The sequence below is a fragment of the Vidua chalybeata genome, chromosome 2 (assembly GCF_026979565.1).
Source record: "Vidua chalybeata isolate OUT-0048 chromosome 2, bVidCha1 merged haplotype, whole genome shotgun sequence".
NCBI classification, from domain to species: domain Eukaryota; kingdom Metazoa; phylum Chordata; class Aves; order Passeriformes; family Viduidae; genus Vidua; species Vidua chalybeata.
Window position 1 is genome coordinate 34,923,018 of NC_071531.1, and position 72,089 is coordinate 34,995,106.

General features: G+C 38.2%; 2 protein-coding genes across 17 annotated transcripts; one reads left to right on the forward strand and one right to left on the reverse strand.

Moving 5' to 3' along the window:
• Positions 1–706: 706 nt before the first annotated feature.
• On the reverse strand, positions 707–35,213 carry ABHD13 (abhydrolase domain containing 13). 10 transcript variants are annotated; one of them, XM_053934099.1, is made up of 8 exons: positions 32,173–32,504; positions 30,486–30,521; positions 12,342–12,520; positions 12,153–12,258; positions 4,437–4,493; positions 3,976–4,088; positions 3,729–3,879; positions 707–2,050 (listed from the first exon to the last, which is right to left on the reverse strand). In XM_053934099.1, the coding sequence occupies exons 1-8, from the start codon at positions 32,498–32,500 to the stop codon at positions 1,938–1,940; spliced, it is 1,083 nt and encodes a 360-aa protein (XP_053790074.1). In that variant the 5' UTR covers positions 32,501–32,504; the 3' UTR covers positions 707–1,937. The 10 variants fall into 10 exon arrangements, with proteins under 10 accessions (XP_053790074.1, XP_053790080.1, XP_053790075.1 ...); XM_053934105.1 differs by lacking the exon at positions 30,486–30,521 and having other exon boundaries at positions 12,342–12,754; positions 32,173–32,229; XM_053934100.1 differs by lacking the exons at positions 707–2,050; positions 3,729–3,879; positions 3,976–4,088; ... (2 more) ...; positions 12,342–12,520; positions 32,173–32,504 and adding exons at positions 25,154–26,497; positions 29,456–29,530; positions 35,149–35,213.
• On the forward strand, positions 32,377–40,082 carry LIG4 (DNA ligase 4). Of its 7 annotated transcripts, none has more exons than XM_053934096.1 (3): positions 32,611–32,906; positions 33,026–35,473; positions 40,005–40,082. In XM_053934096.1, the coding sequence occupies exons 2-3, from the start codon at positions 33,040–33,042 to the stop codon at positions 40,010–40,012; spliced, it is 2,442 nt and encodes an 813-aa protein (XP_053790071.1). In that variant the 5' UTR covers positions 32,611–32,906; positions 33,026–33,039; the 3' UTR covers positions 40,013–40,082. The 7 variants fall into 7 exon arrangements, with proteins under 7 accessions (XP_053790068.1, XP_053790069.1, XP_053790071.1 ...); XM_053934095.1 differs by lacking the exon at positions 40,005–40,082 and adding an exon at positions 35,639–36,655; XM_053934093.1 differs by lacking the exons at positions 32,611–32,906; positions 40,005–40,082 and adding an exon at positions 32,377–32,453 and having other exon boundaries at positions 33,026–36,655.
• The last annotated feature ends 32,007 nt before the right edge of the window (positions 40,083–72,089 follow it).

The window sequence follows — 72,089 nt, forward strand, 5'->3', positions numbered from 1 at the left end:
GGCATCATTAATGTACTTCAGTAATAACAGACAACTCGCTGTATGCTAGCAGTTGTTTTACCTATATGCAGCATTACACAACCTTGGTTAAATGGAGGGCTCCTGTATAGGATTTAAAATGCTTTTTTGGCAAATTCAGCACATAAAATATTAAAGATCAAAAAAACAAAAGAAAAAATAAGCAGCTGCAGCTTCAGCTCCACAACACATAAATAAAGACATTTTAAAAAAGGACTTGCAGATATTTTGAAACTGTCATTAAGCCTCATAAAAATCCCAGTGTAAAAATCCAATACACATATGCTTATTGCTGAAATGTCTTCCCAATGCCCAGAGAAGATGAAATAATTATTTTATTAATTTACCATAATTCTGAGCTCCAAATCTCTTTTATTTATTATCTATCACCATGAGAAATCAATCAAATCACAATTCATAAAAACAGACAAGGAAACTGCAATATGCAGAGCACCTTTTCTTTACTAAGTAAGCTTATATAACACAATTCTCAGGTCCTAAAAACTATTTTTCAAATAAAGTACAATTCATTACTTAGGCTTTTACTTTTTATCTATTCCAATAGCTCTTCAATACTTCTTTAAGAGCAGGGAAAAAAATAGAATAGCTCCTTGGATCATACAATATTTAGAATTAATAAAAGGCATAAATATTATCTACTGAACAAAGCAGCCGGACAAAAGAAAAGGAAAAAGGACATCTGTTTATTCTTTCTACAGATCTGGATATTTTTTGTAAAACAGAGTTAAACATTATATTCAAAACTGTAGAAAAAGCCTCTGAGCTACAAGTGTATTTTTTAATTGCATGGCTGATCCCAGATCTATTGGATTTTTGTTTTTACTATATTGCATAGAATGGATCATAGCAAGAAGCAAGGGAAATATAAAAAAATATATATGAAGTAGTATATCCATTGGATAAAATGCTCAAAAGAAGATAAAATTCTATTCCCAAATGCCCAAGACCAATGTGTGTATACATATTCTCAAATATATACAGATATGTCTACATACTGTGTGTATATATATATATGTATACATACACACACACATCTATATATGACTGCAGAAATTATGGAGCCAGAAATCCAATTCCAACCATGGTATTGTGTCTAATTTCATTGTCCTTCTTCCTGTGCCAGCCTTGTTTACACAGAAGTGTACACGTATACCTTGATGAGAAGCAATGTTTTGAAGATTGAGCTGTTGAAGTGTTTTACGTGTCCTTTTCCCAGCAAAATTAATTCTAATTAGTAAATGCTAATAGATTGTAGTAATTTATTGACTTTTTGTTCACAGGGAAGAAGCAAGACAGTGGCTACAATTCTGTATATTTGTTTTCATTATCCCAGACATTTAGAATTTTTCCTGCCCCAGTATCTTTGGGGAAAGGAAAAAAACTCCAAAACTTAGAACCCACCTAACAATTTCATTTTGTGTTGAGGAATCTACTGTTCAATGTTCTCTCCCCACACTTTATATATTAAATACTTTGTTGATGAAATAATGCAAATCTAAGATGCACTTTTATTTTAGATTTCCTTTTCAATTGATAACAATTTGATAGTCTGTGGTCCTGGTCATGCTGCTATTTTTGGTGAACTCCTCCTTTGGTTTACCATATAGATAACAAATTGTTTCAAAGCCAAAACCTCATTGCTTTATAGTTGTTATCTAGAGTCTCCCATTGTCTAAAATAAATTGGCTTTCTGGTAATCACATGGTGGTTATATCACAAGTATGTCTGGTATGTTTCCTGTTTTGGGTTTGCATATTAAAGTGAAGAAAATTCTTAGAAGCCTGTGGTGAATTGGGAGAGGCTGAATTAGCAGCTTTATTACAATTCAGTATTTTTTCTGACAAAGGCATAGGTAGAGAAGAAAATGGCATTAAGCAAAAAAACAGAAATGAAGGGCTTCAGAGGAGTCGTACTGCACCAAAAAAAGTACCGTCTCCATCCAAGGATATTTTAGCCCTTCTTCGTGGTATTGTAAGCTGAAGTTCATCCCCTTCTTCTAATTTTGCAATGCCTGGTAAAAAATTAGGAATATTTTTAAGTTAATATCTCAAATACACTACTTTATAAATGGTTCTCAAAAGTCATAATGTGTCATCCTCCAAATGTAAGCATGGCTTGCTACTTGCGATGAGTGTTTTTATCTTTAGGTACAATCTTAGGTTTGCAGCCTATCCAAAGCTGACACTTAACATCCTCTGTGAAGATGGACTTAATTTCCACACTGCACTCAGCATAGCACAGTTCACTTCAGCAAACACAGCAAAAATTTCTAACAGTGGTGTACCCAGGTTCCTCATGTTACGGTGATGAGACAGTCAAAATCAGCATTAAGTATTACGGGCCCCAGACCACTCTGTTCCCACACTTCTGGAGGAGGTCTTATGAGCTTTACCAACCTAATGAAGTTACCAGACATCAGCTGATCCACTGCAACTGCAGAGCACAAAAGTTTGCTTCCTACCAGCCACACATCAGCTGATATGATAACCAAGAGCATGTCCCCTTTGAGCTGCAGCCACTGAACTGAGAACACATCTAATATCTGCTGTGACACATGCTCAACAGCATGAGAGAGCAGTCAGAACTTTTTTTCCAAGTGAAAACAGAACAGTGTGAATTTGGGAAGCAGGAATCGTGAAGTGGCAAGATAGAGATCCTAGTTAGGAAAGGGAAGCAGTAATACAAGGATAAAATCAGAATATAGATGAAATTGAAGGTGGTTATGTTTCCAGAATGTGTGACTGAAGGGGCAAAAAATCAAATGAAATGTTTGGACGGTCTCAATTGCTGGGAAAAAGTATCTAGTTCATTAGTTGGTTAGTTTGAATTTATTTTTATTTGGAAAAAAATCAGCTTCCTTCCACATCCCATTTGTTTAATGTCATTACTTGCTGACAGTCAACTCCATCCCTCAGTGTCACCCACTTTTTCATAAGGTATTGAAAAAAATATTGCTGGAAAATGACCAAAGAGAAAACCTTCAAATCCACCATTAAGGTGGAAAGGCAGACAGTTAAGAGATAATATATGGGGCTTTATAGGCCTTGACACTAATTCCTTAAATGGTACTGCAGGAATATACACATATATTGAGCATTGAGCCTGCTGGACTTGCATTAAATATTTTAATTGGTCTTTCTTGTGGTGTTTCTAATTTGTGCAGTCATAAAGACCACCTTATAGGAATTAACTGTGTGTCATCAAACCAAAGACTAAAAGTCCAGTAGCCTTTATAAGGAGTAGAAATATCACAGTAAGGTATGCAAATATTAGATGGCTAAAATCCATACATGACATTTCAAAGGAGAATATAGCACTTTAATATTTCTTGGGATGCTAAATGTGGAATTCACCTCCTAAGTTAAACTGAGTTCTTCAGTGAGGACAGTAGGTATTCCTCTTGCCTGCTTCAGGCATCTAACTGAAAGCACCAAAATGTCTAACCACATTACAGAGTCAGTGGAGAGAGCAAAATTGTTCAGATCACCAAGCTAGATGCATAATCTCCAATTGCTGATACTTTATATAAAACTGCATTTTCTGAAAGTATTCTGTAATTTTTCAGTTAGCTAGATCTATGAATGCAGACCCTGTTCTTTATTACTGCTACAATACAAATGCCCAGCACTACAGATTCTATTTGATACAGCTTATTTGCAAACAAAGAAAAGGAAAATGTAGACATTTACCAGCAGTATAGCAAGAATTATTTGGATAAGACTGTGGCATATTTTGGATGCAGCGAAACAATGTCACCAAGCTGAGATCATCACCAAACACATGAGCCTTCTTCCTCTGTATTAAGTGTCCCATAGCAAATGTTGTATCTGTATATAAAACCTACAGAAAGAAGAGGTGAAAACTTTAAACTTATTGTATGGAAGCATTAAAAATCCTTACAAAAGTCAGGTGCTGCAGTGAATTGAACTTTCTCACCTGGCCATATATGAAAAAATAACCTGTTTCTTTGATCACTATTTTGTTTCCTTGTTCTTCCAGAGCTGTTCCACGTTTAAAGCTCAGGAGCCAAGGGACAATGCTTGAATCATCTAAAAGACAAAATAATTTTGGGTGATTGGAAAGGTTATTTTCCTCTTTTTCACCTGCTGACAATTAACAAAGATGAATTCTAGATAGAACTTCCAGTTTCACTAGGTGGATTTCCCCACTGAAAACATGATATTTGCAAGAGACCTCCAGATGCAGGGACTTCCTTGTTGTTTTTTTGATTTTTTTTTTTTTTTATTTTTTTTTTTTGGTTGGGGTTTTTAAAAAATTATTTATTTTATTTTTAAATTTGCTGTTAAAGCTCAGTTACTGCATTGAAGTTAGGTAACATTTGTTAAAAATGTTATCCCATGGAATAGTTAACTATAAATCATGGCACGTATTCTTACCTTTCTGTTGGATATCACTTTTGCTGTCAGCAATCAGTTGCAAGCAGGCCTGCAGCACTGCAAAGTGAAAGCATTTTGAAATCAAAGAAACATAAATCAGTAATAGAATAAACTTAAGAAACTACTTTAAGAAAAAAAAACAGGACATGGAAGAAATCTCTCAGTCTCACCACTTATTTTCAAACAGAACCTATTAGTTTTAACACAGACTTTACTCAAATGTACAAAATGAAAATTCCTGTTACAACACATACTAGATGACTTTCAGAGATCATGGAGCTAAGTGGGAGGCCTCAGGTAGCAGCACAAGTAACGTTTGTTTTAATATCTGGTCCTAATATAATTGTGTAGCAGTAAGTCAAATAAGCTAGAAATCATTAGGTCAATTAGCCTTGTTAATTTTCTAAGCAAAAGCTTGAAAAAAGCACCAAACCTGTCAACTATGATAGGTGGCAGATTTTATAACTATGTTTGCCATATTATTTAGAAAAATTACTTTCTGTTTATAGTTGCTGTAAAATATTAATCATATATACTTTCATAATAAATTCTTGAAGTCCATATATATGTACTTTCAATGTGTTTTCAGATACCTACACTTGATCAACCTATACTAAGAGGCAAAATAGAGAGATGACCCTTAGAAAATTAATGCACACATAACACATAGTATCTGTCAAAATGTGTTGCTCAAAACTGTAGAGATTGGTGACACTGAGAAAATAGGTATTTCTCATTAGCAAAAAATACTGCAGAATGTTAAAATATAGATTTGCAAATGAAACAAAGATCTTGTAAAAAAAACTTGCTAAGCAAAGCGTCAGGCAACTGGATAAAAGGAAAAAAGAATAGCTGCATTTGCTTGGAGCAGATTTTAATTGCAACATCTGGTTCTCATGCTACTTTGAAGGATGGAAAACAGAGTAGTAATACTTACTGCACATGACAGAGACCAAATGAATTTATAAAGGGTCAAGAGAAGAAAATTCTGCCATGGATTGCTCCATTTTGTTTACCACTTTTCAGACAAGAAGGCTATGGATCAGATTTGGCCACACAGATTTGGCTGTAACAGGGAATGCCATGGATATGTGGGATTCTGTTTCTGCTTCTGTCAGTGGTACCCACATGAGCAACCAAGTGTCCAGTAGCACAAACCTCTTTCTGCACAGCAGGTAGCAAGAGGATTTGGGCAGAAAGCAGTCTCTTTATGTTTCTAAGTCTCCTTTTTAAGGGGTCCCTTTTGAAAACAGCACAAGAGGGCTGGATGCTCACCAGCACTCAGCAGTGCCAACTGGCAGCACACAAGGATTCAATTCCAGAATGATCACACATCCTGCAAGCTCTATTCACGGTAATAGGAATGTTGTCATCCAAACTCCTGTGTCCTACACTGAAATGTGTCCTTGAGTCCTATCAATACACATCAACAATGTGCTACAATTTATAGATTTTTCAAACCAAGAATTTAAAGGCATCTGAATTATCTACCTCCTGGTAAGAAATCAAAAAACTCAAGCCAACACAAAATTGAAAAGTTATTATACTTCATACATTTTTCTATCACACTTGTGAGCAAAAGAGTTTTCTGGAAAATAAACTTCTAAATAAAATTAAAATGTGATTTTATGGACACACAAAGCACATCAGACAATTAATTTCAACAGTCATTAATTCTTCTTTGGAACAAAATGCCTTCCTAGTGAATGGAATTTGCTGATCACCTAGTATTTCAGTAACCTAAAACAAAATTTCAATGCCTGCTTTTAAAAGAACTCACTAATGTGGGCACCAGATTTTTCACTAACCAAACGAGAGGATTTGTGATGCTTCCTACTTCAGCTGCATACCAGTGAGCAGTGTCTACAGCAGTGAAAGCTATGGCTCTTTAACTCTTGTTAAACTCACTCTGCAAACTTGGTGGGCCACTCAGTTTGCAAGTGTGGATTTCTGCCCTGAAATTCTAGTCAGCATTGCTGAGAACTGCTCACAGTAATTAAAATTTGCAAGATCAGTGCAGTTTGAAATCATTTCCATCTTTAAAAAAAACCACACCAACTCTACTTCATTCTACAGACATCAGATCTGCACTTAATCTCTAAAAAAAAACCTCTTTTCTTTTTATATATGCAGACAGGAACAAGCCCCACAGAATGTAGTACACTTGCTTTTGGAGAAGATGCATGCAATAGTGTCCTTCATGACAATAAGAACGAGCACAGTGGCCATTTTGCCTAAAACTACAAAAAACAATACCTAAAAATGTGCTTGAAGGATTGAACAACAACGTGCTTCAAAAATATGTTCAGAAGTCAAAGCTGACACATAACTATTTCCAGTATATACAAGTACTTTGACTTCAGTGGAAATACTTACATGCCTAAAATTAAGTAATCCATTGAAAAAAAAAATCCAAGTAAACACTACTACTAAGAAGAAGAAGATATGGATATACAAATTACATTTTCTGGGTAAATTAACAGGAATTTTCAGTAAAAAGTAAATGTTGTTAAAAAACACCAGCAATTCTATTCCAAGAAGTACCCTAATCTTAAGTACAATGTGGAGAATGCATCTATTACAAAATACACATTGAATGGTTGCTATTTAATCTCTTTTAGCTCAGTGTAAGTGAAATCTGAGCAACATCTTTGTAGTCTAAAGGATTTTTGATTAATAATGAAAGCAAAATACAGGATTAATACAACACATCTTGAAAATGTGTAAAAATATCTAGACTGAGTGTTACCATGAGATCTATCTGTAAAAAAGTGTATCTAGAATGACAAAGTATGCCCCATCCTCTTGTGACTTTATATAATAGCTTTGCTTTGATGAACATTCTTTTTCCCAGCTTATTTTAATTGCTCTGCTGGCTGTTGGTTGGCAGAAGTTCATTTCAGAGTCTGTCTTATTCCATGAACAGAAGACCCAATTCTGAAGATGTTAGTCAGTACAGATGCCTTTATAAACCACAGCCAGCTTATGAAATGATGTATTCTCTACTGGTTGAGAATGTAGTCACAATTAAAAAAAAACCCTGCTTCTTTTGCTGAAGGACAGCAATCCAGATTTCTGCCTATCTCCATGATTTAAGAATTTATATTGGTAAAATAAAATTTTCCCTCACATGCAAACTTTGTTATTTTTAAAATTGCATAATAATTTTAGCATTTTGCAATCTCACTTAATGATCCATCCAAACAAAATCACAAAATTTCAAGTTTAATATTTGTGAGCTCATTTATAAAATTTAAAGTTTTGATATCTGACATCTGAGACATCTGTGCCCATTTTTGCTGAAATAAAACAGAGGAAAAACCCTAACGTTGAAAAAAAAAACCAAACCAAACCCAGACCTCCTTATATAGGTTCCTTTTTTTGTCTAGATCTGTTCTCTGTAGGCTTCCCAAAGCACATTTAAGCACTAGACAATTTAATTTATAAATAACAAGCATTTTCTTGAAGCATTTGCAGTTTTTCTTCCCTTAACTTCTTGGTTTCTCATCACAGGAGATCTTCTAGTTTTTGTTTTGCATTTTTATAAACTGATTTTCATGAACTCTATCACAGCAGAAACCAGGACAACTAGTTAATCTAGTGCTTTTTAATAGAGATGTCTTTATATGGCATTAATTATGGATTCAATCAGTCCCTGCATTAAAATGCCTTGATCATAGTTGCATGTATGACTAAGATCTAACAAACATCTTCAAAGAATTAGCAGCATTATTTCAACCTTCACATAGTTGCCAATAACATGTTATATTTAGAAAAACAAGGGAATTTTTTATTAGGAATTAAGACTTTTGTTACACAGTATAAAACAGAATGTTTAGAGCCTATTTGGTGTATTTTTGACTGTACAGTGTTCTGCATAATACACAGTACTGATTTATTCATTCATTCATACAGTGAAAGTCTTCATGTAAAACTGCAGGAATTGCATCAAGTAATTTTCTATCCTTTTTGTATAGAAGGGTCTATTTCCTTTTGAGTTAGACTGTTGTCAGCAGAAACAAATAAGGATAACATATTTTCAAGAAGTAGGCCTTTCTTTTTCCTTTTTAATTTGATTCTAATTTTCATTTCATATTTGACCTCTTCAAACAATAAAATATGAAGTATTGTGACTATTTGGCAAGGAAATTTTATATGTGGCATTTGTTTAAGCTAGTAAACAAAGTTTACATCTCAATTCAAAGATCACTAAAGTCAAGTACCACTTGTAAAACCTCTTGCTATCCCTCTGTCACAGATATCTAAAGTAACAATATACACAATCAAAACACTTCCAACCAACGAATGTACCAATTTTCTAGTACAGCAATTTTATCAAGAGCGATGGCAAAATTCTAATACCATGCTTGGAAGGTAAGAGTTACTTCCCATGGACACAACTGCTATTGGAGTAGAACCTCACAATTGTTAGTAAAAAAAAGCAATTGCCAAGTCACATGCCAGCTTACCCTGCCTCACTGATTTGTGGAATTACATAGAATAGCTCCTCAGCTCCTTCACACATGCAAGGAGTTGGACAACCTCAATACACCAAAGGAAATGTAGCCCATGGGGGCTCCAGTCTGATTTCAGCAGGTCACCTGCATTTGCATTTACAGAAGACCTGATTCTCACCACCCTCGGTCATGGAAATCAGAAACTCACAATAATGATCAGAATGAGACACTGAGAGAGTGTGAAAATGAAACCTGACATTCATACTTTGGCTTAGGCAATGGAACCTAAATCTTGTTCCTAGGCTCAAGTGTACATGCAGCTTAGGAAGAAACACACGATCAATAACTGTGAATAGAATATAGAATTCAGAAGAGGCCTTCTGTTGTGCACCAATTTTCCTCAATAGATTAAATTTGTAAAGAGAAACACAAAAAGTACATTTGTTGTAAGGTGTCCTGAGATGACATTTGCCAGAAGCGTACATTTCAAAATCACCCATTGCATCAAGAACTCTGGTTCTGACTGCTGACTGTGCAGCTTTATTTGGAATTGATGCTTGAACCACTTTTCTTCAACCTACCCAAGCTGGAAATTTTTGCAAGACACAAAATGTGCAGCTACTGATGACTAATAATTTTATGCATTAGCATAGACAAATGTAAACCCCATAAAAAAAGAAACAACATTGTGTTAAATTCACTTTCGTTCAATTGTTCTTTTAATTAAAATGCTTATTTGTGGCCACTTGTATGCATTAAAATGGAAATTCAGTATGTTTAAGAAAGGCTGTGCTGGGTGTAAAAAAAGAATGATGGGGCATCCATTCCTGGAATTTGATGATTAAAGTCTAAAAATCCCAGAACTGAACAATAACTTTATTTATAAACAAAATATTAGTTCTATATTTTACTTCTGCTCTCTGTTGAAACACAGGAGAAGCAGTTAGATACCAGTGATGTTTCCAAATATTAACTTTCTAAGGAATTGATCGATATAAAAGTAAAACGATGGCTCAGCAATTAACTATGAAATCAGACTCTACTTTGAGACCTTGCTGAAGCAAACAAAAGTAGGACAAGAACAGGCACCTCACTCAATACCCTGATTTCTTTTTTATTATAATAGAATAAGTGCCACACATCTGCAGGACAGTTTGGAGACTGATGGGATTCTGGTACCCAGATATGAATGTCAAACGATCAAAATGCAGGGCCTGTAATTCTATGTACATGACCAAATAGTAGACTGGATTCAGCACCATGAACAACACCATGTTCTTCTATTTAACTCACTCTGCTAAAACAAAATTTAACATTGACTAGTAGGTTCATGGCCATCAGTGAAATATGATCTGAGAAAATATAATATGTTACTAAACTCTGAAAAGCTAAATTTTTTGTAATTAGAGCAGGCAGAAAGCTAATTCTAACAGACAAACTTTGATAAAAATGCAATTTACTTTTTTTTATCTTTTTTATATACAAAAATATGAGGTTCATGTTACAAAACATTTTTGTAATAGGTCAACTTATGTAGCTTTTCCCTTTAAAATAAATGTTCATATTCTGTGTTTTCTTTCATCCATCCAAAACAACTTTAAAGCCAGCTGTACCTTAAAAAAAAGTTTACAGAAATAAGTAGCTTAATTGAAATTTTATGTGTTACAGGTAAACAGGTATAATTAGAGGTGGCTACATGATGAGAAGAACCAAAAGTCTACTCAGAAGCACAGCTGAGGAGCCCCAAACCCTGCTTGCTTCAAATAGCAATAAGACAAAAGATGAAAGCTATTGTGAAGGAAACTGGATCACTTGCCGAGTATTGGATCTCTAACATTCATTTAAAAAAAGACATTTCCTTATTTTTTATGATACTTGCACTTCAGATCACTTGTTTTTATTTGGGAGTTCCTAGGGTGGGGAGGGCAGGGGAGCTCTGTGGTTCCTGTGGAAGGAAACAGGCCACAAGAGATACAATTTAAGCAATCGTGATCTCAGTCCTGTTTGCGAAATCTTTCTTAGCCAAGATCTTGAATCAAAGACTACTAACGAAATAGAAAAAATCTCCTATAAACCTGTGGATTTTAAGAGATGTCCTGAATGAATGTTTGTTTTTTTTTTTTTTTTTAATATTAGAATTAAATGGAGTGATTGTACTCTAGAACTTTAATTTCATTTAGTTTACTGAAGCTCAAGTGAAATATATTGCATGTTAGTTGCTCACTGACAAGCGTATTTTTATTCAAAGCTTCATTTAGTCTTTACCTATAATTTACTCCATTTCAACTTCTCTAAATAGTTTAAGATATCAGTTAAAATAATATAAAAATATACAAAAGAAGAGTGAACTGATTTAGCAACCCAGGAATATTTTAGTTACTCAGTGCAATTAGAGTATGTGTGAAAACTAGTATAATAAAATTCTGCATTTCATCTTATAAGGCTGCATTGTGTTTGGAATAAGAAAGAAATGTAGGCATTTTATCCCCAAAGGAAAAAAATATATCCCATTAATTTGTCAACTCTGTAATACACATTGGAGGTCGTTTATGGAGCACAGTTTTCAGTGCTCTTTGCAGAACCTTTTAAAAAGGAGAACTATGACAAAAAAGAATCTTACTGGATTGGCACTCTTTTATTAATTTTACTATTTATTGATAGATTGTTTTAATGTAGAAATTATGCTAAACTTCTGAATTCCTTGTAGTCTGCCTCTTTTGTCAGGTACACGCCAGCCTTTCTTCTTGAAAGCTCCTATTTCCCTAAAGTTCTCATTACTTCTCTCTTTTAGTGTGAGCATGTTTCCCAGAAAAGTGAATTGGCATTTTTATTAATAGATTTGCCTCCCTACTTTGATCAGAGAGAATTGAACAGTTAAAAATCTGAATGATTTGAAGTTGCCTTTCTCAACTCTAACACATCATGCAGATTTGGTATCTAGCATTCAAAGTTTAACCTGCAGATAGCATAAATATCTGGTACCTTAAACAGTTAGTCCCTACCCATGGCAGGGTGGTTGGACTACATGGCCTTTAAAGATCCCTTCAAAACCAAAACATTCTGTGATTTAATATTCTGTCTTTTAAGAGAATATGCCTATGGTTAACACTATTCATCCACCAATAAATTTGAAAACCAGAATGGGCTCTGGGAGCATGGATCAATGGATAGGAGAAAGAAAACACAAACATTACTCCTGCTTTTCTCTAGACAGTATCCAACAGCAGCATCCCAACCCACTTCATCAGCTGGTATTTACCTTTTTCTTCTGTGTTGACAACAGACCGCCTGCCCCTGTTTCTACTCCCGTTCCAGATTTCCTTTTGGAAGCTCTCGGCTGTGCCAGTACCAGCAAGCCTGCTCTCCTAACAAGGAGAAGCAACAGTCAGTGAGAGCAGCCCCACATTTGTCCATGCCCTGCAAGTCAAAACCAACTCCTTCAGCTTACCTGCCTGGAGCCAGCTGCAGACACTTGCAGGAAGGAAGAAACAGGGGTACCTGCTTTATTTTCAGCAGGGGACACGAGTGGTTGGTCTAGTGGAGACCTTGCCTGGATGCTGTAGATGAGCTCGCTGCGCAGAGCTTCTAGTTCTGTTTTCAGGATGATAACATGGTAAAGAGACACTGCTGCAAGACAAGAGGACAGGAGTATTGCAAGCCACAGGAATGTGACAGGAAAAAGTCCCGTGGTGCCTGAAATAGCACCGGGGGGGGCAGAGGGAGAGGAGGCGGTATCCTTCTGTTGGATGACGTGCACACAGTCCACGGATTTCATCGCTGCTCTTTCCTTACTAAAGGCAGAGGGAGAGTTCAGCTGTCCCCTTCCGAGGTGCAATCCATGTTACCAGTTGCTCTCTGAAACTAAGGGCATCCAGAATAAGTGAACAAAACGCCCAGATCATTTCCTGTCATATGAAGCTGTTGATAGCACCATTAGACTTAATGTACAGAATGAACATCTAAGATTCTGTCTTCCCTTTGTTTCCACCTCTCTGTGCTGCATTTTGGAAACGAATACTTTCTCACATGCTACCTTCCTCCTTTCACTTTCCACTAGTAATTCATGTGGCAGCTTGCTATAGCTGTTTCCCATAATCTTTAAATTTAGGCACAGCCAGTACCACTGGTGATTTGGAGCCTTATCTAGAAGTGCAGAAACCATGTAAAATTTCCTGGCAGCAACCATGTAAAGTTTCCTGGCAGCATTTCATCCAGTGGTACTTAAAGGACATACACGTATGACAGGCATGTGCCTCTGTGTGTGTGAAGGCATATAGATGTACTCTATATATACATGATATCATTTATATTCAGGTGTTTATATTCATATCTAAAGTGCCAATATGTCTACAGAGGAGACAAATTATTCAAAATAATTTTTTTGTCCTTTTCTAAAAACAATAGTGAAAAACATTCCCAGGTATGAGTCACAAATTACAGGTTTCTCAGTTGTATGAAGATGCAAATTCTGCAGTTCAGTTCATTAAACTAACTTGAAAAGGGATGACATTTTATTAAACTTTTCTAATAAATACAGTCTCTCTAAAGAATTCAAGAACCTGCATTAATGCAAAAGGGAACACGAAGAAGCACAAAGAGGAAATTCAGTGGGGTAGAACTAGAAGAGGTGAAAACTAGGGGATGGAAAAGAATGAGAGAGGGGGAAATATGAACAGGATGAAAGGGCAAATATTAATTCAGAGAATTTAAAATTAAAGACAACCCAAAACTTTAAACATGCATGCTGACAATACTCAGGTGAATCCTGAGTGTTTGGTTTAAGTTAAAATTTTAAGATTTTATAAGTCTTTTCATCTTAAAACTCTGTATTAGGAATTTCTTTCTTCTCTGGAACAACAGGGCTACCTAGACATCCCACATATGTTCATGAGATTTTTTTACTATCTTCTTACAAAAAATTCAACTTTTACTCCTATGTTAAAAGTTCCAGTGGTTTGGAACAGAAGAAAAAAGATAAAAAGTATCACAATTATGGCTAAAATCAACAGGTCAACCCCTCTTTACCATGCAAGTAAACTTTATCTTTGCAAAGAGAAAACTTTTACAGGTCAGTTCAAACAGGATTTTTTGTAAAAAGTCCTGATGACAGCACCTACCAGAATAGCTCAGATCAAGTTAATTCTGTTGGGAAGGAGAAGGAAGAAGGAGCAACAATAGAGTAACAACTTCCGTAGCCTCTCCCTCTTCTGTTTCTTAAGGCTACAAGAAATTTAGTGTGATTATAAGCTTCATCTTCCGTTGTGATGCAAGGCACTCTTTTCTTTATTTTGCCACTTCTAGCAACCACACACATCCTACACAGATAAGTAAATCTGTTCCTAAATGCAAAGGGAAAAAATATATCCTGTATCTTGCACCTAGAAGTCACATATATACTGTGATAAATTATATAGAAATCAGTGTGGGGTGGAAAAAATAGAATACTATATCATTTCTGTTTCTATTTTAAAGGCTAAGTTAAACTGTAAATGGGGCTACATTTTGAAGTAAATGTAATATGAACTAATATAATGGGTTTTTTTTAACAGAATAAGCAATTATTGGTACTAAGCAGACATGCCTTCAAGTATCCCTAGACATCAGAACATTACCAGCCTAGTACTGACAGTTCCAAAAATAAAAAATAATGTGGAAAAGTTGGAAAAGAAGTGCTATTTTAGAAAATGAAACCGAGTGAGAACAAGAAAGTTATAACTAGCTATCCAGGAATACCAAGAAACTATTGGACAGTGAGGTCTCTGCAGTCATTAATGTATCAGAAAATAACAGACTGGTATATAAATAGCAGTGCTCTAGCCACTTCTAGAGAAAATAGGCTGTTCCCAGCCTCCACACCCTCTTTAAATAGGGTCATTATTTGGGCTGACAAAGTAATTGTAATGACATAGAGGACTTCCGTAAGATACCTGGCTCCATCTTGCTTATAATTCTGATCAATGACAATTTCAAAGGGGAGATGAGGAAAATCTCATCTCCCACACATGAGAAATTGTTAAATTCAACAGGCATTTGTAGCTAAGCATCAAAGGGATTCCTTTGTTGGCAAGCTTGTGTTGTTCTGTAGATTTATAAGCAGTTATGTGGATTGAAAGAAAATGTAAGTTCAGACAACTTCTGTGATGACAAAAATGATGGAACAATAACTAATGACAATAAGAGGTCAATCATGAAAATCAGTATGAATTACCTAGAAATAAGCTTAGCTGAACAACTTCCACTATAATCAGATGGCGCTTTAGTTAATTGCAGATTGCTAATTGCATCAAAGCAAATCACAAAAATTATGTCAAAAAGCCCCCCCAAAATCACCAAACCCAAAAAAGCTCCCAAACCAAACAACAACTCCATGATAGTTGCAGAGCCTAGAACTTAGAGTCAGTGTCTCAATGCTTGCCACTGTCTTGTCATAACATACTCTCCTTATGATTCCTCTCGTTGGCAGAGCTGCAAAGCGGTCCTTAGCCAGCTTAAAGCAAAATCAGTATGATTAGCACATGCTGCTTCTGCTGTGTTTTAAACTAAGGTGCAACTAAAGAGCACTAAGGAGTACTCAGATCAGCCTCCCATAAGCAGATATGGGAAGGTGATGGCTTCAGCTGATCACAAGCTCTCAGTGGAATATTCTTGTTGAAATAGAGGTATACTATTTGGATATATATGCTGCGGGGAAATAGCAACATGCTTTTATATTGACAAAACCTATTTGCTTGTAGCTAAGACTGGCAAAACTGAACTGTGAAAAAGGTCAAAAATCCAGAATGAATATAATACACCTGAGGAACTAATCTCAGAAATGGTGTTCAGGTTTTGGGTAGCAGCCTGCTTCTACTGGACAGCTTTCCTGAAAATACTTTTGCAAACTTTTGTACCACATCAACAATTTTGGTCTCAAGAAACACATGCAGTCAGCAAACCTTAGGGGCTGCCTCAAGACCAGTTCAAAGCAGCATTTTCCAAACTATTGCTACGAAAGAAAATGTCATTGCATTAAACTGCAGAAACCTAGTCCTGGCCATTTAACTCTGCAAACAAACAAGATAAAAAACTTATAATAAAGGCATTCTGAAAACATGGTCATAATTTGCATGCACCATACGTGATCTGTGCATATATACCATAGTGTCTCCTTAACCCAAAGTATGAGCTGTGCTGAACACTCAGATTAACTGACTAAAAAACCTCTTTAATTTAGCCAAGGAAAACTATTAAGAAATGCCTTGGCTAGTCTAAGAATTCTAGTTAACCAAGTCCTTTACTTCCAGGAAAAAGAGAAAAAATTTAGGTAAAATTCAAAATAATAAATAAATGAAAACCAAATCCCAACATTATCACTGAAGATGCTTAAAGGTGAGAATGTTTCACTACAAGACAGGAAAATGGGTTCCTGAACCCATTATTAAGGGTTCCTGAGCCCAAAATTAAGGCTGTTTAGAACTTCCAAGATGTTACAGCAGAAACAAGCCCTGTAATTTTATGCAGGTAATTAACTTTTTTTTTTTTAATTTCCATTATGCAGAGGTTCAGATTAAATGATAAAGATGGATCCTACTAATCTGAAAACTTATAAAAGATCAACATTACTTCTGGTGGGGAACCAAGGCAGAGATAGCAACCAATCATACAGGAAATTTGTGGTTTAACCAGAAACTGAATTCTTGATTTCCTGAAATCCATTTATGTACTTTAACCACAAAAGCATCTTCTTTGTGGGAGAGGAAAAACCCATAACGAAGTTCAATATACAAAAGAGAAGCAGTTGATATGACTGTGAAGGCTTAGCGTAAAAACCCAATTTACTGAAGAAACATGAAAGTTTACTTAAAAACAAATGTTCTGTTTTTCAAAAGGAGGTTGTACAGATGCTACAACCCAGAGATCCAGGCAAATGTGTCAAAGGCCACACTAAAAGTATGCCTCCAGTGGCAAGGGTCCAGCTTCACATACTTCTGAAGCAGCCGCAAAATGGTCCCTGTGGTTATTACAAGAAAGAGACCACGATATCTCGCCTTACCACACAAGACAGTGCAGAACACAGAAAAGGCCAAGGTTCCATTCTGAAATTTTCCATTTAATTTCAAGTCCTTTCTGAAGATGGACAAAACTGAAGATGGACTATTTTGGGGGAGATCAGAATAAATCCTGTATTATAGTTTTCTGCTAATGAAGAGATCTGCATTAAGAGTATTCACAGATACCCCTCTGAAACAGTATACATTCCCTGCAAGAATGCTTAATTAGTTCTTTCAGCCATTAACTACAACTTACACAGTAGCAAATCCAGGCAAGGTCTGACTCACAAATGCATCCCAAAAGTACTCTATTTCTGGATATCCCACTCCTATGGTTGTATATCTTATTAACTTCTAGGAAGTGTTGAATACCTTGAAAGCAAAGGATGTATTATACAAACAGTTTAAGCCTTTTTTTGATAAATTATCTTGTTAAAAGGAAAACAAAAAATTCTATGAGATTTTTCTGAGATGAAAAGGGTAATATTTTCTCTTTTCCTCAACATTTCAAAATTGCCGAGGATAACACAAATGTCTCTGCACATTTTAGGTATGCCATCCTTGTTTCATTCCTTGCAATATATTACTTCTCTAGATATCTAGACAATTTGGGTCCAAATGAGTATTACACAAAGTAAACCTACATCTGACTTGCAGCCACTGTCATTTTTTACGTGGTTATTACAGTGCTTTCAAAGAGAAGAGGAACTGACACAGAAAGGAAAAACAATTATTATAGGTGTCTTTCAAAATATGCAGCAGAACCACCTAGAAAATAATTTTCAAAACATGTAAAATATAAAAAGACAACCCAGGATTTATATACTACAGCAACTTAATGCCAGCCTCCTCCCCTTCCCCTTCCCCCCCCTCCAACCCCCCCCCCCCCCCCCATGATGTTACAGCAATTGCTTCTTACTGCCCAGGGAAAAAGGAGCTCTGTCATATAGCTGAAGCCCACTCCTCTTACAGTCTCACTGGCTTTGCTATCCAGCAACATGGAGAACTGCATTTCTCCACCTCTTTGACACTATGCAATAGTTTTTGCACAGATGGGCTAAAAATGCTTTTGTATGATAACAAGATAAACACGGAGCTGTGGCTCTTCATGTGGGAGTGGCTGCTCTGCTGCTGCTACAGTCTGAAGACCTTCAGTAGAGGGCACAGGACAAGGATTCAAGTATTTCAAAATTTCCTTGTAGCTGTATTTGCTACACTGTCCTTGAGTCCTAGAGGACAGACAGGAAAGGGTTCTCTGCCTGACCTTTCCCTTTGAATTTCTGTAAATAGTTAGCCCACACTAGACGTTAAGTGGAATTCAAACCAGCTGTAGAACTTCCTTTCTTTCTGTCCTCAAGCAGCACAATCCGTTCCTTAGTTACTCGTCAAACTAGCAGCAACACCTCTCTGAACTTGGTATGTGAACATACATTTCAGTCAGCCACCTTGCAGATTTGCATTATTCAGCTCATTGCTTCACAGTATTAAATATGTATCTCCAGCTGGGAGTGAAACCATGTTCTTTAATACAGTAAAACCAAGTCTGCTCCTAAGCTGCATTGCCTTTCAGAGAAAGAAAAACTGCTGTTTTTCCCAGACATACAAGAGTTATTCTGCCCTCATCCAAGCTGAAGCATAACAAATTAATCACACTGATGTTTTCAAAACAAATCCAGAAAATAATCAGTGTATCTTCCTATCTACTTACAGAGACAGAAGTCAGTACAAAATCTAAAATGAAGACCCTGAATAGGGTCCAACAAGAGATTTAAAGCTCAGGCATGTTCAATATCTTTGGAGAAAATAATTTTTGCTAAGCCAATGGTTCAGCATTTTCTCAAAACCTTACTTGTCTGTACTTGATCTTTTGAACAGACAGAAAGCCCTTGGTCTAGGTTTCATTGCAGAGTCATAGAATGACCAGGATTGGAAGGGACTTTAAAGATTGTCTTGTTCCAACAACTCTCTTGTGGCCAGGGACATCCTCCACTAGATCAAGTTGCTGAGACCTTCATCCAGCCTGGCCTGGAACACTTCAAGGGAGTGTTCCACAACTTCTTGGTTACAGTGTACCTGTTACAGTGCCTCACCACCTTCACAGCAAAGAACTCCCTCCAAATATCTAATCTATACCTACTCTCTCAAGTTTAAGCCTTTCCCTCTTGTTCTGTCACTACATGACCTTGTAAAAAGCCTCTCCGTCTATCTTGTAGCCTCCCTAAGGTACTGTAAAACTGCAATTAGGTCACCCCAAAACCTTTTCTTTTCCAGGCTGGACAAGCCCTATTCTCATAGCTTTTTCTCATCACCGAGGTGCTCCATCCCTCTAATCAGATTGGTGGCCCTCCTCTAGACTCCCTCCAACAGCTCAGTGTCCTTCCTGTGCTGAAGAATCAAGACCTGGATGCAGCACTGCAGTGAGGTCTCACCAGAGCAGAGCAGAGGGACAGAATCCTTTCCTTTGCCCTGCTGCCCACGCTGCTTTTGGATGCAGCCCAGGGCACGTTTGGCTTTCTAGACTGTGAGTGCTCATTGCTGGGTCATGTCCAGCCTCTCATCCACCAGCAGCCCCAAGTCCTCAGCAGGGCTGCTCCAATTTTAGTTTCAATGTTCATATGCCCTCATGAATGTTTACTATGATTTAGCTGGTACTCGCAAATTCAGAGAAAAATTCAGGTGTTTTGCCTGATATGTAGGCCTACACTCACCTACTAAGCAAATGAATATAACATCATGAGACATTCCAAGACACAGTTTGTATTGCACTTGGTAGCCCAGGTGCTTATCAATTTTCAAGTAAGAAAAAGCAAATGCAAGACTTGTGTTGTCCAGAACACTACTGTGGAAGCAAGTTTTAGTGACATAGTTCATAAGACAGCAACTCTCATTCAGGGTACTATTCACATGAAGTACCCAAATCTGGAGTTGTTCCTGTACTGTCATTTCTTCCTTTACAAAAATTAGAATTTTTTTTTCATTCCAAATCAATAGGTGTCTTGAACGGAGTGTCCAAATGTACCACACCTACACCCCCCACCCACAGCCCCGTTTCCTAGGTACCGGGTTAAAAATGAACTATAAGCCTTGCAGTAATTCAGGAGAGGACATAAATTTTGCAGCTTCAGAACAGACATCAGTAAGCCCTTATTTTCTGGGTATTTCATATTAACCATGCTGAATGGGAGCAGAGGTGATATAAGCTTAGTAATGCACTGTAAACTCTGTAAGAAAGCAGAAATTACTTCAGACCGAGTATCCCACTCCAACTGTATGAATTAACTATAATTCTGAGTGGCATTATAGGATTTAAAATTGACATTTAAAATATTGCCAGCATAGGTGGTAAAACTAGTCAGAAACATTTCAAAATACTTCCTAATGGACATAATAGTTAGACCATCTCTCAGACCCCCAGACAACAGAGGAATTTTGAAATGCAAAATGTGTTAGAAAGTGATGCCACCACATATCAGTTTTACTTACTAACACTTCCTGAAAGTGAGGGTACATGACAAAGCTTAGAAATATATTTGTAATATGCTTTTCCCCCTGATGTAATAGCTTTCCACAGAGGCCACATCTAACAATGTCTATCCATGTGCTCTGGCTTTAGTCAGTCACTGAAAACGATACCTTGGGGTTGATCTGTTACTATGCAAACACACTGAAGACAAGCCACAAACTAGAATAAGACATTAATAGCACTTTCAATGTATCAATTTATTGCATATGTCAGTACATAAAAATAGAAAAGTGTTTTTTGTAAAATTAACTTTATTGTAAAAACCAACTAGAATGATAATGTAAAACTTTGCCACAATTAGCACATATACAATAACATTTATGCTTTGTCTACAAAACTTAAGAATGCTCATAAGACAGTTTTGGTTTAACTATGTATTAAAGAAAAATCAAATAAAAAGCTTGCATCTCATAATCAGTGACTGTTTCTGAATTCAAAACATAAGTGTTATTTAGAACTTCAATATGCTATCTCTATTTACACTTCTGTGGGGTTCTACTCTTAATTATACAAGCAGGATGGCATTGCAAATTATACCTAATGGGATACATCAGGCTGATCCCACTACATGCATGAGGCACTGATTTTATATTTGGCAGAAGTGCCCCTAGCAAAATTGCCTGTCATTAACAAAAATAAAAATGTATTTTTCAAGAATTGATGAAATACAATTGGAGGTACGTCTGCATCTTTTTGCTAACAGAAAAGACCATACCTTGGACTCTCAATTCTGCCTTGCATTCCTCACTGTGAATACCCAACATGAACCCAATTATTAGCTTAGAGATGCTGATATGCATATTTTGTATAAATAGTTAATCCTTCTGCCCTTCAGCTGACAGATTGTCCGTAGCCTACCAAATGCATTTGTGCTCTATTTCTAATTTTACCTGAGAAATGGACATGAGGGCAGCTAAACCAGTTAGTGCTTCTCCAGAAGAAAGCACAGCTTATCTCTCTGCATTTCACATTTCAGAAACAAATTCTGGGAATGTAAACTTGGGTTAGTAGGAAGCCTCAAGTATTTCCACTAATTAAAACCACAATGTGTGCACACACAAGGTTTTATGCTTTCTTACAAGGAACTCTACTGCTGTTCAACTCCTGACCCCTCCCCAGGAACTTTGTTTTTACCTTTTTTTTTTTTTTTTAATTTAAATTTCTTCTAAGAAAATTCCTTTAATGAACATATTTAAACTAAGGCTTTCTTACAAACCTGTGAAAAGAGCTCGACTTCTTCTCAGACTAGAAATTTATATCTACAGGACAAATATTTGGGAAACACCTATAGACAAATGGATAACTTTTATGGGAAAACATACAATGGTATTTAATAAAATAAATGCACCAGTATCATAACACATAATTTGGCAATTTAAACTTATTACTACTATGTTGCTTGTAGTTCAGTTTTTAGCAGCAGATAACTGTGGTTTCCATCACACAGTCCATGAAATAAAAACAAGTCTTCACTTGTCAGAACAAGTTTCCTCCCCCTTCTTCCTCCCTCCCTCCCTCAAAGAATTGTATGCAGAGCAGTGAATACTTGCATAAAAATAACACTTCCCTCCTATTTTCCTTCAGTGGACTTCATAACCAATGCAATAAAAAACAGCATAAAACATTCATTCACAAGTGTATGTGGCCAACCCATTAAGTGAGAAACAAAACTGTGCATATGTGGAAGGTGGAAGAAACCACACAAGGGTAAAGGATGCATATATGACTATCGTGTCAACTCACACCCAATACCTGCAAAATTAAAGTTTCATATTTATGTCCTTCAGACAATATAGTGAAAACATATATGGTTTGATAATAAAAAGTAATGTTTAGATACAGCCCACATTGGGGAGTTTCAGATTGCCATAATCTAACACTACACATTTGATTTTGTCTTAGCAACTGTGTGCTCAAATAGGAATACTTAATTTGCATACAAGTACCACATAATACTAGAGGTATTCTGGGCTTGAGAGTTTTGTTTTGATTGGTAGGAAGTGGGGTTAAATGCTATGTTACTTTAGAAATTGATGCTTTGTGAACACCCTCCCTCAACCCCACAATGGTATTTAATGTCAAGATATCACAACTTCTGAAACAACTACTTTCTCTTCATTCTGTCTCCAACAATTAATCTACTCTTTTGGCTTCATCAACTGAATTTTAGAAAAGTAGTATTTGACTGCTAATTTTCCTTCTCTCCCTCCACCTCTATTCTAAAGCAATGTGAAACAGATGAAACAATGTATGCAAGGAACTTACATCTCACTGTAGAATACATCAGGGAAAGGCAATGCTATGTCTATCAACTCTTTTCTGCTACACAAACACAGCCTCATCTCCCAGCCCCCAGTCAAACTTCTCCAATATACCTTGCCCAAGTACCCCTTTCCCCAAAATAAAAATTAAAAAAAAAAAAAAAAAAAAAAAAAAAAATAATATATCACCACTGTAAGGCTGAAAAGACAGTTTTGGTTTCACTCAGATTGAAAAGTATGCTCTATGTTTTTACATCTATAGACCCACAAAGATGTATATTTTTTTTCAATCAACTCTACAAAAACCTTAATAATAGTATCACAAGATACTATTATTACACAAGATAATAATAATAATATTATTATCACAAGATACTATGCTCACCAGAGAAAGCAGCAACTTCTGGTATGTAGATGTTTATTAAAAAAAAAAAACAAAACATGTTTATGAAAAGATGTATCATCCTATCTACAAACTGCTGACAACTATTACCCACATGTACGTAAGAACTATAATTCCATTAGGAGGCATAACCATTAAGGCACCAGTTCAGGAAAGCAGTTTTATTCAACCAGAGAATTTAAGCACAAGCTTAAAATATGACTGTCCCTCAGGAAACAGATTTTAAGTGTGTGCTGAGATGCTTTTCTGAATCAGAACAACATGGCAGAAAAGTTTACTTAAAAATTTGAATCCAAAGGGCAACTTTAAAGATTGTGTGGAAGATTTTCCAATTTGTTCTTTCCATTAAAAAAGAATATTTTGAAGTGGCAAGCTCAGCTGCAGCAGATGATAATTAAACCTGCAGAAGAGATCTAAACAGCTCCTACACTCCATTAGAGACTAAGCTAACAGCATGTCTTTGATCACAGAATCATCAAGGTTGGAAGAGGCCTTCAAGGTCATCTAGTACAATTATCAACCTAACACAACCATAATGACCCCTAAACCATATCCCCAAGTGCCACATCCAGATGACTCGACTGATTCCAGAGCTGGTGATTCCACTACCTCTCTGAGCAACTTAGTCCAATGGCTAACCACTCTTTCAGTGAAATTGGTTTTATAATACCTAATTTGAACCTTCTTTGATGCAAGGCCATTTCCTCTCATCCTTGCACTTGTAACATGGCAGAAGAGGCTCACCCTCACTTTGCTACAGCCTCCTTCCAAGTGGTTGTAGAGCAATGAGATCTCCCATGAGCCACCTTTTCTTTCAACTACACACCACTATATCACTCAGCTGTGCCTCACAGGACTTGTGCCCCAGACCCTTCCCTGCTCTTTTATACATCTCTGGACTTGCTCCAGCCCCTCAAAGTCTTTCTTGTAGTGAAGGGCCCAGAACTCAACACAGGACTTGAGGTTTGGCCCCACCAGTGCCAAGTACAGGGGGATGATCACTGCAGTGGTCCTGGCCACACTGTTTTTGATACAGGTCAAGATGCCATTGGCCTTCTTAACCACTTGGACACACTGTGGGCTTACATCCAGGCAGCTGTTGACTAGCATCTCCAAGTCTCTTTTCTGCTGAGCAGCTCTCAAGCCACTCTTTCCCCAGTCTGTAGTGCTGCATGGGGTTGTGACTCAAGCACAGGATCTAGCCTTTCATCTTGCTGAATCTCGTGCAGTTGGCCTTGGCTTGCTGCTCCAGTCAATCAGTAACTGCAGAGCCTTCCTACCCTCAATGACAGGACCATCTAGGACTATCTGCTCATTTTCATTATCCTTACTGTAGCAACTGCATTTATATCTAATCATGTGATCACTGATAATTATTTGAATTTGTTTCTTTAGGAGGTATAAATAAAGGACACAAACATTTAACTACACCAGTGTAAAAGTCTGAACAGAAAAACCTATTTTTACCTTGTATGACCACCCATTTTGCCTTAATAATCACCTCAAATGCACAAGCAGACTAATACTAACAAATAGTTTGCCTGTGTATTAGTGAGGAGAGCTTGAGGCAGAAAGGAGCTTAGATTGCACTGATCTCTTTTAGAAAAAGTTACTTCTGTTTTCTATACAGAAATTGCCTGGGTAAAATCCTGAAGTCACAATGTTAGGCACATACAACCTTCTGTGCACTATTATAATACAAACAGCAAAAGAAAATAAGGAAAGTATCTTTTCATCTTCAGCTGCAGTTTGACATATGTAAGTTTGCAAAACCATAGAAACCAGTAATCACCCAGGACAGTATACCTGCAAGTATACTCTACCATTTCTGTTATTTCATACTATTTAGCCTGTTAAAGTCTTCCCACTTTGCATAATATAAAATTTCAAGAAATAAAACACTAATCTCATGCATGGCACACTTTAAATAAACTCTAAGAGAAGCAACTAATCATTGTGCTAACCATGGCTGTCCAAAAAGCTCACACATACAGCAGTGAATACCAAAGAGCCTCCCGTTGTTCTAAATACATTCTGTACTACTTTTGTAGCAAGTTTCTTTAATAGCATCTGTTGTACATATCAAACAAGTGGAATATATGGACAGAGATACCAAAAAAGTATGAGAAAGACATAAAATGGTTCATTTACAATGCTGCAAATGTAAAAGTTATCTGGAACACCTTAATAAAATATCAGACCTTTCCAAGTTTAATTTCACTCTTTAGGCAAGTACAGACATGACATACATTTAAAAACAGACATTCTTTTACCACTTATCACAAATCAAAGTACAGTGCAGGTACTTGCCCCACTCCACCCCAAAGGAGAATATCACTTATATTATTGTTACGTTAGATGATGTTTTCGCCATTTCTTCAGGGGAGTGACTCTTTATTACTTCTTTGATGAACTGTTCTAGTGCAGTAAAATAACCCTGGCACTGCCAAGTGTCATTGTGAGTTCCATCAGGAAATATTGCCAATCTCTTAGTCCGAGCTGGGGATAATTCGTAAAGTTGCTTCATCATAACTGGTGGAATTAACTGGTCAGACAACCCAGAGATGAAGAGAGAAGGCATTCTGCACTGAGAGATTTTTCTGTAGGATAGGAATTTATTTTTGTAGCACCACAGCGGAAGATACCTCATTGGAAAGAAAGAGAACAAAGTGCTGGCCATGTATGGGATGCTAAGAAAGGTGTTCTCCACCACGATGGCAGAAATCCTATGGGAATTTTCAGAAGCTAAGTGAATAGCTACTGCTCCCCCCAAGGAACGGCCAAAAAGAAAAATTTTTGTTTTATCAAGATCAGACCGAGTCATCACATAGTCTAAGACAGCCTCAGAATCTAAGTACAAGCCTTCTTCACTTGCTTCTCCTTCGCTTTTGCCATACCCTCTATAATCGACCAGAATTAAGTTTACTTTCAGGTTTACCAGCATTAACAAAGCATTTGGCAACCTGTGGCCAATGTTGCCTGCGTTCCCGTGAAAGTAAATGATGGTTGGAGAATACGCTGCATTGTCCCCTGTGTATCTCAGCAGAATAAGATTGAGAAGAACTCCATCTTTGGTTTTGATGAAGATGTTTTCATGTGGTATACCAGTGGGCATAGGAACATAAAGGCGTGATGAAGAGGGCTGTTCAGGAAAGTAAAGCAGAACATCCTGGAATTTATATAATATACCTGCTATTGATACAAATATTAATATAAGGAGTATAATGCCTCCGTACAAATGAAAAGTCACTATCAAGGGCAAAAGACAAATACGGCAGAGACTCCAAGACCAGGAAGCCAAAGTTAGTAGCCATCTTTTAGCAAAGGTCCAAAGCATCCATGATTTTTCCATTGTGGAAGTCAGTGATCTTTTACTCCAAGTAAATCCTGCAAAAAAACCCAAATGTATACATATAAATATAGGAAAAGGAAAAAGGTAGCAATTTAAGCATTTGTACTTGCGGACGATTAATAGCAAGTCAATGTATTGGAGCATTAACATAAAATTTGGTGGCAAACCCCTTTGAAGTTTTAGAAACCTTTTGATTCTGTAAAACAAGCAGAAATGCAATCATAAGGAAAGGCTTTAGAACTCTACAAAATCCCATTTACAGTATTTCTGCAGGCAGTCCATTAACAGCACTGGAAGACTGGTTGACTGAGACCACAGTAACCTCTGCTTTCCCTCAGACTTTCCTACTAAGCAAAAGAACAACCACACAGACTGTATCACTAGTTTGTCAAGGCTGCTCAGCTGCTCATATACGTAACTCTAGAATTCAGAGAACACAAATGAAAATTGCCTTTATTTCTAAGTTGCTAAGTAGCATGCAGTAAGCCTGTTCACGTCACTCTGCAGCCAGTGAAGGCTCACCATAGATCCCAGCACTGCTATAGATTAGTGGCTGTCTTTCAGCATTTCAATCAACTGTGGTTACAGAGCAACACCTGAACTGCTCAGAAGAGAGAGACTCCTCTATATTAAGACATCACATTGTATGTGGTAATGTACCATTTATGACAGCTTTTTTGGCTATATTTTGATTGCTTCTGATTTATAACAATAATTTTCCACTATCAGATCAGTAATCCTCATGAAGTCTTTAGCTGTATGGAGGATTTTATCATCATGCAAGACCACTGAAAACAGTCCATTAACTACATTATTCTCTGATCAATGAAATGCACTGCTGAAAATACCAAACATGAAAACAGACTCATGATAAAAGCATAAAATGAGGAGAGTTATGTTAATGACAATGGATTAAACCTTCTTTCCAGCCAAAAGTTATGTCGCACTCCTGGTTCATATGGAAACAGACAAAAACTGCCAAACCTACACAAAAACTACAGTAACCATTTAGTCACCACTGACTTGAATAATCACACTACCTGGAAGGGAAAATACAAATTCACTTGTCTGAGAACACTAAGCTACATAGCAGATAATAGTTACACTTTTGACACAAAGTTATAATCTCCTGAAATGATATAGCACAGCAATAATCTGAATTCAAACTCCAAAGGAGTTTGACATGCAGAGATGCATCCAAGCATTTTATACCAGCCATCTTGGTAGGCTTGAGTGATAAAAGGTGACCTCTGCAGCTACAGCCTTTGCATTCCACAGATATAGGCACCCAATATGACCAGGAAAACCTGCTGTCTCTATTTTATGCAAAAATTAGAAATAAATCAGAAATAAAAATAGTATGTCACATCTTAAGATTCACATCATAACCAAACCCAATGTGATATTAAGCTTTTATATAGTGTGTCTACTCCAAAAACATAAAACTGGTGAAATATAAAGTAGTCTGAAAGAGCAGTTATCTCAACTTTGTTCTCTTATATTATTTGTAAGTTCATGTTTATTATCTATACCCAAGTATACACAAATACTGTCTATAGGAAAATTTAATTCCTGTGATCCATTTCCCTTGAACTCACAATGATTAGAAGACATATCAAGTAGCTACTTCAATTTTTAAGATCACTTCCTAAAGAAGTTAGCAAACATTTCCTGCATTACATTTCAAGACTAGAAGAATATCGATAATGAGACAATAAAAACATTCTCCTTACCTACACTATTCAACATTTTGCTGGCTTTCTTAGAAAATGACAGAAAGTCCAAAAATTTTTTCTCAACAAGATATTCACAAGAGTAAGAGACCCACTGTTAAACAAAACTACTAAGCGACAAAGAATTAATAAAAATCTCACTTCAAGTGATGAAGTTTTGCATCAGCTATCCCACATGCATTATGGATTATTATTTGGAGACTGATACCCACAGTTGATTTTATAAGCCATGTTAGTTTCATGAGAAGTGCATCACTTCTATTTTTACTTCAGCAGGCTAATACTATCAATATATTATACTACTAAAATTGCAAAGCCAGTATATCCTGCAACTAAAGGTCAACATGCAGTAAACAGTTAACAGGAAGAAGAAACTACACAGCCACAAATATTTCACTCTCACTACATATTTAAACAAAGCTGACTACACCACCATATTGAACAACTACATTGCTACTAAGTTTTTTTCCTGGCAATATGAAACTTCACTGGTTCCATTCATTTCCAGGCCTTCATATCTTGTTGCAAGAATTGTCAGTTAGGAAACTAAGATCAAAATTTTTCATAGGTTCCTTCCTATCTTTCAATACCAATTAAAAGATCACTAGAACAGAAAAGGATGGTCTCTCAAACAAGCATACAGGCCTAAAAGAGACTCTAAGCCAAATTAATATAATCTCATTTTCAATAAAGCTACAACCCACACTTTCTATGGAGCTCAAAGCAACACACCTTCCAAACACTATCTTGGAGAGCAGAAGATGAAACAAATAGAATAAAATTTCCACTTGAAGGACAAAAATAAAAAGGGTAAGCAAATGTAGTAATATTCAGTGAGCAGTAAGGTCAGCACTTTTTGAAGTGTATGAGACTTGAGACTGTTCAACATACTGCAAGACAACACACACAAAATTCTCTTTTTGGTCTTTATTTCCCACTCCTGGTATACTGGATGGGAAGTTATAAACCTTTCAAGCAGTTTACAATGTAACACCTTATGATGAAAATACTCTGTCATGAATTATGAAGAGCATGTGTTGAATTTATTTTGCATCTCTAATTTTATGACTAATAGGGGGCCAGAATAATCTGGAAAAGGCATGAGAGTGGGAGAACAGCATATTTAGATTTCGATGTCTGATGTGGTCAACTTCTGAAACAGAGCAGACCCATCAACCCACCCAACCTGGGCAAACCCGATCCTCTCTCTAGCCAAGACTGCTTCTGTTCCTAGACTACAACAACTAGTCACAGACTTGCCCACAACTGTCTGATGTCCCAGTCATATCAAGAAGCATTCGGCCCTTTAAGTTCTTGGAGGGCATTTTTGTGTCACTGAAAAAAAAAAATTTTTTGAAGAAATATTGTATTACAGCACTGTAATTCATGTAATTGTTGTAACTTTGAAAACAAGATTTTCCTGTAACAAGGAATCACATCCTATTTTACAGCATTCACAATATTTCATAATCACTGATTATTTAAACTAAGTAAAAGTCTAGGTAAATAAGCATAAGGTCATTTAAAATACATTTTTCATCTTGTCACTCTGATAATGTGCATTAGAAAGGCTAGCCTTCAGAAATCCTGATACTTCCTACAACTATTTATTTGGTGATGCTTGTAAGCTTAAAAGACAAACAGAAGACAGTACCGAAATACAAAGCCTTACAGGGGAAACCATGGCTATATAGGAATAGCAATGCAACCCAACTCAAGGTTAAGACCTAATGCAAGTAAGACTTGGCCAGACTGCTGCTGTACCTTTGGTTTAAACTGCCATGAAACTGTATTGTCTCTCAAAACAGAAAGGAAATTTGGAAGCAGTGATTTTCACCTTTGTGTTGGGATATACACACATGTTGATATATACACGCACCCCCCTATATCTGTACATTTCCACTGTTTAATCCACAGCCTAGGAACTACAGCAGACCTCTACCAGATGAGTTACAAGTCCCAAAATTAGGTAGCTACTGAAAATACAAATCACTCACAATAAAAAGTTTTGAGAAAAAAAAAAAAAAAACTCTTTATCATCAAGGCATTTTAACAATACTCTATTTTGCCCTAATGCTATTTTTAAATGGTTAACACCATTATCAACTGAAAAAAATCACAAAAATTCAAGTATATATTTAAAGTACTAGGGAACAATTTTTCATTCATTTTGAATGGCAGCTGAAATTACTAATGTATCTGCCACAGGTTCTGTTGTTTTGTCTTTGTCTAAATTTTTAAAATTAAACAGTATTATTTTCATACACTAATCATATCATAAAACATTTACCTTTAGATGTGATGATTTCCCAGGCTTCATCTCTGCCTGAAAGACAATTCCATTTATGATTTTTGAGTAAAATTGTTTTGAATTACACATGTAATATCTTGTTACTTGAAAGAAGTGATAAGAGCCAAACCCCCTAGAAGTTACAACTGCTTCACTAATGAAACTGTGCATCTCATGCTCCTCCTATCAACCTGAAGGCTTGTTTGAGACATTTGATGAACTTGAAAACATCTTATAACGAAGTTCAAGAATCATAATGAAATGTCCTGGACTATATACACAACACACAGTGTATGAAAATACTGTAATATTATAGTAATATACATATATAATTATAATAATTTTACTAACATAGCATATATATATAGTGCTTAAAAACAAATATTTACATTCTCTCTTAAAAACTTTTAGTGCATAAGTAGCTTTAAAGTTAGTGCTAAGAAGCACGATCAGGTTTTTGATGGCTGCTTCCTGATTAAAGAGCTTTAAAAATAACCTTAAATCTTAACACTCACTGCAATCCTTTGGATTTCAAAACAAACAGACAAAATCAAATAATTCTCTGTGTTCTTAAGAAATAGCTAAGAACATCTCTTTGTCTCCACTTCTTTTTCCTAGACTCTACCTCCTCCAGATGAGATTTGCACAAGCGTTACATTTACTCATATTTATTCAGAAGACATCTGTAACTAGAAATATTAGGTCCTCAACTATAAGAGGTTCGTTTCAGAGGGGGAACTGATCTGGAAGAAAACCTACAAGCTTAGTAAGTATCAGAAAAATATACTTTCTTAGTACTAAAATCCTACAGAAACACTCATTAAAAAAGAAAAGAAAAGAAAAAGGAAAAAACAACAGCAAAGTAGCAACTCTTAACAAAGGAAAAAGTGCAGTAAGAATAACTTAAGCGTCACACATTTCATGGCTCTGGCTTTAAAATCGAGTCACTTGTCCTGCTTATTCCAAACAGCCAACATCCACAGCTCTGCATCCAGTTGTACATATTGATAACTGAAAATGTTTTCCCCTTAACTCCGTGATACTTTTCCTCCCAGCTGACAAACGGTACAAAGTATCATCGTGATTCAGTATCTCGGATTTCGATGATACTGTGTAAAAAAAACCACAAACAACAACAAACCAAGGTTGGCTATACCTTAACTTTCTAGGGACCATAGGCTCCGAAAACACAGTAATTTCGAAGCTTATTAAATTGCTTCCTTTTTGACTGAAGTGCAACACCCAGCTCAGTCTTTTCAAAACGACCACTTGGCCCATTTAGAACACGGCAGTTACCATCAGCCCCACCTTTTACAAGTACCCATTTACAGGAATTGTTCCATCTGGCAGTGGAGACAAACGAAACACTGGAGCGAGACCTTGCTGCCAAGAAGCTTAAGGTCTCCGGGGCTTCGCAGGAAGGCACCTGCAGGAACTTTTATCGGCGCTGTCACGGGAGCAGCTCCTCGGCAGCCACGTCCCGCCGTGCGGGCGCGGGAGCCGCACACCGCCCGGGGCCATGTCCCGCCTGCCGCCGCCCCAGGGAAGAGCCGCGTTAGCTCCGCGAGACCCCAAACCGGACCCCAAACCCGCCGGCCGCCCCGGCTCCCCCGGCCCGGCCCCAGGGGCCGGGACCGCCCGCCTCCCGTGCCGCGGCCGCGGCAGACCCGAGGCCCGCCAGACCCACCCGCCGCATCCTCCCGGGCGGCCGCCGCTGGTGCCTCGGGCCAGCGCAGACCCCGAAGCGCAACTTCAACCACCGCTCCTTCCTCCCGAGGCAGGAAGTCACCGCAGCCGCGGTTCCGCTTCCAGGGCACAGCCCGGCCGTTCTCCCTTCTCTCCCCGCCTTTCCCCGCCCCGGACTCCGCCACCGTTCCCCGCCCCGGCCAGGGGGAAGAGCGCGGCGTCAGCGGGCTGGCCCTCCTCTTCCGGGGCAGTGGGAGGCCGGTTGTCAGCCCGGCTCCGCAGGTAGCCGCGGCTCCCCGTGAGTCTCCTGTGGGTGGCCGTTCCTGCATGCCCCCGGCTGTGTGGTCCCGTGCGGAGCGGGAGGTGCCCCGCGGGCGGTGTCCGCTGCCCCCGCGCTGTGGCCATGGCAGCGCCGTGCTGGGGGATGTGGGGTGCGCCTGTGCGGCCCCTCTCCGGCCCCGTTGGACACCGCTCCCTCCGCCGGCACGGAGCAGCCGGGGGACAAAGGGCGAGGCGGGTGGTGTCGGGGGCAGGCTGCGTTCTCGGCGAAGGTGGAGGAGGAAATCGGTGTCCGAGCACTGAAAGCTCCCGCCTGGGCAGCAGCGGGAGGAGAGCACGGTGCCTTCTCCTGCCGTGTAGACCTTTGTCTAGGTGATGTCAGTGTTTCAATGTCGCAGCCTCGCTGCTGAGTTTGACCCTTAAATGAGGAATCAGCTGGAGACCTTTAAGACAATGGTTAGATCTTAGGTAGAAAAATGAGAAAAAACGTAAATCCTAATTAGAGATGGGTTTTTTTTAGACAGAGTAACATGCTGGCGCTTTGTTATAAATATATAATTCTGTTTTGTTCCCAGTGAAAAACAGACTGATGGCTTCTGCACCTGTTTCACAGCCTCCTCCTAAAAAAACAGTGGCCTCTCACGTGCCTTTTGCAGATCTGTGTTCTACTCTGGAGCGAATACAGAAGTCCAAATCTCGTCCAGCGAAAACCAAGTATTTCAAGGATTTTCTGGATTCCTGGAGGAAATTCCATGATGCACTTCATCAGAAAGAGAAAGATGTCACAGATTCCTTTTACCCAGCTATGCGGCTTATTCTCCCACAGTTGGAAAGAGAAAGGATGGCATATGGAATTAAAGAAACTATGCTTGCAAAGCTCTATATTGAACTGCTTAGTTTACCAAAAGATGGAAAAGATGCTGCAAAGCTTTTAAATTACAGAACGCCTACGGGCTCACGTGGAGATGCTGGAGATTTTGCAATGATTGCATACTTTGTGCTAAAACCTAGGAGCCCAAAACAAGGCAGACTGACAGTAGAACAAGTCAATGAACATTTAGATGCGATTGCTAATAATAATGCTGCTAAAAACAAGGGTCAGTTAAAGAAAAGTCTTCTTCAGTTAATTACCCAGAGCACAGCACTGGAACAGAAATGGCTTATCCGAATGATTATAAAGGATCTAAAGCTTGGTATTAGTCAACAAACTATATTTTCAATTTTTCATCCTGATGCTGCTGAATTACACAATGTTACTACTGATTTGGAAAAAGTTTGCAGACAACTGCATGATCCCTCTGTCTCACTTAGTGATGTTTCTATCATGTTGTTTTCTGCCTTTAAACCAATGCTTGCTGCTGTTGCAGATGTCCAGCAAATTGAGAAACAAATGAGTAACCAGACATTCTACATAGAAACCAAGCTGGATGGTGAACGTATGCAGATGCACAAAGATGGGGATGTGTACAAGTATTTTTCCCGAAATGGGTTTGATTATACTCAGCAGTTTGGTGCTTCATCCCTTGAAGGTTCATTAACGCCATTTATTCATAATGTATTTAAGAGCAATATACAAAATTGCATTCTTGATGGTGAAATGATGGCTTACAATCCTGAGGCACAAACTTTTATGCAAAAAGGAAACAAATTTGACATAAAAAGAATGGTGGAGGACTCTGATCTGCAGACCTGCTTCTGTGTATTTGATGTATTGATGGTTAATGATCAGAAATTGGGGCATGAAGTACTAAGCAAAAGATATGAAATCTTAAGTAGTGTATTTACCCCAGTAAAGGGCAGGATACATGTTGTCCATAAGAGAAGTGCCAGAACAAGAAAAGAAGTAATTGATGCTTTAAATGAAGCCATAGATAACAGAGAGGAAGGAATTATGGTGAAAGATCCTATGTCCACCTACAAGCCTGACAAACGTGGGGAAGGCTGGTTAAAAATCAAGCCAGAATATGTCAATGGGCTGATGGATGAACTGGACCTTTTAATTGTTGGTGGTTACTGGGGGAAGGGGTCTCGTGGTGGAATGATGTCTCATTTTCTATGCGCTGTTGCAGAGACGCCCCCTCCGAATGAAAAACCGACCGTTTTCCACTCCATTTGTCGTGTTGGCTCTGGCTATACTATGAAAGAGTTGTATGATCTAGGCTTGAAACTGGCTAAACACTGGAAGCCCTACCATAGGAAGGACCCTCCTGGTAACATTTTGTGTGGAGCTGAAAAACCTGAAATGTACATTGAACCTTGCAACTCTGTCATAGTTCAGATCAAGGCAGCTGAGATTGTTGACAGTGATATGTATAAAACTGACTGTACTTTGAGATTCCCCCGAATTGAGAAGATAAGGGAAGACAAAGAATGGTATGAGTGCATGACTTCAGACATGTTAGAAGACCTCAGAAACAAAGCACAAGGAAAGCTGGCATCTAAGCACCTTCATATAGATGAGTATGATGAGCCACATGAGAAAAAAAGGAAAACTGTTTCAAAGGTGAGGAAGGTAATTGGAATAGCTGAGCAATTTAAAGCTCCTGATCTTTCTAGTGTAAGCAAGGTTTCAAATGTGTTTGAAGACGTTGAGTTTTGTGTTATGACAGGAATGGGAAAATACTCAAAGTCTGAGCTGGAAAGCAGAATAGCCCAATGTGGTGGCAGTGTGGTACAGAACCCGGGGCCGGAGACTTACTGTGTCATTGTAGGAGCTGAGAATGTCAGAGTGAAAAACATCATTGCTTCCAACAAATATGATGTTGTGAGGGCAGAGTGGCTCCTTCAGTGTTTTCAAACCAAAATGCTGGTGCCTTGGCAACCAGCCTTTATGATTCACATGTCTCCTGACACAAAAGAACATTTTGCTCGTGAGTATGATTGTTATGGAGACAGTTACACAGCAAACACAGATGTTACACAGCTCAGGGAAGTGTTCTCAGGAATTAAAGACAGAGAGGCAATGCCTCTGGACTTGATTGCAGAGCTAGAAGAACGTTATTGGTGGAACAGTTGTCAGCTTGGTATGTTCAGAGGAAGCACTATTTATGTGGACTGTTATGCTGTTGTTAATGAGCCCCAAAGCAAAATCCCCGGAACTACACTTTCAATTAGAGCTTTGGAGCTCCGTTTTTATGGTGCAAAAGTAGTTTCTCACCTTAATGAGGGTGTCTCCCATGTTGTTGTAGGAGAAGATTGTTCACGGGTAGAAGAGATGAAAGCACTCAGGAGAACATTTGGGAAAAAATTTAAAATTGTATCCGAGCTGTGGGTAACACACTCAGTGGAGGAAGGAGTCGCAAAGAATGAAAATCAGTACTTAGTTTAAAGCAGTTTTTAAGACTCTGGAGCAAAAGTACGATTGGACTTGGATTTTATGAGGTTGTCCTAAATTTTTTGAGTGTTTTCATGTCTATTTAAAGTTGGCTCTGGCTAAAGAATAACACTGAATTGCAGAGGAGGGCTTTTGATTTTACTGTTGCAGAAACAGGAGGATGCTAAGCTATGTTGGAGGGAAAAAACACCACAAGATAAATAATTAAAGCCCTTTAATCCACAAACAGGTCTCAGGAGAGATCTAAAATTTTACAGAAATAAAATATGTTTGAAACTGGATAGTTTGTTCTAGCTTTAATAATGCTTGCCTCCATTTTTTAAAGTGGAGACAATAATTTATAATAACTCGTAATTATTATTTTATGGAGGTTCTCTCTTTATCTATTATTTAGCTATCAATTTGCAATCACATTCATGTTTTTCTGGACTTGTTTTGTATGTATTCCATATGCTAGAGAATTCAGTAATTTATAAACTTCATCTGGAGTATTTTAATTTGCTCACATTGGTTTTAGCATTAAGCACCACAAGCCTTAGAAGCACTTTGATTTTAGGATATTGTGTAGATACCATGTTTCTTTGTGTAAATAGCCTTTGTACAAAAGAAACTAAACTTTTGATTGAGATGATAATGAATTAATAATGACCTATATATGTATGAGATGCAAATCAATTTCTTAAAAATGGTAATAGCCTCCTGTGCTCATTACAGTTTAACTGTGAATTGTGACAGGCTTTTACAATTAACCGTCACTTTATCTTTTAAAAATTTTATCTTTTAAAAATGCTTAAGTTATTGTAGGAATAATTTCCAAATATCCAGTTCAATGTATATTTTTCCAATTACTAAATAAAATCTATTTTTAAAATCTGCCTGGTATTTATTTTTAGTAAGCAGCCACTTTTGAATAGCACAAGACTTAATTTCTTATTTTTACTGTTAGATAATTCATGTATTAACTTTGAGGGGAGAAAGGTTGAGGCCTTGTTTCTTGTTATGTCAACATTGGTATCAAATAGGAATTAAGTTGGGCAGACCACACAGAGTCAGTTTTTAGATGACCTCCTTCTTCAATGCTTTCTGTGGTCATGTTCATGCAAAAGTTCCTGAAAGAAGAATTGGGAATTGTTGTATGAAAGGTTTATTGGAAGTATTGAAGTATTGGTTAATTGGAACTGTATTGATATCTCCTAGTGCATTAGCAGCTCCCTTATTATCTGAAATACACTCAATAGGTAAAATGTAGTAGTCACTGTCCACAAATTTCCTGTCATCAGGCCTGCTTTGCTCTTTTTCTCAAGTGGGGCTGGTGTGGTGGGAGGTGCTTTTTGTCAGTGAGGACTGTGCCTTGTGCCTGTCTTGCTGTTCCCTCAGTGTGCTTTCCCTCGTGGAGCAGCGCAGCTGCACCCCTTGACCCAACAGGGATTTGAATGAATGAAGGAAAGCCTCGCTTCTCTCTGTTATGGAAAGCCTCACCTTTCTTTTGTCCCCCTGATATTCATCTGGTCTTTAGTTTGAATGTGAGCTCTTTTCCAGAGCCAAATTTAAAAATTCTAGAAAGCTTGTCACTTTTTTACTGTAGTACATCTGTTTGGTGAAACACTTAAAATCTGTGGTTCCTGTTGCTCAATTTCTAGTTACTCTTTTCTGAAAGAGGACATCTGTATGTTTTATGAATCTGTATTAATATCCTTCAAAAGCAGAAGATCCACTTATTCAAGTGAAATCAGCCAAAATCTGTCAGCTATAGTAAATAACAGGTGAGATGTACTGTTATGTTTATGGCATCTCAAATATGTGGTAGCTTGCTTGTGGGGTTTTTGCAATACTTTGTGTCACTCTTTCTATTAAAATACAATCAAAAGCTATTTAATCTTTCCAATCTATATGCAATTGCAGCTTGAATTATTTCAAAAGAGGGACTTGAAGTTATAAAATGTCATGAAAAGATTAAAAAAATGTTTGTTTGAAGGTGACTAGGGAAATGCTTTTTAACATAGTTCAACTGAGCATAAAGCATCTCCAGCTGGTAACAGCTGTTGCACCACAAAACAGTACATGGGCCTGTAAAATTGTATGGAACTATTTTTTGCTGTGAGGGGATAGGAATGAGAGAACTCTGTATGTTTGACTTATACAAACCTAACAGTGGAGGAGCTTGCAGGTATAATGTTTCTCCATGTTCCTTTCTAGAAGCAAGGAAGTTAAAAGGCATCAACCTCAAAATTATTTTCTTTTAGGAAAAATATATTTAGCATTATTTTTGGATGTTTTTAACAGATGTAGCTTTTCTCTCTGTAATTTTGGGGAAGATTATTGTCATGGTTGGACACTGGTGCAATGCCAGCGTCCCCATGAAAATGCACCTTTTCTAAATAAATGCTGTGAGATGTTATCAGGAACAGAGCAGAGCAGGCCCAAGCTTAATAACAAAGGAAAAAAACTTTATTAAACTACTACTAATACAGAAAACACATAAACTAAATCCAGGATGAAGACCTTTTAAAACACCCCTCCTCCTCCCAATTTCCAAAACACCCACCATGAAACATCACCTGGGATTCTTGATCAAATTACCACCCTTCAGGTAATCTATACTTAGACTATCAAGGGAGAGAGAAGTCTCTCTTGCACCACAGACCCCCCAGGAAACACAGCTGCCCCCCTGTGTTTCCCTGTCACACATGGCAACCGCCCGGAAAAAAAAATCTGCCAGTGTGACACTCTCCATTCCATGTCACAGTGCTCTCACCACCGTGCATGGACAGACTGCTCATAGGGCTCCTTTAAGGATGCTTTGCCACGGACCCAAAGATACAACAGTTCAGTTTCTCATCCTGGGACTACAGTCCCCCCCATTTTCCCCTGGGGCCGAGGGGTCCAAAAACAGGACTCATCTTCTTCCCGAAGACAGAGGGTATCACCATTCCCTCTTCAGCTTTCTTCGTTTCTCGCCATTCTTGTGCTGTTCGAAGCTGAAACAGGTCTCCTTGGGTCACCACTGCATCCCCCTAAAATGCAGTCTCTATTGCAGGAGATTTTTGGTTCAGTCTATGGCTAACAAGAAAAGTCCAGCCAAAAGCTACTTCATCATCTCCTCCCACTTAAATATATCTTCTTCTAACATCTCAGGTCCCGGACTATCTCTCTTCCACTACAAATTTCCAGGTGCCGCCAGGCTCTCTGCCTCTTTCCCTCTTGGGGGTGGGGGGCAAAGGCATCTCCGCTTCTCTCCACCCTTCCGTCCACAGGAGCTGGCTCAGTTCCAGACCTTCAGCCCCTCGGCCTACCTGGACAAGGCCGCGTGCCTTCCCCTCCCTCACCCAGCCTAAGGCTGGGCAGGGGAGAGTCTGCACTCTCTGACGACCGGAACCAAAAGAGACAGTTCCCCTGGGAGTTCTTGCTTTTAACCCCCTGTGTTCTCAGAGGCGTGTCCATACTTTCAGTGGTCACTCCAGGTGCCAATATCCAAACCTGACCACTGATTGGTTTGACCCAACTTCCTGGAAAAAATTCACTTCCATGTCAAACCACGACAATTATCTTGAGAGAATATATAAAGGAGTTGAATTTAAGTTCAAACCACAAGCATTAATATTCACAGCATATGTGATTGTATTTGAAATATAATGTAATAAGAATGTTTCAACATGTATAATTGTCACTAGATTAGTGACAAAATATACTTCAATCTATTCTTCTGTTAATACTATGGGTAGAGGAACTATGTAAAGCTATGAAACCAGAGTTTATTTTTCTCCCTGTCATACATAAAGTAAAATACATTTTTCAAGACTAAAAGTTGCCAGAAATAAGATGCCAGGAAAAAAAAAAAGATTATTATATGCAAAATGAGTGGGCATGTTATGAGGGGTTACATATTCCATTCTTTTATCCTCAGTCTTTCCCAGAATAGAATGAATTCACATAGTCTTGTTCTATATAGGGTTGTACTAGTTAGAATAAGTTAACTAGGGTATTTCTATAGCTTTTTAGGAAGTTCAAATTAACCTTTTGAAATAGATTCAGGTAGAAGGTTGTTTTGTTTCATTTTTTATAGAAGTCCTTGTGGTTCTAATTTAAATTTTCATAATTTCTCCAGTGTTTTGTGTTTTGTTATAGTATGAGACCATCTTGATGGAGAAAAGTAGACCTCTAGATGTTGTTTTTCTCAGCTTTTGGAAGCCTTCTGACACTTTCCTGTAATATTTTCATAGACAACTAATGAAGTATGGGCTAGATGAATGGACAGGGATGTGGACTGAGAGCTGGTTGAAATTCCAGGCTTGAAGAGTTGTCATCAGCAGCCAAGGTACAAGACAAGAGTCAATGGGCACAAAATGGAACAGGAACTTTTGCTTAAAACTAGGAAAATTCGTAAGGGTGGTGAAACACAGGAACAGGTTATTCAGAGGAGTTGTGGAATCTCCATGCTTGGTGACACTCAATGTGCAATCAGCTACAACTTGCTCTACCTGACCCTTCAACTGGACAGTGTTTGACTAGATGATCTCGTGATCTCAAGAGGTGCCATGCAGCCTCAATTATTCTGTGAATCAGGTCTGAACTAAATTTCCCATTCTGATTTTAGGTGTCTTGTGAATGGTCAAAGTGTCAAGTGATGACATATACAGTGCAAATTTAATGGATTTTTCTTAAATTTGCAGGACAACAGATATTAGTATATCTATATTAGTATATCTATATTATTATATCTATAACAGATATCTAGTATATCTCTTTTTCAGCATGGCTTTTAAAGCTACACATATTAAACTGGAGGAAAAAACAAAGCAAACCAAGAAAACCTAAAGCATAAACCAAATTGAGTTACAATGAACATGAACATCAAAATTGTTCAGTCTCCTGAGCAGTGGAAAGAACTCTCTAAGTGCTGTGTATAAATGTTTAAATACTAGCCATATCTTAAAGAACAGAAAAGCTTGTTTTCAATTTGAGTTGATATATAACTGTACCAATTGTGAAAGTGAAAACAGGCTCCAGTAATTTAACCACTTTCATCTGATTGCCAAGTCTTGATTTGGGGGTGCTAAATAACAGCTTCTTTTTTGTGATGGTAGACTTTACAAACATAAACACTACAAATCCAAGGAGGAGGTAGGATTTCTCCACATTCTTGCAGATGGAAGATTCCTCCTGCAGCTAATATGCTACAGCCTCAGCAGACTTTGCTATGGCAGCAACAGCAGCAAGCAGAGGCAACATGTTCTCTGAAATCTGTGTTTTTAGCCTGCACATCTCACACCTGCAGTTAATGCAATAACTGTCTGGCAGTTGGATAGGAGTTCCTGTCGATGTATATACATGTATTCAAGTAAAAGACAGCAAATAGATGTGTAACATAGCTAGTCTCAGCTAAGTTTTTGTGGTTGCTTTTTTCCTTCTCAGTCTCCTACAGCTTCTCTCTTGAGTTGGCCTCTTTCAACTAGTGTATTATAGATGTTATATGTCAGACCTGTGTGCTACCAAAGTGGAATGAATTTATACATACAGTTTAAAGTTAGTTCTCACACCTCTCTGTTATGTTTCAGTCTGCCCTGTAAACATGTTCACATATAATTATAGCAAACATAGTTACATACATCTCAGATTTGGGGTTTTTCTTGGGTTGGTTTTTGTTTTTTTTTTTTTTTTTTTTTTTTGTTTTTTTTTTTTTGTCTTGGTGTTTGTTTGTTTGTTGAGTTTTTGTTGGTTTTTGCTTGTTTTTTAATTTTTATTTTGCTTAAAATCTCTGAGTGCTGTTAGAGTAATAAGAAAGATTATTCAAGGCAAAAGTAAATATGAAGATGATAGGTATCACATTGTTCAGGTGTCTGAACATGGTTGTATGAAGAAAAGAGGAATAAACAGGATAGCCAGTTTTGCTGATTATATCTCTCTGTAACTGAAACACAGCAGGTGCTGAGAGTAGACTGGCTGACACACTGCTATAGCAGCAACCAGGGCAGAGCAGTGAGGTCACATGCATTAACAACATTAACAAAGTTAATAAATAAAAGACAGTTTAAAACCCCACAATTTTACTCTTTTTCCACTCTGAATTATGTGGTAACTCGAGAATAATTTTTTTCTATATCAATTATCTACATTCGTATGCTTGGTGATGAAGACCTGTATGAACAGAACAGCTGCTGCATACAGATCTTATACAGATTCCTGGCAGACACTCAGCAAAGGCATGTAAGGTGGAGCACAGATAATAAATTTTTTAAAGACTGAAATATGTAACTTTTTTTAGTGACTGGGAGATATAAAGAAACATTTTACCACTGGGAAGAGATCTGGGTCTTAATATGTAATGGTACAGGAGAAATATTCTGCTCTATTTGTTTTGGATAACCTGGCTTCCTGACCTGTGTTTTTGGAAGACTCAACCTTTCCAAAATCATGCTTACATTTGCTCTCAGTGCAAAATGCTTTTAGAATTACGTGCTTTGTACTGGGTTGTCTTTGTTTATGAATTCTGGTCTGACTTACACAATTCTGTGGTTTATTCGGGGTGCTGAACCCTTGGCCCATGTTTTGGCTGCTGCCCAGATATAGACTGTGGCTCAGTCATGACCCTGCTCTGGACTTCTGCAACTGCATGATTGTCTATCCAGCATGTGAGTGAGCTCCAGTGAGCATGGAGGGGAGGGGGATTTCTAATTCAGAGTAGCCAAAACCTGCTAGAACATGTGTAAATGTGCACACACATATATACACACTCTATGTGCCCTCAATTTTTATTATTCCTTCATCTTTAACAATGCTGAGGAATATTTTTAGAGATTCCAGAAGTGGATGGGAAGGCTAGACAATGAGAACAAGACATCACAGGAACTTGTTATGGTGTTGCAGAATTCGTACCCACAGACTGCCCCAGGCTACCACACCCACACACAGTCACTGGCATGACTGTTCCTGACACACAGACCTCTTCCTCTTCATCCAGAAAATGGACTGTGGAAGTTTTACAGACCATTTCTTGCATTCTGCTGCCTACACTAAACAGAAGTGGTTCCCAGTTTCAGTTCTTCAAGCTATATTGTCAACCACCACCAGCTATTTTTCATTCATGCACCAAAATTCTCATTTCTTAAAATAGTCTGGTCATAAAAAAGCTGTACCCTTTGCACTGGTCAGACCATCCTAGCTGGTGCTTCGTCACTGTTTTGGAGAATATTATTTAGTCCAGACCAAGCTGGCCAACATTATGGACAGGGTAGTGGCAGGCCTGTGCTGCTGATCAGGATGAGGAATTGAGCCTGAGTTGAGCATCTGACATGAAGAAGAGCCTTGAGACCATGGAAAATACATGCTGTGCCCTGGATTATGTTCATGAGCAGAGAAGAAACATGGAGAGGTTGCTGGGTTTTGTAGTCCCTAAGCACAAGCACAGCTCTGCTGTTGGAATTTGAGCTTGTGGGAAGACAATTAAATGTTCACCTACCATGCAGTTACAGGTAACGTCAAAACAATGAGTGAATAGAGACCAAGAAAACAGACCACAGCTGCCTCTTAGACAGGCTGAGGAGAGATAAAGAGTGCTATGTTGATGTAACCAAAGTGTTCTGTGTGCATCTCCTGCAAGGGCAGTGGCAAGACTTTGCTGCTGTTCACTTAAGCTTTCACTCACAGTTATCTGCCCTTTGGCTATATTCCAGAATTTCCATAGGGAATTTCAATACTCATTTATTATTGCACAAAGGTTTTAGCAATCAGACAACACACAAATCACATATTATCTTTTACAATTATATTAAAAGCTTACAGGAATTAAAATAAAGATTAAAATAATTTAGCAGCATTCACACAATAACAGTTCCCCAAAGATCAGCACAGGCAATCAAACATTGGCAGGAAATAAATAGTTAGGCAGGTGGCCAGCATAGATGACTTGGCTCATCAGTATTCAAGCAGGAACAGCCTTTGCATTATTAGTCAGCCTAATTTCCCCCTCCACACCACAACCACCTCCAACCCCAGCATCTCTTCTGTCCTTCACTTACTCTTTTTAGGTGGGATTGCACCCTGCAGAAATCTGTGCTAGGTCTTGTTTTAAATGCTGCTGAAAGAGGGAGAAAAGCTATTTCAATTAATATGTTTATCATGATGACTTGGAACTTAGTTAAATGCAAATAAAGAAGTTTATGCACCAGCATTAAGCAGTATGTGCTGTGCTGAAAATGGTATGAAATAATTTCTGTGTACAAGACAAATAGACTGGACTGGCTGTTTTACATACATGAATATACTGTGAGCAGGTTCAAGATGATCACAAGGAAGAAATAAGTTTTGCCAATATATCCTTCTAACTTAAATGTTGACCCATCAACATTATGTGCATCTAGCTTCAAAGCAGAACTTTACATTTGCTAAATAACCTCTGAAGATCTGCAGAGAGAAACCAAGTCTGCCTGTCTCCACTTAATTTTACAAAAACTTCCATCACTTCCATGGTTCCATGCAGATCAATGATTTGGGAGCCCAGCCTGTTCACTGCAGCTGTAAGCTTAGTGCCCTGTGAAGACTTTCTAAGATAAAGTGGGTCCTCTTCCCAGTTCTTCTTTGCAAAATGGTCAGCATATACCCCAGAAATTCAAAGGTAGACACCCTGTCTTAATCTGTCTCACAGACATCTGTAAAAGTGAAATCTGATTCCCTTTGACTCTTCACACCTCTTTCTCCCCTTGACGTTTTTAATCACGCATGGTCCATGTTTTGGGAGAACAGTTAAAAGAGCTTTCACCCTTCTGTGTATTCCACCTACTTTATTTACAGTCTGTGATTTGAGTGTTTCCCAGAAATTGGAGGACCATGCTACTGCTGTATTGTACAGAAACATGTGGCTGCCTGATTCTCTGACTAATGGACCATTATACAAAAAGGGACCTCTAGAAGCCCCACAAACTGGGTGAAACACTGTGTGAGATACTGGATTGGTTAATGACTCAAACAATCGACCTCTTAACTGTCCAGGTGCAGAGGGCAGTGCACACTCATCTCAGGAGGCTACAGCTGGGGTTGAAAAAGATAAGGGAGAAGGCTGGTAAGAGGCAAATCTCATGAGGCAGGATAGTGCTTTGTATTGTGCCAGTGTCCTCCCTTACATAATGGCTCTGGTGTGAAAACTCCCCTCCGGGGAAGGATCTGGACATTCACAAGTAGCCTGAAGGTACGCCCCTTCTGATGGTTTATTGTTGACTCAGCCGTGCTGACCTGAGAGGCAGCTCTAAGGTCTTAAACCACCAAAGACTCTTGAAGTGTGCCATGATCCACAGCATTATATGCTTCAGTGTGAAATTGCAGTAATCCTACCTTCATGCCCCAGGGAAGGTACCTGGGCATTCCCTCCTGAACTGGAGCACATTTAAACCCAGTGGATGCTATTTTGTGGGTTTTCCCCACCCTTGATGGATCAAGACAGTGACCATCGCTTTGAAGTTGCAATAATGAAATCTTGTGGCAGGATCCAAAAAGGTGTGACTATAGACCTTTCTACTCTTTCTCTTTCTTTTCCCTATTTCTTTCTATCTATATGTCTATCTATCTCTCTATCTCACAATTACTGTTAAATAAAAATCTGTATTATTGACTTCAGCATATGGTCTTATTTGCACCTTACTTCAGGCAGTGGCATCTCTCTAATAATTTTAATAATTAGATCTTAACACACTGTTAAGGGCAAAGAAAAATCTCATTAACTGAAAGAAATTTGCTTATTTCTTTTTTCCTCCAAATTTAGATATCTAAAGCCAGGTTGGCACAGAGCTCGAATTCTTCCTAAAGCTGGGTGAACATAAACTATTCTTTGAAAAGGACTGGTAAACCTCCAGATTTTTGAATGGCTTTTTAGCCTGGATTCACGAATGAAGTATTTGCCATGGGAAGTTTCAGTCCCTGCTCTCAAAGCTGTTTATTTGTTTGATGACATAGAGAAATCATGATAGGAACTGATACAGTAATCCATATAAATGCCCCAGCCATTGGCCCACAGGATGTAATGAGGAGTCTTGGGCTGATGTGAATACTGTATTTCCAGTAAAGTCTCCAATTAAAAAAGATAGACTTCACACACCACAGTTCTGCTGGTTGAAAATACCTATAAATTTCCAAAGTGTCAGGTCACAGTTTCTATTGTGGGGAAATAGCTTACCGGTCGGCTACCATATTGCTCCTGAATGATTAGGAAATGTTAAAAGGTACAGGGGTGCAGTCTGAAAATGGGATATTTACAGTGTTGAGGAACTTTGATGGTACCTCTAGAGTTTAATTACACACATATGTGTGCTTAAATATAAAAGAGAAACAGTTAATGAATAATGCATTGGCCAGAGTTCTACCAGTATATGCAGTTCTACATGGAGTCTCCATAGATGTGTCATAAGCAGATTCCTTATGAACTCTTGCATCAGCACTAGACCTGATAGTGGTTGCCTGTAGCACCAGCTGTGGGTCTGTCCCCCAGCCCAGCTCTGCTTCCCAAAGGTCGTCCCTAAGCTTGTGCCCCTGAATATTACCATTCCAGGATGGTTTATAAGGCAACACTGAGATTATTTCTCAACTCATCACTCAGAGTGAAATAGACATCTTTGGTGTTCACTTGAGTTAACAAAATGAATTAAGCATTTGAATTTTAGCTTGTAGAATTATGTGTTGAATTTTAACCTTTTACTTAAGAAACCTCTGCCATGGTACAAAGGGCATAAGAAAATGCAAATTTCTGAAGCTTCTTGCATAAAGAACAATACCGAGGAGACCAAAAGATGCAAAGAACCCAGATAAAGGGGCTCCTCTATTTCCAAGCTTATCAAGACTGACAGACGTACTCAGATAAGCACCAAAGGACCAAAAGCGCACGCGCAAAGGGGAAAAGGTCAAAAGTTCAATCATGAGGAAGACCACAATCTTCAGCCTCAGAGACCACTGAGAGACCCCCGCGCGACCACCACAGCAAACCACGCAGGCCCAGAAGGGTGTGGACCTATTTAGCATGAGAGGCGAGGACAGGCGGGGCCAGGGGTTGAATATGCATGGCAAGGTTGTGTAAGGTATTGCATATGGAACACCTTTGTGAATAAAGATGTGGGTCAGACCGAGGCTTGGGGCACACGTTTTTGGAGAGATATCTCGCTTGTGCCGGGCGCTGACATACATACCCACTTCATAGCTACCCCAGGTTGTGGAGTCTGTTTATTTATTCCACGTATCACTTCAAGAGAACCTTTATTGCCTTGCAAGAAGTCCATCTGTCTCTGCCATTTCTGATTCTAGACGGGTTAACCCTTTCTTGGAGTTAGGCATTCCAGCCCTGCATTCCAGATCATTAATTAGCCACAAATTACCATATGGAGCAGCTACAATTAGACCTTTCCCTTCAACAGCCAGATTTCAAAGACCGGACCATGCAGTGAAGAGCACAGATCATTTAACTTCTTTCCTCTTAGAAGTTATACCTCAAAATTCTCTCCCTGGCCAAGCTCTGCTACCAAATGCTTTTGGTCTGTTTGGGTTTTGGCAGCATCCAGAGAAACTCAGCATGGCTGGGTCATTACCTGTTCGATGTACCCAGTTGATGTAACTGTTTGTAACACTTTGGACACCTTTAGTTATTTGCAAAGAGACTATGACAGCATAATACATACAGCTATAAAGTATATAGCAATTACTCATTGCTTGGCATGTACAGATGTTGGCTACCTAATAAATAGTTAGGCTAAATGTTAGTGTGCTCAGTCTTCACCCCTTCCCTTGTGACACTCAGAGACGCCAGGGAGAGATAGCCAGGGATCAATAATGAGGTCAGGTCAGGAAGATCCTGAGTCAGCTAAAGGCACCAAGGCTGGCCCTTGATGTTCTCTGGATTTCATTTCTTCCTGAGTTCTCTTTCACCTCCTCCTTCTTCCTTTAGAGTTCTTTCTTTTCCACCTTGGCATTTTTTTTTCCTTCAGAATCTTTGAACCACTCAAAGACCCAGTTTCAATAATTCTACCTCTACTGTCAACTTTACCTTTTTTATCTCACATGGTTCCACTCTGCAGATGTTGTCACAGCTCTTTCTTCCAACTTAGCAATTTCCTCAGAAGTCTGAGCCAGGTTTCTCTACCAGAGGAAAGCCTTGGATTCTTGAAACATAGTCAAATGAAATCCTGTGAGGGAGGAAAAGTTGTATGAAGGAGATACATTCATAAACTATATATATATGTGTGTGTGTGTGTGTGTGTGTGTGTAATGGAACTTGCAAGACACTTATTTTGAATTCAGAGAGAAGCTGCATGCATTAAGTGCTGTGTGTAATAAAATTGTCTTTCCAGAGACTTGCTTTTTTCTTTTCTTTCCTCCCCATGAGAATTTTATGTTAACCATAAAGTGAAAAATCAGAGGCAAAATGAAGGGAACTGCAGCTTGTTAGGAGTCAGACCTCTTTACATAGAAAGCAGATTATTTACTTGTTCTCTCTTCCTCCCTTCACATTTTCAATCAAGGTGCCTGAAAAGAATGAACATTGAGCAATCAAAGTGTGAATGCCTGTGTCTGTGTCTATTCATATACAGTAACTTCTGAACCAATGGGCTAGTTCTATCCAAATTTCACAAAGAAATAGCAGTGCCCCTCTCTCTTCCCACTCCTCTGCCCAAGCTCCAGTATGGGAGATGCCTGAGAAGAGAGGGTGGTAATGGCCTCTATGAGGGAAAGAGTCTGTGTACCTATCCTGGAAAGAAAATATTTCAGGAGCCAAAAGAACTTCTCCCAGTTGTCTCATTTTCTCATGAAGTCAGTCCACTCAAGGCACAGAAACGGGAACACAAGCTTCTTTGGTTGTGACACTGCCTCTCCTGCTCCAGTCTGCTCCTTAGTGCTCACATGAAGAGGGAACAGTGAATGCCCAATTGCATGAAAATCTCATACTTCATTAGGCATCAAAGTATCTAATCACTAATCTGCAAACTCTTTGAAACCAGGCTTATCTGGTTCCATTGCTCAGAGAACTCTGTATGTTCAGCATTGCTGCAGTGTATGATGTATATCCTGATGCATACCACTCTTGCAAATGCCATGATTTTTTATTTGCATTGTTTATTCAGACTCTCAGATCCTAGCACACTCCTGCTATGTTACTGTCTGCTGTAATATGGTGCTGATTGTAATTTTTATTTAGTGAGAAAGATAGTAAAAATACAGTGCTATCACATCCTTTTTATGAATATTCAATGAATCTAAATCAAATGGAAATAAAAGGACAGTACTCATATAGGAAGGCAATTTCTACCAGAACAGAAAGAGCCAAATATGAGGAAAAGAGTCTGATAGACAAAACGTTCCACAGATTGTTCCTTTTAGTTCCATAAACTACATAATTGCCAAGATCACAGCATAAGGAAAGTGATTTGATAACCAACAGACAATTCCAAAAAAATCATGTGATTCGGTTATGGTTTGGTTTAGATGGTATCCCAGTGCTTCACCAGAGTTACTGGATAGTATGTGGGATGAAGGGTTGCAGCACTGTCCAACCCTGCAGGAAAACTACTAATTTTATATTTTTGTTGGTAATACAGTTTCAGAGTATTCATTTTTCTCAGGACACTGCAGTTTCTTTAGAAATTTTATGGCTATGGTTCAGTCCAAGTCTTTGGCAGTGCCATGCTTTTCCTGAAATGGTCGTAATAATATGTCACTAAAAAGTATTTTTTAAAGAAAGCTTTGTTCTTCAGGATCCAAAATATAAGCTCCAAATATAAAAACAGGTATGATGCTACAATTTATTTTTTAACTTGTTCCCACATGATTTGATAATGTCATTGTGTAATATTGTCGGTTTTAGTAGTCTGTGCTCAAGAGGTATATCTGTTTCCTTCATGTTTCAGAGTGAAAGTTATTTACACTAAAATAATATCAGCTTTCATTTAGGGAACAGTTAAAAAAGCTGTAAGTTATAGATTTAAGAATTAAACAAAAATTAAAAATAAAAATGTGTATTTCTATGGATGGGGCGGGAGGGGAGGGGAAGTTTCTAAAAATGCTTCTCCTGAATAAAAAACTCTATTTTACAGCAAAATCTTAGTGTTGTAATCCAAAGGATAAACTAAAATTCATGGATGGTATTGGAAACAGATGCAGTAGCTAATATAAAAATTAATTGTCCCAGGAAAAGCAAACTCAAGAGGGAAAGACTCACCCTTGTGCTGTGAATGATTTAGACATTAATGAGTCTGTGTTCATTAGCAGTGATGATTGTTAGCACTTAAGACAGCATAAAACATCAATGTCTCCTTTTAAAGACACTCATAAAGCAGACAAATTCTACAGCAATCAGAGTTGAATGAAAGTACTTAAAAGTGAATAACAATGAAATCAAGCAATGACTTTGGATTTCTTCTTCTTTTTCTTTTTTTTTTTTTTTTTCTTTGGCTGGCTGTTCTTGTGCTCTGTAACCCAATATCCCTGACAGCAGCTGGCTCTTAATGCAGACAAAAAATTCCTCATGAATACTGAGTTGACATTTAAAGTCTTACAATCACTCAACTTAGGAAATACATTTGTACATGAAAATTCAGCTGACATATAACTGAAAAAATCTGCTGAAGTAACATAACTTTAACTTCCTGAGCACAAAAATAAAGCAAAGATATTATTCTATGTTTTTAAAATTACCTAGGCTCTATAAAGTTTAAATAAATGAAGTATTCAATCCACAGTTCTTGAATCATCAGTCAGCATTCCAAAGTGCAGAAGTGAACAAGACCAGAGTATGAACTATGGCACCACTGGAGTGAAACATTTAATGAGAAAATGCATGTTTGAAAGATACCAATCAGCTTGCATAGGCTGGCCTTTACCTGCTAATGTGTAGTAATTTCAATGATGTGAGAATTTTCACCTTGTATAATTCTTGTTTTCTAAGTCCTTTGTCGTAAAAACCCTTTGTTATCTTCATGTTGTTAAAGTTGCAAAAAATAGGATTTAGGTCTTACAAACACACCTTAGGCAGAGTTTAGACTTCTAATTAGCATCATCTGAAAGATCTCTCTAATTACTACCAAAAGCTACTAAAGCTATGTAAGTTATCCCTGGTAACATTCAAGGTCAGGTTGAGCTGGGCTATGAGCAACCTGATCTACTTGAAAACATTCCTGTTCATTGCAGGGGGGTTGGACTAGATACCTTCCAACAAAAACTATTCTATGACTCTATGATTCTAAGCTCCTTGGTACTTTATCTTAAAAAAATATTTTGTCTCCCACTTCTGAATATGAAGAGCAGCATGTCAGTTTTCACAGCCCTGAGTAATGCTGGTGATGAAGGCTGATAATATTGCATCCAGCACTCCAGAAGCGCTGGATTCAGTTATCACTTCACAGCAAACCTGCTGCTGTGGTTCAGCCTGGTATGCATTGAAATTTGCTGTTTCTCTGAAGTGATGCTGATTGTTGTTATAACCAATGTTAACATGCAGGATGTGGGTGACCTGTGTTAAATATCCTGTGGCTGAGAGGCTACAGGGTCACTTGTGCCTACTTTCCAGAGGTGAGCAGGCTGGAGGCCTTGAAATGCTATGGGCATTCTTTAACTTACCTGTGAAAGCTGTGCAGGAGCTCTGCATTGTCTGCTCTGCTTCAAGAGCTAGTTTTATATTTCATCCAGTACCAGCTTAATGCAGAATTCAAAAACAATACTTCACGAGTAGATTCAAGTTTAGAGCTTCTGCATCTTAAACTAACATAAAGCTAATGGATTAATTTGTCACTGTATATGTATATATATTGATATATGCACTCACACATGTATACCTTGTATATACATATTAGCTCTGTATATATCTATATATATGTACACATCTATTAAACTGATGTCCTCCTCCAAAGACATTCCACCTGTACATTTTAACTAGATGGAAATGCTTCTGGGTAGCCTAGAGATCTGTGTCTAAGCCCTGACGACCTCTCAGGCATGCCCACGTCCTTGCTTACTGGGTCATGCCTCCTTCATAGTCAAAATAGAAAAAGCAATCCTTTTTCTATATGCATCTGTGTATAATTTTGTTTCCTTATGCCTGTATGAGTACTAAGAGAGGGATTACAGATACTCAGAGCTTTCAAGACATATTCAGTGAGAAGCCCCATCTGATTATTACTAATGTGTAGAAAGAATTGCAGAATATTTGAAATATAAACCAAGAGTTAAAATTTACCTTTACCTTAGTGTCATGCAGAAAGCCAAATGACTGTGTTTATAGAAATGACATTTTAAGAAAAGGAAAATCACAAGATAAGAGAAATATATCTGGATAATTACGTTCTTTATGGTTTTGTACGTTTGTATAAATACATCTTTGAAATTAGAAGGATGTTGGTCTGTATCAAAGTGCTGACTTGACAAGAGCATCACTTTTATTCTGGTGATATCATCAGTGAAGAAGCAGTGCATCTGCAGTAATAACTGACCTTTTCTGTTCTCCACTTTTTAAAAACTGAAGGTATATTGTTCTTTTATTGCTGAAAATGCATTTGCTCTTTGTGCTAAGTCAAATCAACACAGGGAAAAAAAAAAAAACCTGTATCAGTTAGTGCATCAAGAGCAAACAATTTTGTTCACGTGTCATCCTCACAGTAGTTGAAAATCAAAAATGCCAAAGTTCAGTGCTTTGGCTTGTAGCATTTTTGTTGCTCTTATCCTGCAAACTGCTTAAAAATATGGTTAAGTTTAAGGGTGGAAGTGGTTTTACTGACTCATGTATTTTTGAATTCCTTTTTAGAAGGCTTGTATTTAAGCATGTGTAGGACTGGATTAAAATTTAAATTTTAGTTTTCACATCTGATATGCACAGATTATTCTGGGCATCTTTATACACAAGTGACATTTTGAACCAACTCTTTATCTTACAAAAGTCAACCTGGTACAGTTTGACTTTGATTGAATGGTACGATTTTACGCTAGCTGTGATCAAACGGTTTTGTTTAGTTTACAGCAGATTCAATTTTTGGTGGATTTGGTTGAGAGATTCTGTGGGTGAAAGCACAAAACAGTGTGGAAACAATTTCCTTGTCAGACAGTATTTTAGGAGACAACCCGCAGAGTTCAGCAGAACAGAGAAAGCAGCAATAAAACTGAAATGCAGTCTATTTGTCACTCTGTTTTGACTAAACCAAAGCAAAACACAAAGTAAAATAAAAATATTTGGTTGGAAAGAATATCCTTAAGAGAGATTCTCTTGACTAATCTTGTATATGTATTTGTCTGAAAATGAAAGAAGGGGTCCTTGCTTTAGAAGTATATGCACTGCCACTGATGTGTTATCAAACACATGTACCCGTAAATATGAAAATATTGAATTTATGAGGCACCTACATAAACATGCTTCAAATATCATAAGACACATGTAAAAAGAGAAAAAAGAGAAGGAAAATATTTCAAGACGAGAGATGGCTCCACAAATGTCATAGTTCTTAAGTGACCAAGATGACAAGAAATGGCCTATATAGTTAAGGAGGTATGGCATCTCTCCAGAGAGGCAGGGATTTTTTAGAGTGAAACAGAGACAATCACTAAAGAAGAAAGAAGTGAGGTTTTCTTAATTTCCATCTCCCCCAAAGGACATGTTGGGATTTCTGGGACATTGTTTTACAGTACCTCTTTTTAAAATTTATTTTTTTAATTTAAAAGAATCTTACACTAAAATTTATCAGTCTTTTTTTTTCATACTCAAAAACCCTGAATAATTAATTGTTGCATCTGTTACTAGTACAGTAACAGATTTTTCCTGATGTTTCCTGGAACAACATTTGGTTTATTCCCAGATTAAGTTAGTCAAAATATGGGACAGGTCTTAAGGGAACAAGTAGTTTTAGGCTTCATGTTTAAGATAAGAGAAAGTATTGGAAAACGTGTTTTAAAGATGGAGGGGAGAGTGGAAAAAAGGAAGGAATTTAAGGACAGAATCATCCAGAATCAATTAGGTTGGAAAAGACCTCTGAGATCATTGAGTCCAGCCTATGACCCAACACCATCCTGTCAACTAGACCATGGCACTGAGTGCCATGTCCAGTCTTTCCATAAATATCTCCAGGGAGGATGACTCCTCCACCTCCCTGGGAAGCCCATTCCAATATCTAATCACCTGGTCTTGAACTTCATGCTATTGATGTCAGCCAATCTATCCAGCTTGTCCGGAGGGACAGGTCAGTAATGAAATGGGGAAAGACTGCATCAAAAAGAGATCAGAAAGTTAAGAATTACTGTTATTAATGGCTAGGAAAGGGAGGCATGGCCAGCAACTCCATTACATCTTATCCTACAAGATAGATCCTACAAGACAAGGGAAGTCTCCTTTGCTTAATTTGGTAGCCTAAAATTTTCAGCCATAATGTCTTCTCTCACAAAAAGTCTTATTGACAGAACTCTCTCAGAGGGTAACAAGAGTCCCCGGAGTCCCCCAGCAGACCCTTTCCTTGTAGTCTTGAATCTTTCTTTATTTCAATTTATTAAGCTAATTCTGACTGAAGGATGACTCATAGCATGACACTTAAAGAAATACGCAAGTGAAGCAAACTGAAGTAGCCTTGCTTCTCCCCATTCTCTGGCAGAGAAGGAGATACCTTTACATTTCCTGGCACAGTGGATCCCAGGCACCATGTACAGTTTCCCACAATGTTCAGGATAGACAAGTCCCAAGTGAGGTGTGTTCCAATGTTGTTCTAGGGATGACATATGCTAGCGCTACTGCTGGAGGTGGTATTCATACAAAAAGACTCTGCTCTAAGGAGGAAGGCAATGGGGCTTTTGAAAGCGATGCATGAACATATGGCAAAATGTTTTGACATTGTAACAGTTAGAGAAAGGGAGCTTTGAGATTTACTAAAATGAGAGGAAATCAATCAAGTCTAGCAAGATAATGGTTATGACTGAAAGATTTGAAGTCTATAAATATAATAGGGGAAAAAAGAAGAAAAACAGAACAGTGATATTAGGGGTAAAAAAGAAGGCATTCTGTTTTGGAGAGACCGTGCCTGAAGTGATGCCTGCAATTGCCATGAAAATGTGTCCAGGGGCTGCCCAACCTGGACAAAGGGAGGAAAGAGTAAGAGGAGCAATTTTGGTGGGGTTAATGGGTAAAAGAGTGGCAAGGAAAATAAAAAGTAAAGTGACAAGACTAGTGATCATAAAACCAAAATAAAAAAAAAAAGGAAAATGAATAATTAATTACTTTCATTGTTGTTATTAATATTAGCATTTAAAACGAAACAAATTATTCCTGTCATCGGCATGGGTATGCAATGAAAAAGCACACAATGGCATAAGCGGTAGGTTGCACTGGGGCGGGAAATCCTTTCCATATTTTTGGCCAGATGCTGGTTGTGCCTTGGTTATGTTCTAACTACTGTAAAACCTCAGAGAATGCCTGCATGTGCTGGTGAGGGAGCAGATGTTCTAACTCGGCAGTGTGGGGCTACCTACGTCATGAGACAAGGTACCCAGCTCTAGCACTGCTCTTAACCCCAAATTTCCCTGTGTGTATGCTCATGCTACACTTGGAGCAGGAGAACTCCTGCACTTGGAGCAGGCCCCACGGCCTGACCTGCCTTAGCTTCAGTGCAAGATGTGCTGCAAGTCCAATAACTGGGTGTACATCACACAGACTCCTCTGTTCCCTCCAGTCTGCTGATATGGCTGTGTCACCAGATGTACCAGTGTTTGGAAAGTGTTTTCATTATTGGGTTTCACTGTTGGAAAGCAGCTGCTGCCATGGACAAGAGGAGAAGGCAATCTAGAGGGAGCTGCCATTGCCTCCTGCTGTCCTTATGCCTGGCTCCTGCTGCATTTCGGGCAAAACTGTCCTACACCACGGGAACACCAGAATGGTGTTCCTCAGCTCCAGACAGCAGTGCAGCACGAGGGTCCAGCCAAGGTCATCTCAGCATGGGGCTGACTCTGCTCTGCATCACCACCTGGCAGCCCACAGCTGGTGTGGATTTGGGCTCCCTGTGTGGACTGAGAAGAGAGAAAATTCTACGGGCTGCAAGACAGCCACGTGCTGGAATGACTGGCAGCAGGGACAAGATGATTAGGATATTTTTTTACAAAAAGCAAGCTGTAGAAGCTAGAACAATAACTGAATTTGCTGCAGAACAATGTGTTTGGCTTCTCTTATTATCCCCTTCTGCACTTGTATTTTCTAATGTAGCATAAGCACTACATATGCACATGCAAATTATTGATACAACATAACCCTCTTTTTGCCTTCTTTCGCCTCTACCCTAGACTCAATCTTTTTTTTTCGCCTCCAAAATCTTGAGTGCACATAACAAACCATTTTCCAGATTGTGAAAGCAGCCTAAGCCAATGCCTTGATAGTACTTACATGGATTTATACCTGCTGAGGATTTGGCAAAAGAGCTGTTTACTCATAATTACCTTTTTGTTTCGAGTTGTACAAATATAGCAGGGAAAAAAACCCAGAGAAATACATATAGCCATATAGAATGTATCCCTTTTCCCTAAAATATTCTTATTCTAACAAGTAATAAAGAGACATCCTGATTTCCTGCATGTTTCTTAGCCTTTCTTTGAGTCAAATGGGCAACTGGGTAAAAATGATAAATATTTTCATAATTAGTATTCTGAATGTTTGACCCCTCATGGCTTGATTTATTAAAAAAATCTGCTCACCTTGAATCAACTGCTAATTTCCGAACTAATTTTTCTGTGTTTGGAAATGATTAATCTTCATAATTTTTACTTAAATAATTTATTATCAGTTTCATATCTACAGCTGAACTGTTTCCTAAATTTCCATGTTTCTTAGAGACTGCTGGATGCCAGATATTACAATCATATATAACTAAGAAACTTTCAGGGTTAGAAAATATTTGGATGAATAGCTAATTAAATTATCATCAGAAAGAGATGCCAACAATCTAGCTGTATTTTAAATCTAAGGTTGGCTGCCTAATGCAGCTTTGAAAGCTCTGAAATTGCAAAGGCAGTTTCAGTTGCTTACAGCAGGTGGTAGCATGTGCTATTAAAATAAAATATTTACTTCCAAGAAGGACTGCAGCTTAGTTAATAAGAACATGAGTAGAATGGGCAAGAAATCGACTGCTGTAAATGTGTTAAAAGCTTGCAGATTGGGAAATTGAGTATTTATTACTTCTTTTTCTTCAATGCTTCCTGTTTCTCTGCCACGAGACTACAGTACTAACTTCTTGTGGGACATTTATGGACAAGTTAAAGACATATTACCAAAAATAACTCAAATCACATAACTCTTACAGAGTAGTTTTCAGCCATGAATCCCACTGCCTTTAATTCCACAGCCTTTTATATGAAATACTTTAAAACAAGATCTAAATGGAATTTAAGTAGGTAAAAGCAAACTGGTAATTCTGATAATCCATCTAAGACTGGGGTGAGTGGAAGTTTCAGAGTGTCTACTGCAGAGTCCACTAGGGGCCCAAACTGTTGTTTCTGTGTATGTGCCCTAAGATCAGTTGGGTCTAATCCCAAAATCACGGAGACTAGAGTCTAGATGTTCCTACAGCAATACCCCGACCCAATATGTATGTATACATGACACATACAGCCAATAAGATGAGGTGATTTACAAAGGAAACTGCACAGATCCCATGTAGAAGAACACCTTTTTGTGGTGTTTCAGGATGCACTTCTCACTCATCTTCATTTTCCCTTTACATCCAGAATATATCAACTTCAGAGTGATTTGCATATTTCTGTCCTTGTGCCCTTGGGAGAGAACCTCCACAAGGCCATGAATTTCTGTCATGGGGACAACATATGAAAATCAGGGCATGAGATACCTGCTTCTATTGTCAGAGGTAGTTTTTTATGAGTGTAAACATGGGCTTCCCACATAGGGTGCTGCAGCTCCCCCTGCACAGCTACTTTCTATTTTCCTTTGGGTAGGTGAATTTTGATGCCACCTTTCAGACTGGATTCTAGAGGTAAGATGAGAGGCAATATAATTAATGGGTCATGAGAATCAGCAAGATGTCTACCAGATTCCGGGCTGCAGTTGATTCTGGGTGAAACTAGCAGCAGATATTTAGGGCAAGTTTATCCATAAAATTATAGTTACCATGGCATTTCAAATGCCTACCAGAGTGATAAAGCAGTAAACATATTGTCAAGCAGCTCATAGGCACAGCTGCAAACCTGAGTTCTTTTGTGAATTTTTATAGGTTATTTTTCAGTCTCTAACGGCCTTTTTGCCCTCATTTACTACATTAATACAATATGTCTAAAGGTTGTTCCCCTTGTGATATTAGTTTAGCACAGCATGGTCTTTAACTGAGCCATCTTCTTGGAGTCTCTGCAGTTATTTGCAAGTACATAAAACAAGCAGTTAATTTAGAAAAGTAATTTTTCTTCTCACAGAAACTTCTAAGTAAAGTTTTGATATTTCTCAAAATAATTTGTTGGCTCTCAGTTCTGCTCAAACATTGCAAAGGGAGGACCCGTAAGATGTTTGTTTGAGTTAACATCAGGGGACAAAATAATAAGGAGGTGCAAGGGTACCTGAGAGCTCAGGTTCTCTATAAGCCATGTCCATCCTTTCATGCCATTGATTTTGCACAACTGAAATATTTTTCAGACAATGTGTTTCCATTACAAAATGGAGAAGCTTTTTTGTATTTTTCCACCTTGGAGGCTCATTTTTAAAACCAAACAAGTTCATACCTCTGCAAATTGCAATCTCCAAAAAAACAAGATTTCCCTTCAAAGAATAGGATCTTAAAAATTTCAGTGTCAGCTTTGGCTGAAGCTAGGCTGTTACTCTGACATTCTTTCATTTTATACTGACCTACAATAACCCCATAATTTCCATACTCCCTTGAGCAAAAGTTAACATTTATACCAAGCTGTGTTAAGGGATCTTGATTGCAAATATCCACTATGAATTTAGCAGAAACACTCTTGGCTAGTGCATTACATAAAATTTCAATCCAGGAGCAGAGGCAGATAAAAGAAACTATAATCAACTGTAAATTATCTGCGGGTAGTTTATCTGGTTTCTGATTAATCACTCCATTAATGCATACAAAGACAGAGAGCTAACTCAGTGTAGAGCCAGTTCCTGTGACCTGGGCTTCTAAACTCAAGTGCAGTGCCATATGAATCCAGCTGTGTGTGTCTGGAAGTATTCACTTTGCACAGTTTGGAACTCAAGTCAGTAACTGTGCCATTCAGAAACTCCTGAACTTCTTCATGCAAACCAGGCCCTGGTCTCCCTTGCACTCATTCCCATTACTGAGAGCTCTGAGAAGAGTGACACTGAGTGATGCTGCATAAAGCCAGTGCAGATTCAGCATGGGCTGGCGCAGAGGGAAGGTGCATGAGATCATGGATATCTGAGGGAAATTCTTGCAGAAACACTTTGCATCAGTCTTGCTAACAGAAATTTCCATTTCTGATGTAGAATGAAGAAAATGAAACCAACACACTAGCAGTACTGTATCTGGTTTCACCCATGTGAAACCAGAAGCTTGAAGCAAGAAAGCAACTGTGAGAGTAATTTCAGGTCCAGCCAGTGATTCAGTGATTATTGTGAACTGGAGTCTACACAGAGTTGTTTGGAAGCTTCTGTACAGTGTTGCCAAGCATCCTTATGATCTAGCATGGTTCACTTTCTTGCTTACCCATCTGTCCTAATACACTCCATTACCCTGGATGGAAGAGAGTTAGTGGTTCTCAGATGCATCATCTCTTTGTCCAAATGCACTGTGAGTTTCAGCTACAGCTGATAAGAAGCGTGCTAAAGAGCTGCAGAGACTGCAAATTGAAACTAGGAAACTGAAGCACAAAAACCGAACAGTAAAGCTTATACTTCAGTTATACTCTGGCTTTCTAAGCTTTTTTAAGCTTTGGATTACTGAAAGATGTGTCTGGGCCTAGCTGAAGGCACAGGCCTCCAGTAAATAGTAAAAGACTAAGGCTAAGCTAGATGGCTATATTTGTTGTTTTCAGTTTAAAAAGTCAACATGGTGACGCCTGCAATAAAGATAAAACATGAGGTAGGTTCTGCAATAAAATCTATTGATTTACAGGACTGATGAGTCTCAGTTTTAAACTTCTGATTTTTGTGTCTAGCTTCCACACAGATATTTTTTATGAAGAAATAATTATGAGGAAGATGAAAGGCTTTCCAATCTCTCCCTTCCCAGTGGAAACACTAGTATGAAAAAGGCAGGTAGGTGGCAGTAACAAGTGACTAATACGCTGCTGGATAATTACATCTGCCACAGGCTTATCTCTTGGCACCAAGTGCCTCAAAATTAAAAGCAGGGAGTATAAGACAAATGTTAGATATTGAATTTAGCAGAAGGGAGAAAATAGCCTTTAGAGAGTCAAAGAAACTGTAGGAGTCGAGTTGGGCAATGAAGATTGTAATGTAGCAGAGAGAGATGTGTGGAAGCTGCCTTAGGGAAAAGCTTTCAGGATCAGAATCTGCATAGACACAGACATATTTTGGGCCTGTGACACAGGTGTGGCAATGTTCTGAATGCAAGGCTCTTTGCCATAATTTGTTAAGTCCAGGTGAGGTGCCTAGGCTTTCAAAGCAGGAGGAGAGAAGTGCTTCCAGATGTCTGAGCAAGACACTTGTTCTTCTCTTTATAAGGAGCCAAGGATTTCTGTAAAAGGATTCAGTACTTATACAAAAGCCTATGTCCCTGATTCAGAACTTCACAGAAGCTTTCCCCATTTCATAAATCTGAGCCTTTGTTTAAATGTAGACAGAAGGAGAGGAAGTCTCCTTTTTAGCACGATTTGTGTAGTTGCATATGAATTCACAAGTGAGTAACTTGAGCTACAGGCTTTCCACAGTGTGACACATATTAAAATACTTACTGTCATGTTTTTAAACTGTTAGAACTGCAAGACTGTGGTGTTGCAGGAGGAAGGTCACTGCACATATGTGCTCTTGAAGAAAGACCATTTTGCTGTGCTGAATGCAAAATTTAGGGCCTTTTTTTGTAACCATGGCTATTCTCTCAAAATAGATACCCACTTTCAAAAGGGCATTTCCCGCAGTAGATATCAAGTGGGTGAAGATATAGCACTGTAACCCGAGAAAAACATGCTGGGGGTGGGCTTGATCTCCAAAAGTTTCAGCACATTTTTTGATCTTTAGTCCTCTAAACATGAATAACAAATGCATCTTATAAGAAATGTAAAACAGCTTCTCCTCATCTTGGAAAAAAAAAAAAAAAAAAGATGGAAGGGTATACCAAATTCCCTGTTAAATTCCCAAATGCCTGTTCTTATCAGTTCTTTCTGTCCCAATAATAAGTGCCAAGTACAGCCTGTTCTGGTCACCACTGATCTAAACATGTTTCTAAATAAAAATACCCTGGAAAGTTCTAAAACTGAAGGAAAGTAACTTGCTGGAGTCTGAATACTTTACTTTTTATTCATCAGAATGCTTTCATATTAAGACATGTCTTGTAAAAATAAAAATAAAAAAAAACCAAAAAAACAAACAAACAAACAAAAAAAACCAAAAACAAAAACAAAAAACAACCCAAAACAACAAAAACCCCCAAACCACTGATAATTTAAAAAATGTTAAGGTTGGCACTACTGGAAGCAATTATTAGGACAGAGTGGCTGATGAACCATGGCTGAGTGAGTGTAGTCTGGAACCCGGTGCAGAACATAGTTGAACTGTAGCAAGTAGCTTTCCAGAAAATAAGCCACAGAAATACCACAATTCTGAGAGGAATTTCAGCTATGGATTTAAACTGAGAAGATTTTCAGGGTCAGAAGTAGATGGAGAATGAGGGCAAACTTGAGTGGTGTCAATGGTGATTATACTGATGTCTTGGAGGCTTCTCTCCTCTACCAGAGCGGTGTACAAATGTCATCCCTGAGGAAATGGTGTTTGTGCATGCTTGCCTCCATACTCTGGCCAAACTCCCTAAGATTCTGTAGTGGAATAGCCTTGTCCCTTCATGAAATACTGTATTGGGTTTGCATGGCCTGGTTTTGGTAGTGAGGGCACTACATGGGTGACATATGTGAGAAGCTGCTGGTAGCTTCCACCATGTCTGGCAGAGCCAATCCCTGATGGCTTCAAAGATGGACGTGCCTCTGGCCAAGACTGGACAATTAGAAATGGTGGTAACATCTCTGTGATAATATATTTAAGAAGAAAGAAAAACAAAAGTTGTTGCTTAGTTTTAATTGTGGCCAGAGAAGAGCAGGGTGAGAACATGTGAGAAGAACAACCCTGCAGACATGAAGGTCAGTGAAGGAGGGGGAGGAGGTGCTCCAGGCACTGGAACCAATATTCCTCTGCAGACCATGGTGCAGACCACGGTGAAGCAGCTGTGCCCCTGCAGCCCGTGGAGGTCCATGGGGATGCAGAGATCCATCTGCAGCCCATGGAGGAGTCCCACAGTGGAGCAGGTGGATGCCTGAGAGGAGGCTGTAAACCCATGGCAGACCCAAGGCGAGGGGCCCTGCTCCCATGCTGGAGCAGCCTGTCCTTGGAGGACTGCGCCCTGTGGAAGAGTGACCCACACTGCAGCAGTTTGGGGAGGACTGTTTGCCCATGGGATGGACTCACCCTGCAGCAGTTCACAGGGAGCTGCTGCTCGTGAGATTGGAGCCACATTGGAGAGGGTCACAGAGAAATGTCTCCCATGGGAGGGACCCCATGGTGCAGCAGGGCAACAGCTCCTCTCCCTGAGCAGCGGGACAAGCCACAGGTGATGAACTGACCATAACCCCCCTTCCCTCCCTCCTTGCACTGCTGGGGTAGCAGGTAGAGCTGGAAGGAGGGAGGGGTAGGGGGAAGATTTTTTAAGGGTTTATTTTTCTTATTATCCTGCTCTGATTTTGTTAGTAATAAAATCAATGCATGTGTCTAAGCTGAGCCTGTTTTGCCTTTGATGGTATTTGATGAGTGATCTATTCTGGTCCTTGATTCATGAACCTTTGTTAAATTTTCTCTCCTGTGTCCAGTTTATGGAAGGGAGAGAATGAGTGGCTTTGCTGGGTGCCAGGTCTCTGACCAGCATCAACCTCCCACAAATTCACACACAAAAAAGAGCAATGATGCTATTCATCTAGTTTTGATAGGCTGTGGACAGTTTATATAGGTCAAAAAGCAAGGCATGGATAGAACTGAAAAAAAAAATATAGGGAATCAGTACAGCTGTTGTAAAGAAAACTGAATTTATCTCAACACAAAGGGGATGGAGAATGACCATTGTTTTGGATGAATGTCAATGTCAGTCAAATGGATCAACTGGTTGTGTAAGTTGCCTTCCCTGAATTAATCAAAAGGTGTGAATTTCTTCCCAAGCCATCCATACCAGTAGTGCCTGCACTTTGATTCAAACACATGAAATAGTGTAAAGAAAAATAGTTTTCACAAGGATATTTTGTTCATGCTTGCATCCAATACTTTTCTTTCAGGTTCATATTGAAATTCTCAAAAGTTGTAATTTAATGCTCAGCCATCAGTGTATTTTTTTTCCTTCTCTCCAGCTTGGTACCAGTTTTTTATATGTATACTATAGTGTGGGAGGTAGATTAGACGCTAAGCATATCTAGTAAAAATGTGTTCTTGCCAGGAAATAAAGATATATTGATCATAACTTAACTGTGTATTGTTGTACTTACATTGAAATGTCTGCAGTTATTATTCTGTCAGCATTGTCCTACTGCAGTCACAGAACTATCCATCTCATAAAATTCAACACAAGAAGTCACTTTGAATCAGCCAATCTCTCAATCATTCCCAATCAAGTGAAGGATGTTCATAACATCATCTCAAAAAAATCTTCCTACCATTCCTGCCTTGGTAGAAATAATAATTTATCTTTCACCTCTGGGTGCAATGACAATTGTGAGGAAGAATTGTTTATAGGTTATCAAGGATGCTTGAAAGACTGATCTGGTTCTAATCCTCTATGACAGGGAAGGAGGCTGAGATGCTGTCCATGTACCATTAATATTTACGTAATACTAGTCAGAAGCATTCAAGGCAAGTAAAAATGTCAAATTTAGCTTAACTTGTACAGGTGTATGCTGGTTTGCTTGATTCATTGCAGAGGTAGTTAATCAAGCATATCAATTTAACATCATTTAAAGGAGTACCTTATCTTAGTGGGTATTTTATTTACTAGAATATTAATTAATAATTTTCTACACAATTGAAAAACAGAAGCCAGGACTACACACAGACAGACATACACACTTTTCTACGAGTTTCTGAAACTGTTTCCTCTCCGTTAAAGCAGTTGTTTTTCAACTTAATGAAATAAACTGGTTTCAAGATTAACATGCCCTTCAGATCCTTCAGATGAACACTGAAGATAAAAGAAATGTCTCAGCTGACAACCAGATGAGATATAGATGATACAATTACTTGCATATCTAGCACTTATATATATATATATATATGTTTTAGTATTAGTAATATCTCTATCTATGTAAATATAAGGGAAAATAATAATAACACTTATTATTAAATCAAATCCACCTTTAACTCAGGTTAGTATTATGTGGCTATTAATCATTGTTAGAATTTTCCCTGTGAGAAAAAATAATAAGCTATATTAAAACAAATAAAAATAGGATTAAAAATACTAAATTAAAAACTAGACACATACTTAATTGTCTAATATTATAACATTTAAGATAACAAAACAGCCAAACCAGGTAGGTACAGTCCTGTAAATTTTATTCCTAGCCATTTATTCCTTTGTCCCAGCAATTTTTATGTAGTCTCATGGAGAAATATTTAAAGGTGCGAAATCTGCTACAGAGAAATAGATATGGCTTATATATATTTTTTTTTTTTTCCTTATAGAAATATTTGTGTATCCTTTCTAGCATAGCAGTTCAGGGCATGTTTATAGATATAATTTAGCAACTCTTCCATGACAAGCTGCTGACCCCTGTGCTAATTACCAGCGCATTCCTCCTTCAAGTGCCCACAAACTTTCCTGAGAGTCTTGGTGGCCCAGTAACCTCTTCATCTGCTTGGTTACATTTATAATGGTTTGACTATCCACTGTGGGAGCAAGTGGTCAGAACACAATGATGACCTTTCATACAACTTCAAGTAAACAGAACTTTTGCTCTCATGTTCATGTAGAAAAAAATTGTGGCCGAGAGTGATCAAACCTGGATGCAGTAATCTCACAGCTGGTAGACAGAATTCACAAAAAACAGTACCTTGATAAAAAAGAGAAAAACATACACCTTTTCAAAGCTATCCTCAGCTGTAAGATACTTTTCAAACAATAGCCCCACAATAATAATAAAATTATTATTATTATTACAGTTGTAGTCAATAATTTGTTAATTTCCCTTTCCTTTCAATCCACCCTTAAAGATAATTTTTATAATTTTTTTTCAATTTCTGTCTTGAGAGTGTCAAGTTTTACTTTATGGGGTTTGGAGGGTTTTTTTTGGTGGTTTTTCATTTGTTTGTGGGTTTTTTGATGCTGTCCCTTTAGTTCTGCAGAAAATGGTATTTCAGAAGGACATAAGCATATTTTGGTTTCTATTATTCTATTAATTCAATGGAATTGATTTGATCTCAACTTCATCTACATAGGGTTATTGTTATTCTACCTAAAAGAAATATAAATGCCTTAAACATGCTACATTTAATATTTCTCTTGTATGTTCAGTTCAAGATGGCTTAATTAGACTAGTCACTCTAAATGGATGAATTAAAACAAGTTAGTTTGTGTTTAACCATATTGTTTCTTGGATTCTAAAATCTTCCTCTTGGATTCTAAAATGGTCTTAATGCCCTCACAATATTTTTTTTTCTCACATACTTGTCTTCAGTTTCTGAGTTTTAGGGCTGCAGGAGGGTAGCCAGCCATCCTTTTCACTTTAGTCTTTTGCTTTAGTAAAAAGGGTGACAGAAAGTGCAGTCTCCTCTCAAGAGTTTTTCAGGAGACATTTGTGATGCTTTCTAGAGCTTTTGCAGTTTACTATAGACATTCTGAAATCTCACTATTGAAGAGGTTCCTCCTTCATTAGGTGCTCACTACCATGAATAAAAACCTTGTCAAGGAGAAGTGGAAGGGCAGAGACCCCACCTCAGCAAAATAATCTGAAGTGCCAGCCTGAGGTCCCTTCGTATTTTAAATTGAAATCTTTGAGTTCCTTTTGTACCTGCTTCTGGCAGACAAACAGCTGAATGCTCAGTCACCTTTTCAATTCAACAGCTAAAATCAAGGTAATAATCCTAAATTCTAAATGGCATTTACATGAAAATGCATATTTTTTACATGTTAAATAGGAAATACAGATGACAAAAAACATTTGCTCAGATGTTTCCAAAATACCATTGCAGTGCATAAGTTTTATTGTGTCTGAAAATTCTGGTGAACTGTAATTCACTTTCTAGTTGGATTTTGCTCTGAAGAGCTCTGTTTTGGTGATCTTGTCATAACTTTATTTTCAAAACAATTTTTATGTCATAAAATGAATATTCCTTAAAAGCAAAGCAAGTTTTATTGGAATGTTTTACTTTCTCACAAGTCAAAAATCTAATTTGGAGGCAATCTTACTAACCAGAAAGTTAATGATTTCATAGTTGTGGAAAACCTTTAGGAATCAGTCCCTGTTTTATTCAAAACTGTTGGGCCATTCGGTATTTTAAGGGGTCACAGGGGTTTTTTGTCTGCTTTATACTGTAAGAATATCTCAAAATCTAGGTTTTTTGTCATTGTAGAATGGGAAAGATTTTTGGAAAGATATGTCAAAATATGTCACAAGCAAGGAAAATAGTTTTCTGCTTTATTCTCTAGTGATTCAAGAGTAAATAATTGGGATTCCCCTTGGCGTGCATCACACTTCATGTGTAAGCATGGGTTCTAGGACAAGCGACGCTGGTATAAATCAAAAATGTATTTGCTGACAAATCTTTATTGAAATTTATTGGCTTTTAGAGAGGTGAAAGAGGGTTTGTGATGGCCCTTCTCTTCATGATCCAAAGATCATGTCTTCATTCACACACACAGAGGAGGCTGCAGATTTGTTGCTCAGTTTAGCTGTGTGACATATTGCCAAGAGATTTGGACAAGACACTTTTCATAAAAGGGTTATAAAGTAATTTATTTTATTCCTTTAAGGAGTCAAATCCTCACATTAAAGAAAAGGATGTTCTTGTTATGGAGGGCAGCATGAAAGACAGCATTTTTGGTCACTTTTTGTTATATCAAATCATATGAGGGGCCGTGGGCAGAAAATTTATGTACATTAATAGATTAAACTCTCAAAGGTGCTCTTCAGCCTTCTGCCAGAAAGAGGAAATGAGTCGTAATTTACATGCTGTTGTTTGGTAGAGGAACAAGCTTTGATCAACAGGCAGAACCTCTGAGGATCTGTGTTTGTAAGAGATTACTTAGGAACTGCACTAAATAGTTCATTTGCTGCATGCCATATGCCCTAATGCTTTCATACATTTTTTTTTCTGATAGCTAGCACTTTCCTCTTCTGGTGAATGTGCTTTGGGCTCTCTGGCTGAGTGAAGAAAGAAGTAATGGAGTGGCACAGTATGGATGCAGGTCTCTGCCTGACATTTGCCAGCATAATGCAGCTGAGGAGTGGGCCACAAGTGACACAGCTCCACATCAGCCTGGCAGCTCTGCCCAGGGGTGAGGGGAATGAACCTTCGTGAGGAGCTCAGCCCTAGATAATGCTTCGCTTTTCTGTCAAGGTTTGATGTGAATGCATAACACATATTGTCTTTCACCTATTATTTCTCTGAGGCTGAGTGCTACTGCTAACAGTAAAATTTCACAGGCTTACTTTAGCAGAATATTAATAGGAACTTCCTAAATCTTTGCACATATACATGCAAGGGAGAAGCTGCCTTTGGTGCTCAGAGAGATTTCAAACATTTACTTTCTGTCGAGCTTTATGCATATACGTGCATGTGAAAGGTCAGAGATGGTCGTTCTATCATTTGGGATGAACACAGCTGAATTGAAATGTCACAGCAGTCGTACCTAGCAATTTAAAAGCTTTGGAGTGTTGCAAACCTCCTGCCAAGCAAATAAAAATCAACTCTCTGACTGTACAAATTTACATGATTACAGATAATATATTTTACATCATGCTTGTGGAGTTTCTGAGCACCAGTAGGCACAGGCAGCTTTTGGAGTTGATTGGAGTTGAGAAGCTTGCTGTGCAGCCCTGGAGCAGAGAAGCAGGCTGCTCACAGCAGACCATGGAAGGCATCAGTCAACCTGATATGTGGCTGATAGATGTTAGCCTTTTTAGACCTCTCAGACATTACGAAGGAATTCTGTAGAGGAAGTCAGGGGATGTTACAGTGTAATAAAAGAGCATGAAGAAAATGAATTTTAAATAATTGAAGAAAAGGCAGTGTCTCTGTAGGAAGGGCTAAACTAAAAAGAGACATAATCTCTTTGTCAAATACTTATATATGATTATTTCAGCACTTTCCTTGCTGACAATGAATGCTGTGCAGGACCTTTCTGACTTAGGGGAAGGGGACCTGCTGGAACATGTGTAGGTGCTCCTTCCCTCAGAGAACACCTTGCTGAAGAATGTGATGCTTAGTTCAGATGGGATGAGGAGGGTGAGGTGGACACCTTATCCATGCAAATGGAAAGTGCCTCTTTGTTGTAGATGCCACACCTGTTAATAAAAATCAATCCAAATATATGAAGATTCCACAAGATATTTTTTAATTTTAATTTTATGTTTGTGGAAGGAAAATTAAATAAAAAGGGTAAGAACAAACAACTTGGATTCTATCTTTTCACCTGAGATTAATCCTGAGAAGAAAAGAAATTGAGGTTAATTTATTTAGTGTATGGAGTGAATACAAACCATAATGGAACTCATATTCACATGGATTTGGAAAGTGTACTCCTGATTACTTCTATAGTCATTAGGAATTTTTCTTCAAACAATCCTCCAGAAGTGATAAGAGTCTGTGCAAGTTCTGTAGAAATTTTTTTGAAACCTACAGAATTTAATATTGTGGGATAATTAATGCTACTTAATATTAAGTTGAATGAAGCTAAAGGTTTACAAGGCAGAAAAACTTTTCTATGTCATTTAATATAGTTAAGATAGTTTATAATTGTCTAATGAAATTCTACAAATTAAAATCTACAAATTATTTTTAAAAGTTTGCATATTTTGCTTCTCTAGTGAAGGTAGATATTATTTGTTTGGGAATAAACAACTACTATAAAAAAATATGCTGTTTTCAACCTGCCCACACTTAACATACGTTCTGCTTATCAAATATAAAATTAGTTTGTATCTTGTACATCATCCCCTAAGTGGGTGCTTCATAGCATCAGTGCATCTGAACATATGTTGTTTAATGAACCTGTAGCTGTCCCGATTTTCAGCATAACTGTATTTTATATTCATATTTGAAAATAATATCTGGTTGACAACAGGCAAAAAATATCCATAAGAACTCAGTAGACAGGATAGTCATACTCTTAGGAGTCTAATAAGCCTTTCCTCAACCATTCCTTTGTCTTATTTGTTTATTTGTTTGCGCAACTATTTAGGACAATATCTAGTTCTTCCTCTTCTCCTTTCACAGCAAATCTCTAACTTTAGCTGTTGACACTGCAGTGATAGTTTTTTCTAGCAAATATATAAGGCTTTGGAAGAAGACAGTTTTATTCCCTGTGCCTGCCTTCAGAGGCATAGGACAACCTCCCAGCACCTAGATTAAAGGTCCAGAGAAAAAAGAGATCAAGCAATTCACCCACTCTAAGCAGCCCTCTCAGGCAAAGAAAGAACATTTCAGTGCTCTCAGCTGTTGCCAAGATCCCAGTAACCTGAATGCAGCTTTTATCATTAGCACTCATCAAAGCTTCAGTGAAGATGGAAACGATTTTGAAGTTCCTAATTTCATGAGGGAATGAAGGTAATAAATTCATAGATCATTTGAGTGACAGAATAAAGACAACTGTCTGGGGAAAGTTGGGGATAAAAATGACAGGAGTTTCATATGTTTTTTGTCCTTTAATAATAGTCAGGAAATAACATAAAAATGCCTTGCTGGTGGGGTCCACTTAGAGACCAGAGACATCCTGGGGAAAGGATTTGGAAAATCTAAGAAAAGCTCTTCTTGCTAAAGGACTAGCTGCAGTGTTAGCGTTACTGTGGTTGTGGATAACAGCAAAGAGGGAAAAACAAGAAGAAAAGTTTCTGTGGAATAGCCCACTAAATGCAGTCTGCTTTACAGACAGGAAGCGATGAGCTGAGATATGGTCCATCTCTGCCAAGTGATCTGCTCTTGGTGTGTTTGGTAGTGGTGATGGCACAAGTGTCCAGGTTTCAGATAATGCCTTTACAGATCAGAGAATAGAGGTAAAGCAAAGCATGTCAGTATTTAAACATATATTCTTATATATGTGCACCACTTTCCCCTACCAAAATGCCAGTCACCCTTCTTACTTGTCCCAGCAAACCTAAAATAAACATAGAGACAGAAAACCACAAAGCATTATTCTTGAGCATTTTTGTTTTGGAAACATAAAAGCAGAAAGGTAAATGATACTCTGAGGCAGCAGATCTCACCCTTACAGCAAAATGAGGAGTTTAGGTGCTCTGAGGTTGAAAAAGGAGCTGTGTACATATCAACTGCAAGGCAGATATATTTATGTGTTTAATTGTAAGGAACGGAGAGATAAGAAGATAATTACCCTCTAAATTTGGTAAGGAAAATTAAGAGATTTTTGCTACTCTGACTGCTCTGAATAGAGAAAGTGTAATGTTAGATTTGGATATAATTTTTAAAAAGTCTGCTTTGGATCCCAGAATTAATCAAGACAACTGGTTGTCCTATTAAGCTTCAGGAAGCAGGAAAACAGAGGGCTGCTGACAGACAGTCAGGCACCTGCCGGTTAGTGTGGAGGAACTGAACCAGTGGGTGCTTTCTTGTCTCCTTCACTTTGAGTGTACTGTGACAGATGGCATTTGGAATTGATTGGCGTATCTTTGAGGGTTTGCGCTAATTTAAATTATCCTTCAGATTTATCTTATAAAAAATTGAAGTAAATGGTGTGACTCGGTGAATCAACTCAGTGAGAAAGAAAGAAGAAAACTCACTTTGAAAAATTCTGAAAATCTAACTGAGAAAAACTTCAGAAAATCTAAGAGTCTGAAGGGGTGAATTAGAGTGTCATCTAAAGATCTGTGCACTACAGCTTGGGACAAGTTGTGTAGCATTTTCAGTTTGCAGATTTACAAGGTGACTGTATCAGAAGTCCTTCAGATGACTATCAAAGACAAATGGTCTATTTAAGCAAATTTATATTCAGAAAAAAAGAGGGTAGTATACAGTACATAAAGATATTTCTTCTTGATCAAAATTTGCCTGAAATGATTAATTTAAATAAACCACAGATGAGGGAGAGCATTGCATAGCATTCATCTATTTGTATTAAGTTTTTATTTCTCTGGGATTAACATTTTGCATAACATTTTGCACTTGTATTTTACCATAAGCCAGTCTGGTTCATATTCAAACAGGTGCTGTAGATTTGCTCTTGCTGCTGGTTTATCAGAAAGGAAAGCTCACTCATCCAGGAGATCACAAGATCATTTTAGAAGTCAAGGAGAAGGAATCAGGATGAAGCCTTATTACAGCTGGTAATTAGAAGCAGTGACAGCAACAGAAAGCTGCTTCATCGGCTCCTAAACTCAAGGACTACACTTGGGAGAATAAAATGTAAGTGCTTGTCGGGGATATCAGCAAAGTTGCTCTATTCCTGCAGAGGTCTCACAATGCAGACCCAGCGCTGTCCCAGCAAGGGTCCTGGCACCATCCCAGCCCTGCCACTGGCAACCCTCCCCTGCTGTCAGCGCTGCAAGGCAGGTCACTGCCTCCTCTCCTCCTGCTCTCGGCTGCCAGCAGCAAAGGGACAATATTGCTCGGCCCAGCGCCAGTTGCCTGGTGTGACGGCATTGGATCAGCTCCTCACCTGACATAAGCCAGGCAGAAGGAAAGTAGACAATGTTCTGAAAGGTGAGAAGAATCAAGAAGAAGGTGACAGCAACCTGGCGAAGTGTCCAAACTGGGAGAGGAGGGAGAGGGAGTTAAATCTGGGAGGGTCACCTTGAGGCAGAGAGCCCACTTCTCACAGCACAGTGAGAGGTGGTTATTTGTCTTTTGTGAGGACTGTACTTGGCCCAGAGAAAGCAAGAGAGAGATTGATTTTTAAAATATACATTTTTTTTGGTAATTAAGCATTTTATAAAGCAAATATTACCCCTTTAAAGTAGATTTCATGTTCACAGGA

What these genes read in the sequence shown, in the direction of transcription:
- ABHD13 (XM_053934099.1), bottom strand. Translation starts at nt 32,500, where the DNA reads ATGCAGGAACGGCCACCCACAGGAGACTCACGGGGAGCCGCGGCTACC. An exon ending in CGCCCGGGAGGATGCGGCGG is followed by an intron (nt 30,522 to 32,172) that starts GTGGGTCTGGCG and finishes ATTGTCTTTCAG; the next exon opens with GCAGAGATGAAGCCTGGGAA. An exon ending in CTGCAGCTGGCTCCAGGCAG is followed by an intron (nt 12,259 to 12,341) that starts GTAAGCTGAAGG and finishes TCTCCTTGTTAG; the next exon opens with GAGAGCAGGCTTGCTGGTAC.
- LIG4 (XM_053934093.1), top strand. Translation starts at nt 33,040, where the DNA reads ATGGCTTCTGCACCTGTTTCACAGCCTCCTCCTAAAAAAACAGTGGCC.